Source organism: Dromaius novaehollandiae, chromosome 2 (assembly GCF_036370855.1).
Source record: "Dromaius novaehollandiae isolate bDroNov1 chromosome 2, bDroNov1.hap1, whole genome shotgun sequence".
Classification (NCBI taxonomy): Eukaryota; Metazoa; Chordata; class Aves; order Casuariiformes; family Dromaiidae; genus Dromaius; species Dromaius novaehollandiae.
Window position 1 is genome coordinate 65,881,370 of NC_088099.1, and position 72,089 is coordinate 65,953,458.

At 37.2% G+C, this 72,089-nt stretch overlaps 1 long non-coding RNA gene across 1 annotated transcript; it reads left to right on the forward strand.

Annotated features, from left to right (window-relative positions):
• The first annotated feature begins 9,634 nt into the window (after positions 1–9,634).
• On the forward strand, positions 9,635–42,722 carry LOC135327309 (uncharacterized). The gene is made up of 3 exons (XR_010387414.1): positions 9,635–9,798; positions 14,104–14,253; positions 42,628–42,722. It is a non-coding gene; the product is annotated as an uncharacterized LOC135327309 (long non-coding RNA).
• The last annotated feature ends 29,367 nt before the right edge of the window (positions 42,723–72,089 follow it).

Below are 72,089 nucleotides of genomic sequence, written 5' to 3' on the forward strand. Positions count from 1 at the left end.
AGATGTGAATCAAATCGAGTTTTGTGTTTAATTCTAAGAGTTACAATGAACTTCCTCTAAAGTCAACATCTTCTTTTGTTCACATTTACACAGATGTAAACTGAGTGAAATTCCACTAAAGTGAGCATAGTACTGTGGTATTACACCTGTTTAAAGAAGAGGTGAATATTTTTTGGTTAGGGATCAGACTGATATCTATACTTTGCAGTTACACTTTGGTTCAGACAAAACCAATTAGATACAATCATAAACATTGATACTAAGGGGTCCCTAGGTCCATAAAATTTTCAATAGGAACTCAGTCACTTTGGGCTTTCGACGGCCCACTTGTAACTAGTCAGTGCTGTTTGTGATGCCTGGGGCTATTTCACCTGGACTCCACCTGCTGAGTGAAATACCCAGTGTCATTCATATCTGCTGGCCTCACGTGGATGTTTCAGATGTCCTTGTTATCTCAAAAAACAGTAGGCACCAACATGTGGGAAACAGCATCAAGCCATCTATTTATATCTGGTAACATTCTACATTAGGAAAAAAAAAAAGACGGAGAAAAATCTGCTTTGGAGTGAACACAGTACAGCAGCAAAAATAAACTGCAGCTTAGAAAGCTTTTTATATTTTCATTAAAACTGTTTGTGTGGGGAAATGGCTACTGATAGACTTGAAGAAGATTTAAGATGGTCATTTAAGATAGATGGATGGAGATGGACTGCAGATAGTTTGATTAATAGCACTGCGTAGATATTCTTTTTAATCATTTTCATAGCCAATACATTCTCTATTCAAGTAGTAGAATATATATATTGGACCTGAGTCTGCTTTCCACTCTGATGGCAGGCAGTAAGTCAGGACTAACTCTGTTTAAGTCATTTTCTGTTATACCAGCATAAAAGTGATATAAGTACATAATCAGAGCCATTTTATCCTCTGGCTGCAAACCAAATACGCATTTGGATTTTCTTGTGAGAATTCCAGTAAGATAACTATTATTAAAAACCAAACAAGCAAACAAAAAAATGAGCTACAGCGATTAATCGAAGCCCTCTGGCACCTTCACATTCTCCCTGTATTCAATCTGCCTTCAGACATAAAACCTCAAACCTAGCTGTGAATTCTTGTTTTAGTGGGCTGACTGTATTGTTACATACCCACGCAAAGGCTCCAGTAGTCAAGTTGCTTAGAGATTTCAGAGGCGTTAGATAGCTTACACCAAAAAGGAAACACAAAAAAACAGTGAAGCAGCAAGGATAAAAGTAGAAATAAACAATCAGATTTAGTCTTAAATATATCTAATAAGAAAAAAATGGGGGTAGACCGTTGTCATATGGCTAAAATCCAGACAGTAGCTAGTCTGTATCTCTTTGGAAACTCTCAAGAGTTTCCTTTTCAGTTTTTTTGGAGTCAGAACTTTCCAGAGCTAGCCAGAACTACACTTAGCTTAGAAACAGTTCTTTACACTATGAAAAGTGAAAGTATTATTCAGCATTTGTATTTCAGCAGCTCTGTACTATGCCCTGCACAGACACAGTGAGGGACAAGCCCTGCCTCTAGGCATCTCTCAGGCTCAATGGACAAGAGAGAGAGATGTAAGTAGGGAAACAGAAGCACAGAAAAGGGAGGGGATTGCACAGTGTGCCAAAGGCTTTGAACAAAAACCCAAGTGCTGTTGAGGGTCCCAGCAGCCCCCCCCCCGCCAGAGGTTGTGCCTACCAGGTCTCTGGGGCCTCCCAGGTGCTGTGAACAGTGCTCCACTGGGTGTTCCTCTCTGATGTTCCTCCCTGGCAATCTCTTTTTGAGCTTTCACAGTCTGTCCTTTTTTCTTTATTTATTTTTTTATTTCCCCCCTGATTTTAGAGTCCTTTCTCCTGGTGTTTCTGTTTTCTTTAGCCCTTTCCCTGTCAGAAAAAAATTGATGCTTTGATTAACAAAAATGAGAAGGGCAAAAGATCCCAAGTCTCCTTACTGTCCCTGCAGTGCCCTGGTCATTAAGGTATGCTTCCATTTTCCTATACGATGCGGTTGTTTACAAATCCATATTGCCCTACTCACCCATGCAGCTGGCCCCACTCCTCACATGCTATTTCTGGCTCGAGTCAATTGCGGCAGATTTGGATCCATATGAGTACATTCAACAGTTGTCTTTGTGCATGGTAATATCAGGAAGATGATGTCATCTGACTCCTTTTTTTTTTAAAGTCAGCTGCAAGTGACACCTGGCTGTAATCCTGCCTCTCTGATGCTACTTTTGTTTGGCCCTCTTCACCAGGATTAGGGCCTCTGCAAGCAGGACTAAATGCAGTTTGTGAAAAGAAAAACATTTCCTGGCTAATGCACACAATAGATGTCTAGGACTGAAGCGCATTGCCCAAGCATTAGCATGCTCATCACTTCTAAAGCAAATTACACTATGTTAGCCGGGCAGTCACAGTGAGGAGGTGTAGTATCAACCTGCATTGCTCCTTTGGATGGGCTGATCCTGATCTTGAGTTTAGTCTTCCTCCCCCCCTGCCCACACCTTAGGTTTTTACAAATTTTCGTATCAGTGGTTTTCTCTTCAGCACCTGAGTTACTATTACCATCTCAACTACTTCACTTCAGTCTTTGCTTTTACTTCCCTCATCTTGCCTGGTTTTCATTTACAAACTCTCTTGCAGTTCAGCATTGGTCTTTTCAGAAAAACTGAGGGAAGGTCACCCAGATCTGCTGCACAAGATGGGGCTGTGGGTCATACCCGCAGGTGACGTAGCAAACCACCAGCACCCAAGGATTTCAGGAACGCATGATTCATCCCACCTACCCAGCTAAAGTCAAAGATCAATTAGGTGGAGGGAGAAGGGGACCCTCCTGAAATGAATTAATCTCAACTTAAAATAAGTTTCTAAGCAAGGTGGGATTGCAAAGGGAACTAAGTTACTAGTTTTGACCAAAAATTTATGTGGGGCTCTGGGGGTGGTAGAGATGATTATCACACTATCTGACCAAAAAAGATTTGGTTGTCAGGCTACAGAAATGAAATTCCAGAAAACCACAAATGGCTGCATTACTAGTTGTTATAATTTAAAAGGAATCAATATATAAAAGCTTTTATATGAAATCAGCAACTAGCCAGATTTCAATTTATTATACAATCAATTTCATTTTTTTTTGCCTTTCTCTCCTGTCTACAGAGATGCCATTTTAAAAAGACTTTTCACAAAGCGTGATCAAATATCTTGCTTAATCTATCTTTATTTACACAAGGTTCCAGAAAGCACAGACCAATCATTTTTGTGAATACAAAAGTGGACGACGAAATGAGAATGGCTTATGCAGAATCAAATCAACAGACTGAAAAGTATTTGGATGCCATCTCATTTGCTCCAAAGAGCTAATTGAATCAAAAGAACCTCTACAAGCTAACATTTGAAAAGTTGTTCAATTGATTTTATTTCAAATTAAGGATTAATTTCATGAGCAGGGTTAGAAGGATTCCTTTGTAAATAGATGTCATTCACTTCTTCAAATTGGATTTATTTGCAGGTGGTGGCTAATTGAAAGTAAAGAATGGTTCTCTGCACTGCAGGTCAAAAAAATAATTTCCTCTAATCCATATTCAAAACCAAATGACTCATGATAACAGTGCACAGAGTTAAAGCTCTATGTGATAGTGCTGCAATACTCCCTGTCCTGTAGAGAGCTGAGTTCAAGATCAATCAAGGATTTTGCTTTGTAGACTGATGTAGGCTGGAAGACTGTCGAGATCTGATGAAAACATTTTCCTCTCAGAGGTTTCTGTTCCTGTGCAGATATCTGACACCCACTGTGAGTTAATTCAGAGTAGCATGAAGCAGTAGCTTCATGAATGCCTAGACTTTCTGCTGCTTGGTGAGTGCTGGTGATGGAGCATTGTAAAGGAGGTATCATCTCACTGCATTATGGGATGCAACAATGGCATAGAAGAAGCAGCAGCATAATTGCATATAACTGTGATCTGAAGGAAAAAAAAGAAGAAATACACGAAAAGCATTTAGAAGGGGAAAACATCCCCATTTAGTACCAGAATATGGCATTTCTCATCCTCCTGAGATCTGGACAGGGCCTGTAACATTGAGACATGGTAATCTGTAAATAAGGTTTCCATAGAAACAATACTGAATGTTTGCTCAAAGGAAACAAAGTTATACCAAAGCTGCATGCCTTGCATGGTGGTATAGCGAGCTATTTTCAGCATCCATTCAATAAGCCTCCAAAAAAAAGATACCAAGTGTGAAAAGTTAAATTCTGAACTGATAGAAGCCAGATTCACTCTAGTAACTTTGGCTAGCATTATAGTAAGGGATTACATTTCCTTTTTTTTCTTTCTTTTTCTTTTTCTTTCTCTTTCTCTTTTTCTTTTTCTTTTTTTTCTTTTACTTTTTCTTTTTCTTTGGCATTTCCACATTGTCCAAAATATAAACATAATTATACAAGGATAAAAGTACTTCTGCTAGCCTAATTTTCCCTTTTATCCCTATAGACCAGTAGTCCAAGCTACATCTATATTAGGAGCATTTACATTGCCAGTAAAATTAATAGAGCATTATTGGAGCATTAAAGAGCTGGCCTAACACCCTATTGAATGCCTTTGAGCCTATTTGCCACTGTAAAATCCTATTGACTCTATTGAGGCAAAAGGAGAGGGATTAAAAAGTATGTTCAGTAATGCACATTAATTAACAATGTAACTGACACTAAAAAAATACCTCCAACATAAGAAAAGCATTAGTGAGGATTTTATGAGAGTTATGTATCACACAGGTGTTGTGACAGAAGAAAGTTGTACGGATGTGAGACTTCTTTCCCTATCTAGTCCTTTGCCTCTACTCACACACAGCACTGCTACCACTGTCTTTGAACAGACAGTGACAAAGTGTAGGCAAAGGCAGTGGTGAACATCACTATCCCAACACCAGTTCAACATAAGTAGCAGCTACACTTAGTAGTAACAAGCAAATATACTACCTGGTTTACTACCCTATTTTAGAGTGATTTATTTCCTTTTTTAAGACAAGTTAAATATTGATCAGGTCTCTTAGCTCTCTTTTCATTCTGTTCCTTTCCCTTCTCACCTATTCTCTGTTGATCTATTCTGTCCTCAGTTCTTCAGTCCTGGTAGAGCAGAATCAACCCTAACCTTTCCAAAGCAGATATACTTAGTACTGTGTCTGAGTACTGTGGCTAAAAGGATGTAGCCCTTCTCTTTTGGCTTTGCCTACCCACTTTCATTTGCTTCTCCAAAACAACTGAGCTTCAAAGAAAACTGACCGAAGCACCAAAAGGATTGCTCTACATGATCTGACTGTAAAGCATCGTCTAAGCTTGCAGCTCAGACATATCTCAGGATAGAGCAGAATCTCAAGCAGCTCCACTTTTCAACAGCTTCTGCACACAAGATGTTATTTCAGCCTTCCCACTCTCAGCTCTTCCCTTTTCTCTTTGTCCCTGGCACATCTCAAGCTTACACATTCCATGCTCTGGCAGGCAGTGACCAGGCAGGGTGTGGTGGACAGATGAGTGAACTTTTGCCTTAAACATTTCTTGGTACATAAGGTGCAAGCAAACCATAACCCTGAACAAGCCACCTGTTCCCGGCGGAAACAGCTCCCGGCGGAGCTGCTGCGACCCCCGAAATGGTCTCCCTGCGACCACCCAGGACACACTGAGCCTGCGCCGAACCAGGGCACGATCGGGCAGAGACTTTGGGACCTGGACTGCAAATGACTGCTGCTTAGCACAACTTCTATAAAACTTGCTTAGCATGAGTAGCTAAATTTGCTGAAGCCTTAGGCCGCACTCCTAGCTCAGTGAGAAAGGGCCCCAGAGCTGGTGCAGACTGGAAAGATAAGGGAGTTACAAGCAGTCTGCATTCCTGTGCTTCACACTCTGGGAGGGAGGATGTCAAGGCTTTGAAGTGAGGCCTGCTTGGGCGCCAGGACCCTGGGAAACAAAGCCTCCCCTCACTGCTGAAACAGTGTTAATTGGGCGGGGGGGGGGGGGGTGGATTATATTCCCTTTGTCAGGACCTTGGGAGATAACACCTACTGTCACTGCTGGGGCAGTGCTAATTGCTGGAACAACACCTGTTTGTCAGGGCCTTGAGAGAGAAGGGCAGAACCCGAGGAATCAGGACACATCTGTCAGCAGAAACCGCAACAGTAAAGACAAGGGAGAAAAACAGCCTGCCTGGGAACAACGATGAGACCCAATAGGGAGCAGGAGACCCCAGACCCAAAAATTACTATTGGTCTGAACTACCGCGTGAGGGGTGGGAAACTTAATTTGAAAAAGCTATAATTGCTCAGGGATTTCTTTGTTCGGGGTCCCTCTTTGGAGGCACCCAACTCGAGCTGTAACTACTGCACACGTGTCATCACAATTTATCTATTTAATTTGCCTTGATTTGGCTCCAAACTTTTCAGTGGGAACGTAGGGTCGGGCCCTGCTCGAGTTGTAATTACTGCACGCGCATCGCTAAAATTTACACCCAGGGTGAAGAGGACCAATGGGACACCGCTGGATCCACGGGTGGTGATATCTCTTTCTCTCTCTCTCCCCCCCCCTTCTCTCTCCCCCACCTTCGCCTTTCCCCACCTTTTCTCCCCACTTCGTGGAAAATAAAGCTAAAAGGTTGTATGATATTTGACCGGTTTTAGCGTTTTAATCTCATCCTTGGGATCGTAATGAAACCCTCCTGATACTGGATCGGGACACAGGAAATGCCAGTTTGAGGGGGAAGGAAAGTCTCAGAACAAACCACTTATGTTGTAAACAAAAGAACTCTTGAATCCAGTGAATATTACCCCAATTATATCTTTTCCAGATTTGTAAAACCCTTTAAAGTTTTTGCCCACACAGTTCTCACCTCTGTACAGCAAATGATATGGTAAAATCCTCTTAAAGATTTACTTGGGAAGTTGGTAAAGGTTTGGACACAAAAATTTGCTAAGTGAAGCTAATTGGCCTTATTTGCTAGTTGTGGCCCACCGATCCCTACTAATGATAGCACCTCTTGCCAAAAGCACAAAAAGTATATAATCTTTGTGTGCTCGCTTTTCCTCTTTTCAAATTTCAGACTATAATAAGGAATTTTGATCTGTGTTCTTAGAGCTGGAGTTTTGCTTCAGATTCACCCCTAGTTTTACACCTTACCGTATTCTCCAAAGCCGATGAACTGGGAATTGATACAGTAGGTCCCAAATTAGCCCTCTAAGCAAAAGTTATATTTTAGAGCAACCCAGTTTCCTGAGGCTACTGAACACAACAGCTAAGCAAGAGGCATGAGGCTGAAGGGAGACTCCTGGGCTTTGCCTGATTTTACTATATAAAGTTTCTGGTTATCATAGTGAAAAATGTTTAGAAACACGGAAGGAGATTATTTTTGTATCTCTACTGTGCATTTCCCTCTGTTTCATTTCCATAACACTCACAAGAAACACATTCTTAGAGCAGTGTTATGCAGCAGGGACAATTCATTTCTCCTGTGTTACACAGAAGAATTGAATTCCCTTTTAAAATGTAATTTCATACCTTTGGTTCATATGCTATGTTTTTCATCACCAAAATTACTATGAGGATGAAGCTGCAAGGGGCTGTTAAAACAACTTGGTCTTTGGCAACACGCTCTTGGCAAACACTCTGTTCGGTTTCATGAGACCAAGCTTCAGTTCCCAGCCCTACTGCTGGTTTGTTGGACGACCTTGATCAACTCACTTTACCTGTTTCTGTTCCTTAATTCCACAGCTGTGAAGTGAAGATGGTAACTATCTACCTGATCCGTAGAAGAGTCTGAGTCCAATGAAGCTGAGTATATTTATTAAAATTAGCATGTCTTCAATATTTGATTAGATATAGCTTTGGATAAAAGACTGCTTCAAGCATAAGGTATGTCCCCTTCAAAGCTGTCAGCAGACCCCCTTTTTTCTGTATTTTTGTCTTGTGATTCAATGACCCACCTGGATTTGGCACAAAGAATGGTCAGCTGTGCACTAACGAAACAGCAAAAAAACCCAAACACCCCCCCAAACCCGTCAGTTAAGATCTGTTTCACAAATATCTTCCTTTTCAGCTCTGTAAAGTCTTGTAAAATCTTGTTCTCAATAGCATGCCATGGCAGGTTTTGTGGAAGAGTAAAGAGGAAATGAGAGAGATACTAAATAGCAGAGTGCTAAAATGAGTAGTTACCAAACAATGAGAAGTTTGTGACATTTGTCAAAGCTTCCTCTCCCAGTTGTGCACTTGTGACAGTGATTAGGTGGCAAGGTTAGTAAACGTAAGACTAGTCTGAAGTTGTTGAGGCAGATAATGATCAGATTTTTAAACTATATAGTGTAAATTTTCAGTAATCTGTTCATAGAAATAAGTATGCATCTCCTCTTGCTGCCATGCTGAGTTACCTGAAAAGAGAAGAACATTCTGTAAAGAAAAAACATGCTGCTGGGTATGTTAGGTGACACATAAATCAGTGTAAATCTCTGAAATTAAAAACAGCCTCAAACTCTCTTCTTAGTGCATGGACCATGCAACAGCAATGGAAGGAGAAAAGAATCCAGACCACAGTGTTTGCTGAGAAGCATATTTTAAACATTTACACCAGCCAAGCAGTTTTGTATTTCTGAAGGAGCAAAAAAAACCCCAAAACCAAACCAAAAGACTGTTCTGTGTGCTTCAACCAGCATATATCCAGTTCCTTAGATTTCAGAAATATTTAAGAAGCATGATTTTCAAATTAATCCTCTTGATTTCCATGTTAACAGAATAAAACAGAGATTACAAATATGATACATTTATAAAAATCTCAGTTGAAATCCAGATCTTTCCAGAGTCTCTAGACATAAAAGGTGCAATAATTTCATGATCAAGTGTCTGGGTTCCCATATAGGGACACTCAGCTTTCTGAGAAGTAATAGTTTTGTCTAGAAAGTCTGTTTCCTGCATTTAAAATGCAAATAGGACCTTGAAAGTAAGAACCAAACTTCAGCTAAAGCAATACTATTTCTTACTCTGAAAACCACAAAAAATGGTGGCTTTGAGACATCTAAGCTTCCTTACTCCTCTCAGCAGAGGACTAATTTGTGTGTTGATTCAAATTTGTCAATGGTAGCCACAGTGACACAGCCATAGCTTCTCTGCACCAGAGGATACACATATATCTTCAACTGCTTATCATTCCCCTCTAGACACCCAAAGGAGCTCAAATGATCTTTACATAAAATAAATAAATAAAGCTTTCAGCTTTGCCCTGACATATTCATCAGTGCAAATATATAGCACTTCAACCAAATACAGGAAATGTGAGCAGGCTGTGTCCTTGGCACTATACAAATAAGAAAGAAAGAAAAAAAAAGTAAGATTCCTTCTTACAGAGAAAAAGGACAAAAAGGGGATAATAAGCCATCTAAGGGAGCGGTTTTGTTCATTTTTTACCTTGCGGTAATGACTGCTCTGTGACCACACATCTAGCCTGGAACAAAACTGTGGAGTGTCCATTACCCGTTTGTGCAAATTTCTTATCTACTTCAGGTAAATGGACATTAACCCAAGATCCAAAGCTCTGCTGGTGACAGGATCTTTAAGAATGCTTTCACTTTTGGATTTTTTCTCACTAGTTTTGTCAGGGTTCCCTGGAAACTTTGTTGCAAAGAAATTCTGGACCTGGAGAAGATGCCTCAGCAGTACAGAGTATGGTGATAGCTCCTTCCCCTTACTGTGACCAAGAAGCTATGCCCAGGCAAAGCCAGTAGTGTGGTCTCCTGCTGGAAGCCTCGCTGAGAATCTAGTACGGTAAATGTCCCTGTAGACTGCCAATGTATTTTACCTGAATTTTTTAGATGCAGGCCTTCAACCTAGCTGGGTCCTTTATTATATGATTATTGCTACTGAAATCAATGACACTAGCAAAATGCATTAAGGAAAGCATGGAATTAAATAACATACTGTACCGGTGACAAAGTGGCTGGGATATCTGATTGGAATATGCAGTAAGATGATTTTCTCTACATATTCTTAGCCAAGATTTTTTTTTTATACTTCTACATGAATTGAAGAAAAAGTTAACACACACAAGTACAAATTACCTATATCCTACTGGTGAAGATCTGCTTGTCCTGATGGAGTCCACTCAAGTTACAGCCAAGTTTTTACTAGGCCAAAGAGTTTCTTTAAAAAAGAAATCTGGATATATCTCATTTTAGCTGCAACTATGGAGCTCTTGACCATGTTTTATCATGATCAGTTTAGTAGTATAAACGCATATCGGACACTCATGACAAAAGAAATGGAACTAAAGGAGAGAAAGAATGATTGCTTGGAACTATAAGCTCTGCATGACCTTGAGAATAAAAGATCACAAAGGATCCGAAAATATGGTGCAACATAGAAATGATTTAAAATACTCTTAAAAGAAACAGCTGTAGCAAGATGAGAAGAAAACAGATAATTGACACCAGATGTCCCTCTCAGACAGTGATGAAAGAGTAATTACAGAGGGAGAGATAGCATCCTGCAGAGAGCAGATAAGCTTTACCAGCAGCTCTACAAGAATGCATAGAGAAAAACATGACAAGTTTCACCACTGCCTATGACATAAAAGAGATGCGAAGAAAAAAGTCTTCCCTTATGCACTCAAAAAGAAGATAGAGGAAGTCATGAAGACCTTAAGAGGAAAAATACCTGGGACAGATGGTATCACTAGTGATATCATAAAAGTTGGAGGGAACCCAGTAACAGAGCCAGGAAAACTTATCAACTTGAACTACAGTGAAAGGAGTGTCAAAGGACTGGAATTACACTATAATCACTCTTCTGCATTGTAAAAATGCCAAAGGTGCTAAGAGATATACAGCCTTCTTACAGACTTCCAGCCGTTTCTTATGTTATTGAGCACATTAGCTGAGCAATTGACTTTTGTAACAGCTACAGTTCAACCATCCAAAAATAGATAAGAATATTTTATAAAATGTATTTCCTGTTGGTGAGGTAAACTATCCTAAAAGCACCTCATTTCATGAGGCAGATAATGATTCTCTGGCAGACTGTCTATCTACACGTCTAGTAATGAAAGAGCAATATGTGAAAAATAAATTCCTGAAAATCAAACCCTAACAAAATAACACACCACTCTACATACACTCCCTAGGGAGAGGATGAGAGGGATCATGAACTACATGTGACAGATGTTAGTTAGAGTACTTAAAGCTCTACTGGGAAGCAATTACATTTCAGTGATGAGGGTGGGTTGAGAATATATGTAGAGGAGAAAATTATGAGCAAAAAGTAACCTTGGAATATGCCTACACATCCTTTCTAAATATAGGTTAATAGTGATAGGTAAGTTTTTCCATCTATAGTTGACAAGCATTTTCCCACATTTACTTCTAATCATTTTTTAGAATTTTTTAAATAACTGGACAAAGTTTTCAGAACTTTTAAATTAAATTAAGATCCTAAATTTACTCATATAACAATATCCATCTATAATAAATGGATCTATTCTTCAAAGTTGCTGAACAATACTGTTCCTATTTGCTGTCTATACCTTGGATTGCTTTTTGGATACTAAGGAAATCAGCTTTCGAATGACTTTTTACTTTATGATTTTTTTTTCTAATTTGAGTCTAGCTTACTAATTCTGTATTGGTTTCACAGACCAACAAACAGACTTAGTTTTGCTGAATATTTTCGTAAGAAAAGTGTTCTCACCTTTGCTGGGGAATGTTTTAACTAGTATTTTCTGATCAGCTAATGTAAATTGGAACACAGAAAAGTGAAAGCATGTTAGAGTTTTTTGGTTAGGTTTACATTATAAAAATGCTCCCTGAGGAACTCTTAATTAGATTGCTTTTTGTTAAGACTAAATTTATAATATAGTTTAATTATTTCATAAGAATATTCATTGCTGGGAAAGCAGGTGACAAATTTAAATTAAAATTCTAGTTAACGTCCTGTGAGGTTCAGTATGGAATCTTCCCCATATAGGATAATGGAAACATTACTAAATGACTTGAAGGAATTATTCAATTACTACAAAAACTGCATTTATAATTTAATACAAAAATGCTGGATTCAAAAACAAATCCTGATGTGTTGAAGAGAGCCTTATCGGTACAGATAGTATTTTTGTTAATAGATCAAGGCATAATGCAAATAATAACTATTAAATAAGCTTTGGATGAGAGCCGTGGTGAAGCACATTGGCTCCTATTATCTCTTCTCTCAAAAAGCACTGGTAAAATAATTTAGATGTCAGCTTAATGATTATGCTTTCTTGAACATTTATACTGATGTACAGAAAGGCATTTATGCACCCCAAAGAGGTCTGAAATATTGGTGCATTTATGGTTTCCAGCAGTGGAATTTGCAGAGGGAAAATTAAAAACCTACAAAAAATGTTTGCAATGAAGGCATGAATGTTTCACATAGGGAGCTCATGCTCTTCAATCACTGTAGGCATGGATTTTAAATAAGCAGGTTTCCACTCTTGAATAGCACCATTGAGCGTACTCCATCAAGACAACTGGCAGTCCAAACAAAGAACATTATCAAACACGTGTGAAGCAATAATTATGCAACTGTCATTAGTCAAATCAGCAGCTGTTAGAAGAAAACAGTAAATGACAGATGGAAACATTCTTTTTCTTTTCCTTCCTCCTCTTCTATTTCCCTTCCCTCTCCGCCTAGATGAGACCTTTTTAAAAGTGGAACTGTCTGGGAAAGTGGGGCATTAAAAATAAAGATGAGTCACTTTCTCTTAAGTTGTGTTCAGCAATTTGCTGGGAATATTCGCAAAATAGGTAAATAATGAACAACATTGCCCTCTGATGGACTCTCTTTTGCTCTGTCAAGAGTAAATATGCATGAAATCATTCCATTTCTGCTTTTGTGGGAGGAAGACAAAATTACTTGAGTAAGTAGAGTCAAGCTGAATTTTTGGAACAGTTTTTTTTGTTTTCCTGAAAGTGACTGAAGTCTGCCTGAAGTAAAAACTCCTCTTAGGTGACTGCCTAACTTCTTTTCAAGTACGTGACTTATTCCTTTGTAAAGTAATATGATTTCAATGGGACCAATTAAATTTAATATATAAATGTTTGGCAGATTAGGGTCTCATAATAACGTCACTTTTCTGTTTGTTACTGCTATAGATGGGAGAAATCATGAGACTTGACTATATCTATGCCAGAAAATTATAACGGATTTAAAGCAAATCTTTTAAAAGCTTGTTTGTCCCCAAAAGGACTGAAACAGAAGTACCAGCATAGATTTTTAAATGCTGTTTTTAATGTATCCTTGCCCAATCAGAACTATGAAATACGAGATTTGCAAGAGTCTAAAGAAACATAAACAAGTTCCAAATAGTTGAGGGTTTTTATATGTGGTCTTTTGTCCAAACCCAGTAATCTCCACTTGAGCTCCCACAGAGTCTGAAAACAGGGCTATACCAAAACTAAGCTCAAACTTAATAATCACCACTGAATCTTAGTGTTTGGACCTGAGGTCTTCCCTATTACAAAACTCGGTATGAACAGTGGCAGTCAGTATAAAACGAATTTCTGGGTTTCCACTCTTATCTCATATATCCTGATCTGTGTACCCACTCATGAACAGAGCATAACAGTGAGATGCGTTAATTTGCTTTTCTATTATTGCCATGGTCTTAAATGTACAATCACAGGAAGTAATTAGTGATGCTCAGCGGAAATAATAAATAAATAAGCACTTAGGTGAAAATTATACTGCTGGAATGTGTACTTTTTGGCTCAAAGGATCACCTAACTGGCTTACTTCGAACATGCTGAGCCAAATAGTGTGATCCAGCTAACTTACCTCTGAAGTCTACCTTGTCATTTCCAGCATTACTAACTCTGACTCATTGAATGAAGTCAGTGGTGCAATTCCAGCTTCACTGAAGTTCATGGCAAAATTTCCATTGATTTTTATACAGCAGTACTTCTTCACAGCATTTAGCATGCAAGGCTTTAAGTCCGCGTATGAGAAAGGTCACTATTAAAGAAGTTCTAGGCAAATCCCTTTCCTATGCTTTTTCCTTTTCCCCTTCTTTTCTTCTTTTTAATATCCAATACCTGTTTTCAGTCCAAAAACAGCAAAGCAAAGACTGACTCAGAAGAAATAATGAAATATGTCTCACGTTTATATCATATATGGATGGAAAAGTTATGAGCCACCCACAGAAGAGATGAATTGCATGAGAAACAGATAAAATAGATTCCGTTCTCCATGCCGGTGAGTTGTGGAAATTTTTAAACACAGGTCTATTTTCAAGGGAACCCACTATTAATTTTCATTTTGTTTGGGTTGTTTATTTATATATCATTCTTTTCAGAAGTTAGATTTTCATGATAATAATTCTTTACATGAAAATTCATCGTAATATCTCTATGCATACATCTGAGTTCTTTGTAACTCCTGTGGATAGACACACTCACAGATGCACAAATACAGACTCATACATTGAATCTGGAAGAGGAATTCTAAATTTTTGACTGTTTCCTATATGTTACATGACTGAAATAACAAATCTATATTTATTCCTCACATTTCCCTTCTCCCCTAAAAGGAAAAACCATATGTGCATATAGGCAGTGTAACAGCAACTGTAATACAGAACAGTAACTCTTTTTCTTCTTTTTTCCATTTTTACATAAACTGGAGACTTTCATATATTGATAACTATTTTTTACTTATTTTTTAAACATAATCTTTCTGATCCTCTCTTAAGCAGTTTTGTGGAAGAGTAGCATCAATGTTTATTTATTCCAATTTTGAAATGTCTAGAGCATGCAATAGTTTCAGATTGAAATAACTGCTTTCTAATGTATCCTTTGTGTTACTCGCTATTGCCTAGAAGCTATATCTTTTGAGAGGGATCAGAAATCATGTAATAGAATGAAATCAGGAGCCGACAGTACTTTACACAGATAAATTTAATGATGAATCAAACTATTTTAAAAATAGTCTTAACAGGCTATACCTTGAGAAAAAAAATAAGTCAATTGCACACTTTGGGGCACAAAAGAGGAATAGATTCTTTTCAGATGATACTGACTGCTTCAGATTTTTGTGGATATATAAATATTCCAGTAGCAAAATAAATATGTTTTCTAAGATGTCTCTGAATATTAGATCAAATAATGTTTCGGCAAACATAACTGATCTGTGTATTACTGTAGCATGCCAACCATCCTTAATTTATGTTCACATACTAATGAAGGAGGAGTAGACCAGTTGCATGGCTGGCCTGAATATTTGCCTGACTTGATTCATGGCTGTTGGGAAAGGTGGATCTTCTTTGTAATTTCAACTCAGAGAACTTCTCAAGACTGCATACGGACTCAGAATGTCAGGACAGAAACTAGAGCTGAGACACAGTAATCTATTCTCTGCCCTCTTTTACCTACAAAAGTTTTCAGGTAGCCTGAAAATAGCTTTAAGAAATTATCATTTTTATTGGTATTATTTATGTTAGTTTCTTACTTAATTAGCCAGAACTTTAGTATATTTTGTTTATTTATTTATTGGCATATATTATTTTTTACATATCTAAGTGTAAAACAATGGTAAACATCTTCATGAAGATGTAAATGTCTAGTTAGTGAATCAGTTCAGTATTTTATTTCTCTATGGTAAGATGTACGGTAAGATTAGATTCCAAGTCTTTAAAGTCTACCCTTTCAAGAATTTACTTTGGAGTCAGATCAGCTATCTTATACAGAAGTTCTTTATGCTAGATTTATATTTAGTTCTTTTGATAACTGAGGTGTAGAATGCCTAGTGCACTTAACACACGATGAGTGATTTAGGTCATGGCTTTGTTACAAGAAATACTCTTTGAAGCTTCTTTGACAGTTTTATAAACCTTATATCAAAGCCATCAATGATGCATAGCTCATTAATTGAGAGAAGAGAACATCTAATTGCCCTTCTTGTACAAGCTCAAAGTAAGAATAAGCTTCTCTTGTTCATATTTTTTCCTTCCTAAAATGGCATGGAGGTGCTTGCCTTTCTAACAATTCATACCTTTTTGACACCTTTGTGAGAGAGAGTCTATATTTCATTTCTTTTAATATAACCAATTGTTCCCTTTCAAGAAGTAAAGGAAAACTTGAGAGAAACCCAACATTCACTCACCAGCTAAAAAAGAAAGGCAGAAGACCAGTCCAAAATGGGCCTTGGGGCCACATTTGTCCCGGCAAGTGCAGAGAGTAGTCCTGGCTTCAGAAGGCATGGCCAAATCTCATCCTCATATGGGGACAGGTCAGCGTGGTTGTAAAATTAGGAGCTGAGAAGTCCTCCTAGACCCCACTGTCAAGGCTGGCAACAGCAGGAGCGGATCCACTCTCTGTAAATATCCAGGGAAGCCAAAGTTGTTGCAAAGACTTTAAAATTCCCTCTGTTTCTTCTTATAACAGCACTTAACTCTCCATTAAGCTTACCAGTTATAAAAAAGCGGTGGTATTTCTTGAGTTTGTGTAAACTAGTCCAGCTTGTACATGCTGCTGCTTTCCACTAGTATAGAATAGCGGCATCAGTACATTTGAGGAACCTTGGAAAATTTATTTGTGAAGAACAAGTTCAAGTATATATGTTTTCAGCGTTATAATGGAACTAATGGAACTGTAAATGAAAGTAACTTACTTCTATTTTTATTCAAGGCCTGTGGGCCACTGAGACATAGGAAGACCAGAGGAAAAATAAAGGAAGCCCCCTTTACTCACATTGGTTTTCAGTGTGGTCCATTCTTCCCAATGGTGTGGGTCAGATGCCTATATGGAGCACTCTTACAGTGAGCATTAGAGTCCTTGCTTGCCTAAATGGTGTGACAAGGAAACCTCTTCTCTGTGTGGGATCAGATGGCCAAGTGTTGTCCCAGGCATTATTATAGTTGCAAACCTTACCCCATTTAACATGTCAGGAATGGTCAATCTTGAGTTTGTACCATTTCACAAAATTTAAGTTCACTTTAAAAAGTTTTCAATGAAGAATGCAATGTCCCCTAAATTTTAAGAACATTATATTAAAAAAATGAAATAAAAAGTTGTCTCAGCAGTGATTGTGGACTGTTACTTAAAAAAGAATTAAGAATAAGAAGAAATATAAATGGACTAGGGAAACTGATAAAGAAAAGCTATCAGTTTAATCAGGCATTAAGGAAAAGATTTGAAGTTTTGAAAAATGGTAGATTCCCACAGCTTTTTAATATAATGTGGCATAATGGCATAAACCCCGAGTGGTAAGCATCTCTCACTTTCTAAATGCAGCAAAAAGAACTCAAACTCCTATGAGCTAAAGTGGATTGCAGAGAAATAACAAATACTGACAGTAATAATTACTGAATTTTTATATTCATAGAAAACTGGGACTTCATAAATATCAAATAGTGCTCTGAACCATATAGAGTATATGCTAGTTTTCAGTAACTAGAAATTCAGTGATTATGTCCAGAGCTATTCATTATTTATCCATAACTTTCAGTATAAATAAACAGAAAAGCTATAAACATTTATTAGAACAAAAAAAAAAAAAAAATCCTGGGGAAAATCTACCTTTTATTCATATAGAAGGAGATGAACTGATTATACTGCTCATTTCACTCCTTCAGATTGGCTCCCCAATTCATTTTGCATGTTGTATTCAAGCCAGAAGGCAGGAGACAGGATTTTTGCCTTTAGCGAACCTGTATGCACCAAACCCGAGAGTTCTTTTCAAATCTCAGTAATATGATTGAAATGAAGCTTTCTACATATAAACATTAGCATTTTCAGTGGAAGTTAAAAAGATTCAAGTCTGACTCAAAGCAGAAGTCATTTAAGTATTATCGAATAAATATAAGGATATAAGAACTTTTTAATGTATAACTAGGTGAAGTAAAACTGAATGCTAAAACTCTGTGGAAAACAAAACACAGCAAGTTAAAACATGCAATGCAGGGCAAAAGGTAGTGATTTATGTAAATTACCTACTGTTTCTTTTTTATTTATAGAAGTTATTTACTGTAAGTAATCTAATACAATGTTTCAAAACCTTTTCTTTCCTTTTAAAGGAAATGAGATAGGAGGCTATGTCCATCAATAACTATTTCATAAAAAATGGGAATAAATTTTACACTGAATCTTGACAGACCTTCAAACAAAAAAAACACCCAACCAGCTCAGGCAGATAGATACCTAGCTGGTGTGCAGTGGAGGCACCCAAAGCCTGCCTGGAAACTGTTGTTTTGCAAGGGTTGGAAATACTGATATTCCCATCTGGAGTAGAGAAGACTTAGCTCAAGTGGAAGATGTTGCTGAAAAGCATTACGCTTTCAAATGGTCAAAACGGTGAGGGACACTGAGCACTGAGGGCTTTGCCTCTGTAAGGAGGGAAGACAGACTTTCTGTCTCTGGGCTCACGCTGAGGAAGGAACACTCTTAGAAAGGGGTAGAGCTGGGGTTTGACCTTTTTACAGTAATCACCCTTTTCTGGATGATCCTGGAAAACGTGTTAGTCTAATCTGGTAAACAAATTATTTCTTTGTTTAAAATTATTTTTTGCTATCAGTATGTCTTCCATTCAGGAATTATTCCATTGTGCTCATGTTTCAAATGGATGGTACGCTCAGAGAAAACAAACTCACCATCCCACCAGGGAACTATGGAAAGGAGAATTTATGGGGTCCAGACCGCATATTCTCAGTCAAAGGGTATGGACATGAATGCAGCTTGTCCTCTGGCTCAGATGTGGCTCTGGTCATTGTAAAATAGTAGGTGGAGCTGAAAGGAAATGCAAACTGAGTGGAGTCAAAGGAAAATACTGTTAAAACAGTTTACAGCTGGAATGATTTTTTTTAAGGATTTGCCTAGAGTAAATAGTTTTATTTCTGTGAAGAACACAGTTGTAAGACACTAGACTTACAGATGTAAAACATCAAAAACCAAGATTAGTTTCTGCTAACTTCTGTGGAGACTTCTATAGAAGATCAAAATCAGTACTCTTCATGGAGTGATTTTGAGGGAACTCTGCTAGCTCCACCTTTATTATGGTGTACTAACTAAATCTATTAAACAGGAATTTTCTGGAAAGCATTTATTTCCCCCATAGAAATCAGCAACTTTATTCAGTGTTTATGGTGGAGAGCAGTAAATTGAGCAATTTTTGCACCAACAGTGAAAGTAGGCTTGACATTTTCACGAAGTTTTGCTCCAGGCTAAAAAACAATATGCAAATGAAGACTGCTTTTTAGTTAAGTGCTCCTATCTTTTCTAAGATGATTCAAACTAAAAAATGAAAACTGCTGTGGAGAAGAGAGGACTAGTATCACTCTGAACACTAATTTTTCTTTCATCTTTCCTTTCTGCTACTTGCTTCAGAGTTTTAAGCAATGTCCAATTTGCTCTGGCCACCTGTTTACTCTAACCCTGTAACTTGTTTAGTATACAAAATGGTGGTCTAAAGTTGTATGGGATTTGATTGAAGGAGCAGATGCTTTTGAGTGACAATAGTTTTAGCTTCATCCTCAGAAGCATTAAAAATAAAGACGTTCTCTTCGTTCAATGGTTAAATATATATATTTTAAGTCAGGGACCTATTTCATAGAATAAACGCACATCGAATGCCTACATGTAACCTCTGAATTTCAGAAGTACATGAGACTATGTACTGGATTTGGACAGATAGATGCAAAGACAGGGTAGGCCTATAAATCTATAAGAGAGAGAGTCCTTGGGTTTGATCCATTAGGTTCTTCACAAACACTTGGCACATTGAATTGATAATAAATTGCCACAACAGAACTGCATTTACTTACAAACCATGCTTTACAGAGTTGGCTTGGTGAAAACCATGAGACAAAAGTATTGCTGAGCTAACAAGTAAATGCTCCCATGATCAGTTTTCCTGTAAGCAACAAATTTCAGCTTTCAGCTCAATCTCATATAGACTTTCAGAATTTCTGCAAACTTCCAGTGACCAGTTCAAAGTAAAGGTGCTCAACAGCGTATCTATATATCGAAATGTATTCAGCTGAAAAATACATCTGAGAGATTACAATCTGGACATATTGCCAAAGTGCAAGAAAGACTAGCTCTAAGGAACAGTGTATTCCTTGTAAATTATTTGCTCAGTCATAGTCAATATCAAATAGCGTCACAACAGCTGTAGTGCCAGTATTCCACAAATCACTGAAAAAATATTGTACTTGAGATAGATAATGACAACTGAACATAAATTATATTTGACTTTGGTTTTGAATGTTTATGGTTACTGAAAAAATAAAAACTGAAAAAAATATATTTAGTTCAAGTAACCTTTGACCAAAGAAAAAATTATGCATTTTACTTACATGAAAAAACATCTTTTCTATTTCTTCTATGATTGTTAAATAGTAGTGAGTTATAAAACAGAAAGTCAGAAATACCAAAAATGAAGGGAAATGCTGGAAAATGCTTTAGCAAAAGAATCACATTTTTAGTTATTCCCTCCAGGAAATTATGCATGATATGAATTTACCAGAGAAACTCGCAAAAACCTTCCTGTTGAGATTTAACTTTTCAATAGTTTCCACTACACTAAATGTAACTACATTTTGTGATGATAATAGTATCTCTAATGCCAGATCAGATCAGACTGGCTTTTTGTATTGTTCATAAGACATCCTATATTTTCCAGAGGAGTTACTTTTCATACCAATATGTCATCCACTTTCCCTAATTCGTTTGAACAAAACTAAAATGCAGTTCCCTGTGCGACTTAGAATCTCCATTTTGAAGTGAACCAGATAGAGCTTGTTCTGCCACCCATGGGTCATGGATCTCTGTCTCCCTATCTATGGTAACATTCAAAGCTTATGTGGTGCTTAACATATCATTTGAATATCTGCATTAATCCTCCAATTTTTCTAATGAGAGTTAGAATAAAGTAGTATCGCTCCCAGTTTCAGTGCTGAAACTGAAAACTTTCTCTCTCTTAAAGCACTATACAGGATCAGAAATCACTAAGCCACTGTTTCCAGTGTCCTACCAGTCCTTCAAATGCAATAGCATTCAGGCCAATAAATGCCTTAGAGCAGACCAAAAAAAAAAAAAAAAAAAAAAAAATTTGTCAAAATAGTCATTCTTTCTTTGATCTGGTGTTCAGTTCTTGAAAGCTGCTGTTTCACTAGGTCATGTTTATATGATAACACACAAGTCTGCCTTGGGCATCTAGGGACATCCTCCAAAGCTTTAAAGTCTCACAAGGGCCAGATTGTACAGCTTCCTAATTAGATAATTTGAGGGAGAAGATTTCATCTCAGCACAGAGATCAGCCTCAGTTTTGACTAGGTCCAGGAGCTCTGCATGAAAACATTTCATTGGCTAATGGTCACTGATGCAAATGTGTCCTAATTTCTGGTCTTGGTGAAACCAAGGGAATTTTTGCTTATATGGACTTAATATTAAACATTTAGAATTTCTTACTAGCTAAAGTACTTCACTTTAGACTTCCTGAATTGCTGGAATTTTTTCTTCATTTTTACTATTTGAACAAGCCAGACACTTGTTTTTTTAAAGAACTCTCCTAATAATATGTATCTCTTCTGTAAAGACAGTGACCTTGACCAATACTGGCAGGTTGGATATTCACTATCTGAGCTGTTCTCTGACACCATTGTGCTTAAACCTAGAGGATTTTCTCAGTCTTTCTTTTCTTTAGCTCTATTCTGTCTTCTCTATATCTGTAACTATATGTAGCTGACTCAAATTTATTACAAAATCTGTGTCTTACTAAACTCCGGAGTAGTTGTCATAAAGGACTGACGGTTATTTGAGGCTGAGCATGGTATATAAAGTGCAAGTAGAAAGCACAAGAATGGTTTAATAACATCAATATGAATGGAGAGTTTGTGTATGACATTGCTATAGGACTTGTGTGTCCAAAGGCACGTCTGCTTCTTTCTACAATGCTGGCTAGTTTAAGAAAAGATACTGTCTCTCCCTACAAATCTACAGTTACAAAGACATTGAGAAGATGGTACCATTATGGATGAAGCATTTGGTTTCATTATCATATGACTACAAGAAAGCTGCTTCTGCAGCATCAAGATATGTTTAGACATTCTTCTAAATCCATGCATTTCTGCTGTAGTGCAACTGGTTAGTGCATGTAATAAGTAGGTGTTCATGGGAGTCTCTCATGGATATAGCTCTAAATGAGAATCTGCAGAGGGGCTTTGCCTGTTTGAAGGTACAAAAGATACTCAGCCCAAAGCCAGGATATTCAGTACTGTGTAACTGTATGACACTTCCCAGTCTCTGAATTGATCTGATCTCATTAAAACTTACAGCTTTCAGCAACCTATTCTTTACTATGTATAATATTAATATTAGTCTCATGCCATGCAGGAAGAACTAGTATAGAACTAGCCTCTAATAAGTTCCCTTCCAATGCCAGTATTTGTGGACTCAGGACAAAGTAGGAAGATAACAAGGGAAAAGCCATTTATTTTGCTGATGCAGTGAGTACGGAAGCAATGGCAAGGAAAGGACAAGAGTGAAATTAAAATCTCTGCAAGACAGTAAAGGACCATAAGTGCCCTTCAGTCTCTTACACAAGCAAGTCCTTCCTAGCAACCCTGTGTGGGTGACCTGAGTGAAAGGAGAAGGGTAGACGTTGTGATCGAAGATACTGACCATTACAGCTTAGCTTCATCAAATATAAGTACAATAGCTTCATCTACATTTAGGCAAGGGATGCACAGACTATTTCACCAGAGTGAGTGGAAAAGTAAGACTCATCCTGTGAGTATTCTCTGAGCAAAATATGCAGTCTTAATCTAGTGTAAAGTGACATGAGACTTCAGTCCCATTTGCTGTCTAGAGCAGCACTACCAAGATTTTTAAGAATGTAGAAAATTATCTGACTGGCAAGAGGTCCATAAAATGTATTGATTTTGTCTTAGTTTGGTTCTACTGCAGTAGAATTTTCAGATCTTTTCCCCAATATCTATACTGGAAGAACATAGAAATCATCAATATGGGGAAAAATTTCAGGGCAGAATCTAAAATGTTTCAGCAATGATGTCATTTGTCACACATAGTATTAAAGAAACATCATTTGAGCAATCATTACCTGAGATATGTTTTGAAAAAAATAAGACTCACTCAGCATCAGGATGTGAGGTAAATGTAACATTAAACACTTCATACTTTCCAAGTCAAGTATATATCAATTAATCTACAATGGTTTTGAGATGAGCATATGTTCTTTACCTCTACTTTATCAATTAAAAAAAAAAAGAAAAGAAAAAGAAAAGTTAGCCACCTATTGGCAAGAGGATGAACACCTCCAAAAGACTTGATAACCAGGTCACAGGATCAGAGACAAGATTCCCATAGCTTCTTGTTTTAATCTATTCTGTTGTCAGAAATGAAAAACTCCTGCACACATCCAGGTTCTGCAAGCCATTTGTTATGTGCTTCATTTTAAGAATAAACCCTCTATACATAGAAAAATAAAAAAAACACACCTTACAGCTAACATTAAAGAAAAGACACAATGGTGATCTAATTTTGCCATATTCAATCAGACGAAATAGCTTTTCATCCCGGTATCTCTTCTCTGACTATTGATTAGAGAGAAATCTTGGGTATAAAAAAGAAATGTACTCCCCATTGTCTACCTTTCCAGCTTTTAGTAATTCCTATTTTGTGATTTTCTGAGCTGAAGATTACATTCCATCTGTTTGTTTATAGGCCATGATGCACCTTCCTTCCATTAGGGTTTTTTTAACCCTTTAACTCTTGCATACGAAATCAAATTAACTCCACAATTTGTATGGAAACACACTTCCTCTCCTGATACATTGCAATTCCCTTCTGTTTCTGTCTTTAGATTTTTCTCTATGAAAAAAGTGGATAATTTATTTTCTAAATTTGTTCTAGAATTTACAATGGCATTCTGAAACAGACCTCTACCTGAGGTAGCCTTTCAATAAAAAGTACAAAGAAAGTGACATACCATGTGTTGCCAGGACTAATTAAAAAATAATAGATGAGAAAAAAGCAAATGATCAGTAAAACTAAGGAAAGGACATATGATTTGTCATGAAAATGACAACACCAATTGCTTAACTAGCCTATGTAGATAGATACACATGCGTATAGATGTTGGCTAATGCAAAAAATCTCTCAGAAAGGTTTTAGATATTGCAAGAGAAGCAAGAGAAAAAAATGCCGATAAATATACGTTCATATTCTGTCCGGAGTGTAAAATGAACATATAAATTCAAATACATTCTCCTCTCAGAAACAGAGGAAGAAGAAAAAAGGTTGAAAATGTTCTAGATATTTTCTGTCGGTGATGGCCTATGCACTTTTTGCTAACCTGTATTGCCCTAGTACTTAATTCTGTTCTACCACCATTTGCAACATATAAACTTGCAGAAAATAAATATACCAAGGTCACGATCTCTGGAGGGCTCTCTTGTCTAGATGACTGAATGCTTTAGGAATACTAAGACTGCTTCCTCCATCCACCCCCATTTTTTCTTTTATTCAATTCTATCTCTACCTCTTTCTCATTCTTTGTGTGCAGAACTACAGCTGTCGGTGCTGAGAGTTCATAAAAAGCTGCAGGATTGCCACTGCAAACATTGAAAACTATGATCTGGGCAACAGACTTAAAAAAACGTAAAACAGAGAGATTAAATCAAATTTGAGTTCCTTTTATTTGACCTCTGGTGTATGGACTTTCAGGATAGATCTGGTTTATTTTTTTATTTATAGAAAGTGGTATTTCAGAAAGTGTCTGTACAGTATTTATGAATTGCTTCGTGATGTTCAACTCTTTTAGTATGTAAAGCTTTTTGATGTTGTTATAGTTAGAATGGGGATGTTGTACCATTTCACTGAAATATTTATGTGAAAATCCCATTAGAAAAAAGTCTAGACATCTTCAGTGCAACCGGAGTTTCCACAGCTGTGCTGGTGTCACAGAGCAGCACCATCACATCCCCAAGTGAAGTGGTGGAAGCTCCCAGGCACTCGCACACAGATTCACCTGTGCAGCAACAAGGCAAGTCTGAAGTGAGGGTGGAATGGCCCAGCTTCCTTTAGGCAAAGTGCTGGAGACTTCCTTCTGTCCTGGTTGCCCCCTGATCCTGCCCTGCAGGTGAGCTGCATGGGTCTTGAGTTCCAACGTAAGATCCCTCAAAAGACCCATGTGCTCAGAATCTTGATCATGTTTTCTCTTAAAGAGGCCTTAATTTCTGGCTACCAGATCTCTTTAAGATGCTTTCATTTGTGCATGTGAAAACAAAAATGTCCATAAGCACAGAAAGCTGTGACTCTTGGCACTGAAGTTTGGTTGCTGTTTCTGTCTGTCCAAGACAAGAAGGAAGCAATGGCAGTCATTTTTCTAATACAGCTTTCTTCTCCTTGTGCATCTATTTCAGATGTGTTGACTACCAGAGAAGAATCTTTTCACAAGGCCTATTCACTTGCCTTTGTTGCAGGGGAATTAATGATCTGTTCTTGAGTGATTTTCACAGCTAAGTATCTGACAATACCCCTCCTTAGTTTTCTGTGGAGGAAGGTACCAGGCCAAATACAATCACTTGTATTCTTAGCTGAAATCAGCCTTCAATAAATATTACTGTACACTGGTGGTGATTTAAATTGTGGCCGATTCATGCAACCGATTTTTCATGTGAAGAAGAGGTATATTTGTTACAATTGCATCTGTCAGTAATTGACAGTTATGCACCAATAAGCGCTTAAATATCCCCAAACAAGAGTAGTAAAATTTGCAATGTATAGCCAACCATGCATTTTAAAACAGCAAGCTAAGAGTTAAGGGACCAGATTATGAATCTTTTGCTCATACTGCCAAGTACTTATTTCTTTCATCAAAGGGTCTTCTCAGCTGAGTGGACACACAGAGGGGTAGAACCTACGTTGTTTAGGTACTGTCAGTTTGCCCCTGCAATTGTAAAGGTTTTTATATAGTTAATGAAGACTAGCATGCTATGTTTTGACAGAAGTCTTTTACTCTGCAGCTGACACTAACTTGCCAAGAGGGGCATGATTAGTTATGGCATTGTAAGATAATGCATTGTGAGTCCATGCTAGGCAAATTACTCTTCACAGACCACTGGCAATGTGTCTTTCTTCCACCTATGTAATTTATGCTAAGTGTAACAGTTACTGGTAACACACAGCCCATGAAAATTAAAGCTGCAAAATAACAAACACACAAAGCAAACTAGATTGCAAGCTGAAAACCATTTCTCATAGGCTGTAATTATAATCATACATCAATCCTCCCAGCTAGATCACAGCCTGTAGAAGGAACAACATGCCATGGAAAATTCAGTCCAAAAACTTCATTATCTATCACCTAAACTAAAACATACTTCACCCTATCTGATTGCCAGCGTCTCCTACATCATGTTTTTGGCAAAAACACAACAGTGCATACCTTGCAACAGAAGAATTTTCCTTGTCAGCCAAACTATGTTATGTTTTGTTGTATGTCTGTACTGGTTTCCAACAATCATTCACAGTTAGGCCATGTTTCTCAGCTACACTTTCTCCATTGTCCATTCTCCATTCTCTTTATTTTCTGTCATAAACTTCAGGGTGGAGCATGCATTCCTTCTGTGAATTTATTCTACCTTTCTTCTCTTCACTGATCCACATTTCTCATTCCTATAACTGCAAAATGTTTCTTGAGATCTTTTACCTTGCCACTCTTGACTGAATTTATTGCCTTCTCACCATTGTCATAGAACTAATTTTTTCCTTTCTTTCTTTTGATCACTATCGGCTCCCATTATTTTTATCAATACAGTGATAATTGCTGTACTCTCATAGGTAAGAACACAAGAAGTTTCTGTAATTCAGCAGTAAAAAAAACAGCAAAGATTTTGCCATGACATCTTCACATCATCTACTTGTCTAACAATCCAAGATGACCTGCCCCAATACAAAAGTGAAGAGGGAAGCCCAGCCAATGTATTCAGGGTATATTTCTACTTGGTTCAAGCACCATGTCATTAAAGCATCTGGCTGCTGATATATCCTTTGGCTATTGTAACCTGCTTTTTCATGTTGTAATGCGATCCCTCGACAAGCTCTTGAATTTATTAAATGTATTCATTTATATGGTTCTGACTTGGAAATACTGGATGCTCACAGAGAGTTTTCTTCAGTGCCTTGGAAATCTACCTTCAACTACCTACTTGCTTTTGTTTGATTAGATGTGGAAGAAGCACTCTAGCTTATATTCCATGGATTGTGTCATAAATCCTAACCTACAATTTATTCAGATATCCACCAGCTTTGTGGATGTGCTTCAGAGAAGTCAGGGATTGTAGTCAGTATTGGGATTCTAGAAAAGAAAAAGGATCAGACATCCCTTTTTTCACTATCATTAGGAAAAGTACTATTTCCTCAGGTTGTCTCAATAGGAGTAGGTCCTTGGAGTGAAGCTGGAGTACTAATATTTTTTGATAATGAGTGACTTCCCTTCACGAAATACATCTGGATATCAAGAACCATATTATTACTAGCCATGGGTAGCAATTTGCTCAGGGTGAAGTTTCTGGAGTACAGTAATTGAGCAGGAGCAAATTTTATCTGAGATCACAAACAATCATATTATCCCCAAGCGTCTAGAGACTTTTCACCACTGAACACCTTTATGGTGAAAAGATCCAAAGCCTTCTACAAAAGAAGGGAGGGGAAGGTTGCAGTCTCCTGCAGAAAAATCATTGGTGACAGAGTGATGTCATATAACTGCATCAGTTGTAGATCTCACTGCCAAAACTATGCTTTTGCTAGTGTAGACTGCCCTACAAAGCAAGAGAAATTATCCTGGAAAAGCATGAGGATTATTTTCTGTTCTACATGTGTATGTTGCATGTTTTTTTCCTGATGCACTTAGCTGCGTTGGCAAAGTTTGTCATGAAAGCCTCACCTCAGATATTTCTAACCTTGTGAAAGACTTCACTTAATGGGATTGAAATTTTCTAGTATTTTTCTATTTTTTCCTGAGAATTTCAGCACATATTATTCAGAATAAAAACAGAAAAATAAAACAAGTAACCCAGTATTTATAGGTATGCATGGTTTTCTGGAACTGCCATGGTCTGGCAGCTAAAATTTGTCACAAGCATAAACCTCACTGAATAATAATCCACAGTCTTTTTTTAGGAAGAAAATGTTTCTTTGAAGGTCTGAGGATCAAAAAATGGTAGTCTATTCATACATATGATAATAGCTTTTGACTGTACTTCAGGTAAAAATGACTGACAGAAGCAACATTAGCCTAGAAGTACAACTGGAAAGACAGCTAGTGAGAAGTTTTCAGATCACTGAACACAACAAGAGTATCTTTCTAGAGGTTAGATGTGTATTTGGAACAAATGTGGATTGTCATTTTTGCAGAAATACATGACAAAGTTTAGTCACAGAGTAGTTCTACCGAGCTGCAAATAAATGTGCAGATGTTACCATGTACTGGTCATACCCACCAGAAAAAATGATTTACTTTTTGTTCTGTTTAAGCCTGAGGAATTCAGGCCTCTGACCCAGGTCATTCATACGCCATTTCTGTGACTATGTGAACAGGCCCATGTAAGAGTGTGGTATTCAACATGTTGCTAAAAGGTAATTACCAAACCCCAATACCTACACTCCTTTCTCCAAGGCATTTCCATCAGCTCTAGACTGAGGGAACTGCATTTTGGAGGAAGAAAGACAACATTAGGATGAACAGAGTATCTGGTAGGAGATTTGGTTACTGTCTCATTAGTTAGGTTATCTCAACTGCTTAGAAGACATGGAAATGGAGCGTAGCTGTGTCTGCTAATGCCCGCACCGGCGAGAAAGCCCCCGCGGCTCCAGGCACCCCGGGGGGGGGGGGGTCCCCCATGCTGCCCCCACCGCCAGCCCATGGTGGGGGGTCCTGGGTTATGGATATTAGGGACAGACAGGGAAGAAGTGCAGGGCGCAGCACATTTGGAAAAGGAGGGAAGCTGCTCACTCCCAAAGCAGAGAAAAAGCAATAAAGGGAAAAGCATGAGGCAGGAGTCACCAATTTTTCATTCACAGAGCAGGCTTTTCACCTGCCCCAGTTTTTCATTATCATCCACAGCCTTGCTATGAGATATGCTTTAATACTAGTGGGACTACTTGCAGAGCAAACGTGCAAGGCAAGATGAGTAAAGGTGGTGGGAGCAGGCCCTCTAGCTATGCATCTTTTGGGACAGGATGTATATATTTACCATGCGTATTTGCTAAGAGATGCATGCTTTCAGCATGTCAGTAGCAAATATGTAAAGGAGTAATAATTATAATCTCATTACCAATATTGCATGCCTATTCCAAGTTACAGCTACATTAATTAAAATTACCCCTGTAAGTTATGAAACTTTGAAACCTGTCTCTCGCGCACTGTCATGAAGAAAACACAGGCTGTTTACAAAGGCAGCATACGCTGATTTGATAGTTTTGTCCTAGATACTGGAGGATGGAGGGAATAGCCATAAAGAATTTTCACAGCCTTACTCTACAATTACTTTGAAATCTTAGGTAACAGTAACAACAAAAGAAAGATACAGAGCCTGTCCACATTCATTACCAGACTGTGTTAATTCTGTCTCTACGATGTACTCTACTTATTCATACAATTATTCAAAAGTATGTTTCTACTCAGAAGTGTCACAATAAAGAAATGAGGGTTAGGCAGACAATCTTTGTCTTTTTGAAATAATTTTTTTAAATTTATTTTGTATCAGTTGATTTTATTTAAATAAGCCATCATGCATGATCATCTATTCTGTTCATGGGAGTGCTTTCCTTTTAATTGAAAAAAGATCCACTCTACAGAATAGAAAAATGATGATAAAGACAAATACCTAAAAAAGTCAAAGAGCCTGCATACAGTGTCAAAGCAACAGGGTGTCTTCTATTTCCATCTACTGGCTTACAAATAAACAAGTATATTCTAGACCAACATATTTTCACGACTGGGGGGAGGGCGATGGCTATCCTCATACTTTGCTGTTCCCTGTTGTATCTTCTTGTTCTTCAAGGAGGAGACTTTGTCTTCTGTTTCCGCATTGCCATGGGTTCTTTGGGGCATAAAAGCCCTCATCATCCCCACAGAGCCCAGTTGCTCCCACAGAACTCACCTCCACTCTGTGCCAAAGTAATACACAGTTTTGTACCACCCTCCTCGGCCAACTCTGTTTTCTATAGCTTGATCGATCCCTTTGAATGTTCTTCTGCTGGGACCCAGATCTCAGTGATCACAGCTGAGGACAAGGAACTTGCTGCAATTGCAGGCACAGTACAGTTTAGGTGTTGTCTTGTTGCTCTAGACTTTGGAAGAAAAGGCCAAAGAGTTTCTGAGTTCTTTTCAGATGGTGTTGGTATTCTGTCCTGCCCTTCTAAGAATCCATCTAAAAGTGTCTTTAACCATTGGAAAGGAATAAACAAAGGATATTTAGCTGGGGACCTAAATATAACTGTAGAAACTTTTTTTTTTTTAAAAAAAAGAGTCTGTGCACTTCAACATCCATCATTAACCTAATTAAAAACAAATCAAAATAAAAAATCAAGTATTTATATAGGATGATTCTGGATGATACCTGATCACTTAAAGTTGATGCCTATGTGGGAGAGAATCTACTGAAAATTTGATCTCAGCTGACGATGCTGATCTCACACATGCATACACCTATATACACAAACACAGACCATTTGTTAGTGTCCTAGATAATTCTGTATGAGGAATAAAATATAATTGGCCACAAATAGAATGTTTTCCCTTGACTGTTTTTCAGAATAATAGGGAGAAAAAATCAAACAAACTGAAATAGTCCAAGAAGTTTAACCATCAGCATACCAATGCATCCTATGCCAATTACATCTACTGACAGCATAAGAGCTGAGATACTCCACATTTATTTCAAGTGTTTTTAATGCTTTCAAGGCTTTGTCTCTGGCTTACAGCAAATCATGCTACTAAGCTAACACAGGAACATTTCAAGTTTTCCTTTCTTGACTGTTTGTTGACTACTGTTGAAAACAGACTTTTTAAAATAAGCGAATATAGCACAGGAATTCATTATGAATTGCATAATGGCAATTATGCCTGGCAAATTAGGATACCAGCTCTGTCTTCCATGCTGCTTCTTTGAAATATAGTGAATAGATTCTGTAATTAAAGGCTTTCAAAGAAGAGTTCAAGTTTTTAATCTGTTGCTTCAGACTTTGAATACAAAAAAATTGAGACAAAAGGATCTGTTTGGGTTATTTTTCTATGCTACTCTAAATTTGTTTTGTACAAACTACAATATATTCTTGTTTGATCAATGTAGTTCACTTCTATATAAGCAAACACAGTCCTATTATGCGAGATTCTATATTTCCTCTAGGATAACTTTTCTTCCAACTAACAAATTCCATTTGGATTTTTGTTTCCTCAGGGGGCTGGAGAATGTTTAGAGAGGCTTTCCTCTTTTTAGCCTTTACTTTTAGTTTAGTTGGCTTAAACCTACACAAAAAAATCACCTTATTCATTGGCATTCTTCTAGTCTTTGACACTGAGTTTGTTTATTCAGACAGTACTTTTAATCTGTTTGTATATGTCAGTCCTTCTAGTCACTTGTATCTTGTTCCTGTAGCAAATACACTTACGATTTTATGGTCAAAGGCCCAGTCCATTTGTAGACAGACAGTAACGTCAGCCATACAAATGCATTCACATATAGATCTCAAATTTTTTTGCATTAATTCCAAGACATTCTAGGAAGTCTTTTCAGCACCTGCTTCCTTCTGGATAATATTACAAAACTGCATACAAAAGTTCCATAATTCCTTGGATAAGTGTCCATGCCTTGTATCCATCTACCTGGATTTCTATGTTTTACATTTTGGGCAATTCAGGTAAAAATGGCTGTAACATTCCAAGTCCATTGAAACTGTTGTAATGTAAACTTGCAAGCTAGAGCCTTGGTTTATAGAAATGAGTAGGAGGAGATGCATATATAGCCAGTCTTGAGCTGGAACTGCCCCATAAAGCAGGTAAACCTAAAGACTGTCAAAAGGCTCCCTATCTCCAGACTCCGATTAGACAACAAACTAAAAGGAGGAGAAAGCAATTCTTTCCACAAAGAAAACTGTATTTCCTCTAGGCAAAATAGAGTAGAAAGCAGACTTGAAAATCCTCCTCCTGGCTTATCGTACACATGCAAGGATACAAGAATCCTTTCTTCTGCCTTACTATCGAGTACAGTAACTCCCAGTCTCTTCCTGGATTGAATGGTCCTTTCTGGGTTCCTAGCAAAGGAACCCAGCAAAGTTTATCCATCACCACTCAGGCTTGATTGCAGATCTCCCTTCTATTCAGGAAAGCCTCCTGTTCCTTCCAGCAGCTTTTGTGGTACTTGCAAAGTGCTTCCCTGCCAGCCTGCGAAATTTCCTCCAGTGGTACCTGCTCCATGCATTTCCCAAGGAAGAGCACTCTTCCCTCCTGCTTCTGCCTGACCCAAAGTGCATTGGCTGTGGCAATTACTGCTTTTAGGAAACTGAGCTGGAAAAGGGGGTCTTGGAGTGCCCTTACTGGTCACCAGACACTCCTGGGCATTTCTTACGTGGGACTAGATTAGAGACAGTCTGAAGGAATCCCCCAGCGGTGTATAGCGTGGAGCCCTTAGTGACGACCGCTTTGCTCTACACGTTCTCGCTGCTTGCTAATGTAGACATAGCCACATGACGATATATGGTATTATGTAAGAAATGGAATAATTTAAAACAGTTAAGCCATCATCAAAGGAGGAAAAAATCATTTTCTCAAAGACAACTATGCCTTTTTCCAAAGTGTCTCTCTGGTCTGGCTGTTTATTTTCCCTTTCTAGTTCTTTCTCTTGTGTCTTCAAGAAACATTTTCAGCTCTCCCATCTTTCTCATCTATTAACAATAATAAGTTACACTTTAAATCTTTATTGTAAGCCAAAATGTGTCTCTGCCTTTAACATCCTTAGATATATATTTTCTTCCTCTGGCTTTGAAACAGGACCTAGTGCTAGAGGTGCACTTGAATTGTCAGATCCTTGGACTGCAGATGCAATTTGTGGAGGATTTTCTCCAGGGGCTTTCTCTCCTCTCCCTCAGGATATGGCACCTTTATAAAAGTCATAATATGAAAGATCAGTTGTGTAATTCAAAATCCATCCCTCACTCAAGGAATGGTGCGTGTTCCTTCTAAACCACTTATAAAGAGCTGTGTCTAGGAGTTAAGAGTGCTGGGATGCTTCTATATTTGTAACAATGTGTAGATCATTTTTTTCTAATCCATTTTCTTCTGGACACTGTGTCCTGATTCATGCTTCAATAAACTTCAGCCTGCATTCGTAATATTAGGGAAGAAATGTAGTGTTAGGCATGTCTTAGTCACACATCCTTTGAAAGGGTCACTCTAGGTGATCTCACCTATGTATCTAGTGATTGCTAGGCAAGGTTTATTCTAGGGACTGACAGAGATGTCATCACTCACTAGACATGGGATAATCCCAGATTTGGGATTATTATCCATTCATAATTCTCTTATCCATCAGTATTTCTCTCTCTGCAGTCTTATTTACAGCATGGGTTACAAATAATATCATTGAAATCCTTCTGTGCTGAATAAAATTGAAAGTTGGAGAATTATTATATATATATAATTATATATTATATATAACTATGCTAAAACTATCATACCACCTTCGCAAAGGGGTGCCCTAGCTGATGACATGGAAGGCTGTGCTGATAATATCTATTTAAGTCATTTTATTAAGGTAGTGAGGTCACTTGCCCTTACGTTTTAAATAGAAATTTTTGTTTAAATTCTGCAGGTGAGAATGCACTTGCTGCAGTCCAGGTGAGAAAGCTGATAGCAATAAAATGAATGAGTTTTGTCACTAAGTTCAAGTAAACCAGTGTTCATTTGCTGTCTTTGATTTGGCTCATTTTACTTTGGAATGCCACCTAGGCTGTATTTATGCTCATATGACAAACTTCCCATCTTAAACTCTCTCCTTCCAAATAACTGGGTTGGTACACATACCACAATGCCCACTGAAGTATTTAGGTAGTGTGATCGGATAGCAAGTGGAAGGAAAATCTGAGTGAAAACAGCAAGAAAATGAATGTAAAACTCTTTTCAAAATTTGTTTAGTGTAAAATTTGTTCTTGAGTTGCAAAAGTGCAAATATTTGCCTAGCTTTATTAAGATTGAGTATTTCTGAACTCATGTAAAAAAACACCAAACCACATCTTAAGGTTTTATGATATCTTAGTTATTAAATGCTTGAGAAATGTGCTTTGTAATGAAAGCACCATCACAGCCCAGCCTTCAACAACATGCATGCTGCTACTGTAATCTCTAATCTCTAGCAAATTACTGAAAATTGTGGTGTTCTGATTTTCTTGGTATTGTGAAATTAGAGTAATCTGCTAATTTATTTCCAACAGCACCTGTGTTCTTGATGTTTGATCTCTTCATTACACATGCGATCTTCAACGGAAAAGTACTAGGAGAGTATATTTATTAGTCTTTTAATTATGTTTTGCAAAGATGTTTCATATCAAGAAAGGAGCAAAGCCCATTTTCATTGCAAATGTCCCTAAATGTATCAAGGCTTTTAGAATTTCTGCTATAATATATGTCAACAGGATCATAAAGAGGAAAAGAGTTACCGTGCAGCTCTGTTTTTGTCATTATTTCCTTGCTTCTGTTTCTTGTTCTCTTCCCTCTGTCTGATTTCAAAGTATAGAAATGTGCTAATGTACTGCCACACCACAAAAATAAAAACATGATTATCTAGAAAAAACAGCCTGGAAATCTATAAACATTATTGCTGCTAGGAGAAATCCCTAATAACTATTCTATGTCCCCAATGCTTGGAAGCCAATCTGTGTGTTCTCACACTTAATAGTCTTTTATTGTGCTAATTTATGTCCCCATTTCATCATTTGTACATGTTTTCTTTCTTTTTCCTACTTTCTTTCTTACTATTTTGCCCACGTTGTGCTGTTTTCTACGTTTATCTCTATGTTTTTAATTTCCATTTGAATATGTGAAAGGGAGACACAGTTGTTCCTTCAAGGTTACACAAATAAGAAAGGTATGCGGATGAAATACTGCTAAAACTCACCTACCAAATATTATGCAGGCCCTTTATGTGATGAAACCAATGAGTTGTAGAAAATAAGATATATTTCATAAGATATGAAGGAATCTTTGAGAATATCAAAGGATTTAAGAGTAAAAATGCTTTTGAAAACTTCACTCTCCTAAAATGACTGGAAATAATCGGTGTGTTAATGCATGAAAAGCAGATTATACTAAATGAGACCAGCACACAGCTACATCACCGGTAGTAGCAAGCCTGGCCAGCATTGCATTGTGATTTATGTATCTGTACCCCATCACTGCCCTCAGCCCTTCCGTGTCTCATAGACCAGGGGCTGTAGGATATGGTGAGGAGAAGCTGGATAGAGACTCCAATGAGTGGCAGAAGTAACCAAACAGGGATGTTAGCACTTCAGGGAAGATTCATCAGCTTTAACTGAATTTTTTGCCTTGGGCTGTCCTGCTATTCCCTTCAAACCTCTCCTCATTTCTCCATCACCTGTTCTCTGCTCCCTTCATACTTTCTTCATTATCATTATACTTTTCTTTCTCTTGTTGTCTTCATCTCCTTCACTACCATATGCTTTTCTTTTTTTTTTCCTGTTCCTCTCTTTCCTTTTCAGCAATACACTCTAATTAAACTCTTCTTCCCTCACAAAAAGTTGGGAAAGTGTTCCTTGCTACTCTCAAAGAGGAAGCACCACTTCCCTAGTGCTGATCTCCTCCTGTCTAAGTTGACAGCAAGCGGTGTGAGACAGGTTGTCCATTGCTTAGTGTGTACATTGCCGGGAACAAGGGAGGTGCTGTCATAATAAACATGATTAACAGATCTGCAGCTGCAATAAATTGGGTCGCTGCTGCTAAAATACATATGAGAGACAGAAAGGCTAAATAGGGGGCTGAGGACATACACTGGAAAACGGAAGGAGGAGAGGGCATCCTGGGAGAAAAAAATACCTAATAGGGCTGAGATTATTATTGTTTCCTTTTGTTATATAATATGTGCTGAGCTTTTATGGCTGGTACTGATTACAGAAGAAGATTCAGAAACATAAACAAGTCTAAGGAGAAAAATGAACTTGGCCTCATATTACTTCTGAATTGTTTCTCCTTTGACTAGGTATACATCCCTGCATTAAACCAATGGTGTTTTTGTGTACCTTCTTCAAATCCCTCCATTCTTTTCATCTTTAGGGCAAATCAAACCATTTTTTGTTACATGCAAAGAGTATTTATAAAACCATGAAGAATGCTAATCTTTCATTTTATCTGGGATGTGATTTTTCTTTCTACTGAATAGAATCCATTTAAGCTCCAAATGGAGCTTAATTTTTTAATAAATCCACTTTTAAACTCAGTGTAGAGGAAAACAATTTTAGAAGAATATAAGGGTTGAGTTTAATTATAGAGCTTTGTCTAGGAGAGTAGAAGACGATTACTTTTATTTCAATATATTTCTTCTTTGAAAAACAGAACTGCTTTTGAATATTTTGAGAAAAATACTGTGGAGGCAGAGGGGTCGCAGTATTTATAATGGAAGCAAAATTTCCTTTTGTCCAGTTCTTGTGGTCTCTGTTAAAACCATAAAGGGTTTTACATCCAGAGAGCCCACACCCCTTTCAGGTTAGATCAAGGCATTATTGATAGGAACCAGAAATTGGAGATACTTAAGTTTCTAGACTTACTGTTCATTAAAATTTTGTTCATTAACTCTTGGCTTTTATTTGCAGTATCAGAGAAATCCCTGCCCGCCCTCCCTCCCTACCTTCTTTCGAATTCTCAGAGCAAAACTCCTACTCTCCAACCCCGTAATGCACAGGTTGGTCAAATGGGTCATGAGAAGTGGTAAGCAGTGGCTATCAGCAGTGAAGCAGCAGCAGGCAGCTACTTATATTCCTGCCTTTAGTGACCTGAACCATTGGGTAGAAGTGTTTGGACTTCTTTTATTAAACTGTAATCATTCCATATTCTTTTCCATGTAATTCCACTTCTGTGTGTCCTTGCCTCCTCATAATTTTGCTCTAATACATGCTTGAGAATCACTTTTTTACTTTCTCTGAGATTTGTTACCATCTCACAGATTTTTGTTATTTATAATAAAGCTATGGTACTAGACAGCAAAGCTCCATTATGAAGCCAGATTCTATAGAATCGAAACTTTCTGTGGTTGGGAATATATTCTCAGTGCAAAACTGGAAGAATCAGACTTGCATTTGAAGTTGCAAATTTTTTCAAAATCCTGCCCACCAGTAGAGAAATAAACCATATGATATGAAGTAATGCTTATTTCATGTTTCCTTACTGAGCATTGCAAAAGGAGATAAGTTTTGTTCTAACTTCTGAGACCCCACTGGTAACAGAACTATTACGCAGCGCTATCTGCAAATCATTCACAGTCCTCACAGGCGGTCTATCCGCAGCCTTAATTTCAAATCTGAGGTTCTCTGCATCTGTGTACTGCCTTTCAAATGGTCTTACTCAAAACAAAGAGCTTTGGCACAAAGAACAAGTTGCAATATATTTTTAGGGATGATTGCTCACCTTTTTTTTTTTTTTCTGATGGGGCTTCAGGGAAAATTACTGTCCTTACATTATATTAGTTACAGATTGTGTGCCTAAGATATAACTGAAAAATTAACTACTGTTTGGATGTCTTTTAACATGGTTGTAGGTGTTTTTCTAACAGACTCTGCTTGCGGACAAGAACTTTGAGTTTTTAACAATATAAACAAATTCATTCATGTGAAAAACCCTCAACAAAGTTTAAAGTCCATCTTAGTGGGACTTTATTTTCCCCCCAAAGATATTCCTTCCCCCTTTCAAACTCTGTTAACATAAACCCACTACACATCTTTTGTTTGGTCCTCTCTGACAATGATGTGATATGTTACAGTTTTGCTGTTCTTTGTATTATGATGATACTTAATGGCCAATTAAAATCGGCTTGTATCAGTTCACACTAGCAGATATTTCTTCCTTAAAGAGTTTATGAAGTAAAAAAGTTAAAGTAAAAAAAGGTAAAGAAAGGAGTATAATCAGCCAGGAGGTGTCTGTTACAAACATGTTCATAATGATTTTTGTATTACAGTATTCATGCAACAAAATATTTTGCAGACAAAAAGAGATAAAAATCGAAAAAAAAACAAATCAGACACCCACATGATTGTAGTTAGAGCTGTAATGGGAAAGAGAAATCAATTAATCTTGGTTTCTTTTGTAACAAAATAGTAAAAACTATTTTTATCCTGAACCAGTTCTCTGGGACTAGAGATTTACACATACACAGGTCAAGAAATTCTTGTCTAGTAGGTTTTCATCAGCACTTGGCGCTTTTTCCCTCTCCCTCTCCCTTTCCCCTTTCTCTTTCCCCTTCCCCTTCCCCTTCCTCTTCTTTTTCCTCTTCTCTCTTTTTACTCCCAGTCCCACAAGGCTCAATGGATCTCTACGTGAATACATTTAGTTGGATTCTAAATGTTCTGCTTTTAGATGGTGAAGATAATTTAATGTTCAAGTACAAATCAACATGCATAGCTTTGAAAATAAATTATTTTTTCCCTTCAAAACGCTGCCTGAACCATTATTTGAGTAAAGAAGAAAGCAAAACCTAGTTTGTGTGGGTATCTCCAAACTGAGTCACGTGCTATGGCAGAATACCTTAGGGAACTGCAGTAACATTGGTAAAGATAAAAATAGTTAGTGGACTTACAGTAGCATCATTATTGGCCATTAAGCCAAGCCTTCTCTGCTGGTGGAGGCTTTTGTGGCAATGCTACAGATGGTGGTAAGTTAATAAAATTATTTGATTTCTGCAAAATCTGCAGTTTATTGAATACCCAGAGAATTCTTCTAAATGTTCTGCCATTATTACAATGATAACCTTACCTGAACCTCCAACTAAACTCCAGGGTATAAAAATATTAAAGAACATAAATAAACAAAATTTTAAAGTTACCTACCGGATGGAAAGGTACAAATTTTAATTATTCTATGTCTTGTTCTTCTCAGAAAAGAAATTAAAACAATATTATTTAGTTTGTTCCTTCTTCCTTTTTTTCCACGTATGTGTAGTTTCCTTCACTGATAGATCTTTCTCAAATGTACAGGCTCTTTATGAAAACCCAATTTTACTCAACAAACATAGTTGCAGGCCACTAAATACAGTAAGAATGGGTTTAGGAATTTGTTTTTAATTTGTTCTTTTGAAGGAATTGGTTCCTTGTAATATTTTCCTCCTTTTATAATATGCCATGACGAAAGTAATTTTAGTTAACATAACTTTCCTTTCTCCAGTTCAGACAGTAAAAAGACACAGAATAATGTGATTTATGCATAGTGAGAGTGCAAGAAGCGAAATATTTTCTTGTCTGTGAAAATGTTAAAATATTGCTTCCAATTGTATGTCAATACAATTAATTCAATACTTAAATTGGCATGATAAATCAGAAGATGACACAGGACTAAAACATCTTCTCTTCAAGACTGATACTTCAGAACAATTTTTCATAAAATACACTCAATGTTAAAAATGACCATTTCTGAATTAACCTGATAGCAAATTAAAAAGGATCATCATGCATAACAGGGATTTTTTTAAAACCTTGCATAACTGGAAAAGAAACCTTTGAAGAATAATTTACACATTAAAACAAAGGGTTTAAGGAGATTTCCTGGCATTAATTAGAAAAAGAACAGTCAGTGATACGACCAAAAATACTTTTAAGAGAGGAAACTATAATTCAGTCTTTTCAGTGGAGTTAGAGTAGTCCAGAAGCACCAAACTTTATGTACCTTTTGGAGTGATGCTTATCTAGAATTTGTATAGTCAAAGCTGAAAGGAAAATTATTTGTTTGGATGCAGCCATCATCATACATCATGATTAGTAAGTTCACACTGGAAATATCCAAAATAAAATACTCACCTTGCTTATTTGCTAATATATTTTTAATTAAAATGAAATAATTTGTACTAATAAAAACATTTGCAATTAGCATACAAGAATAGTTGAATAACTCCTCATATAAAGCTTTTGTCTGATAATGTATAACATGTTCAATATACCCATGTGATTCCCATCTTTTAGAAACATATAGGCTATCTATTGTTTTTCTAACTTCGTGTTCCTTTTTCGTGTGCTTCTGATCAATATGCATAATACAACTGCATTATCTTGCATCCTGTGTTTGTTGATGTTCACTGGTAATTTCCTGTAGTGTCCTAAAGGATTTTTGGGCAAGGCAACGAGGAAGGAAGTTTATCTGGTTTTATTTTCATATGTCAGGTTTCAACGTCACAGTGATGCTTGTAAAGTCACAGAAGGAGGAACCGCTGCAATTCCATCCTGCCTCAGGCAGCTTGCTGTGCTCAGTGTGTTTTCTATAATGGCAAACTTTGACTGATAGATTAATCCATTACTAAAAAAAATACTCTCTCAAACCGTATATATTTTCAGTTTGTTAATGCAATTTTTATTTGTCCCATGCCAATATTGAGTCATAAAAAATGGGCTTTACAATTTGTAATTTTGATTTTGACATTTGGGGAAGTTGTTGAGTTTTCATTTTTCTTCCTTCCCCCCTCCCAGGACTATACTTTGGCAAGCCTATATTTCCCACTAGACAGATAAATAGATAGTTACCGTCCATCATTGTTATAGTGCAGTACCACTGTCAGCCTTAAGTGTTATGAAGTGGCAAATATTTATCTAAACTGCAAAGAAAGTATCAGTCTTAGCTTACTACTTGCCAGAAATCAGGTGATTACATTTTGTGGTATTTTTTTTAATATATTTTTTAGACAGAGAGATTTTTTAAAAAATACAATTACCTCTTTATTGACTTGCTTCTGTGAAGCATAGATTAGAAAGCTATGAACAGAGAGTGTTTGCTTAATCACTATTATTTTATTGAGAAGGATTAAATGATTTATGCTATTTCCCAAAACCAATAAAGTTAAGTTTAATCAGATTAACCTAATGCTTCTCACCAAACACTATTAGTTTTCCACTGGTGTCATGTATTGTTTTCAAAATTGCAGGCTACTGCAATACAACCTTTCATTTAGCTTTTAAAATGAAACTCTCATCTGTGATTACATAATTCCATTTTGGCATTACACCATAAAAGAGTCTCTGAAATGATGCAGACTCTGAGGCATGTGCCTATATATAAGGTCTTTTGGAGACATCTAGAAATAACCTATTACCCATATTTACTTCGTTAGAACTTTTTAATGTATCTTCTACTTGACGGGGGGAGGTTGTAAGCTGAAGTCGTCATTACGTATCCGTGTGGTCACAGAAGGTCTAAGCCTCTATCTCCTGCCTCACAGTCAGGGAGAGATGAAAAGGTGAAGGAAGGGAAGCCTGAATCATGGGCTTTACCCATCCAGGAATCAGATTCAAAGCCTTGCATGAGGAAAGGAAAGCCTGGGAAGATGCAGAGGGTCCCTTTGCTGACTCCTTAATTGTCCTGTTGTGGATAGTGGCAAGGACCAAAGTGCTTCCTTGTCTCCAGCGCAGCACTGAAGTGAGCAGCTTGCCGGCATTACCCCTCCTACATCTCTGTCTGTCCAGCAACATTTTACTATTATCTCTATCTGTCCCTGCCTTTGGATGTTCACAGGCGTTAATGGGCCTTCAAGGAGTAATTAAATCCGGATGTTTCATATCCTGAGTGAGTGAATATAACTGCCTCAGTTATTGTAGGAAAAGAAAAGAAAAAAGAAAAAAAGAACAGAATGTCTTCATATTTCAAATAAGGGGGGAGGAAAGGGTGATGTCTGCCTGAGCCTTTCTGAAAGGATCAGGAATAAGATTCCTCAGAAAGTCTTACCTGCTGCATTCTCAATAAAGCTAGGTGCACATATTCCTGAGAAAGGAAGGTTTTAAAACTCCCATTTGCCCTCAGTACTGAATACCTGTTTGGTTGCTTGTCCAAAATACTGGCTCTGTGGATTTCTGTCAGAGATGTTTAACCTCCCCAGACTTGACATGCCCAGGACCATTGCATAAAGCTGTGAACTCCCTGGGAGGGACACCACTACACAGGTAAGGATTGCAGCCCTTTATGGTTAAAGATTTCCGCACTGAAAATTAAATTGTCTCTATAACAGTCCTACTGGATTGAACAGCAAGCTACTGGCTCTTGGCCTTGATGAGTTCCAATGGATTAAAAATTACACACTGGTGCTACTCTCTGGGCACCTTGTTTTCAGATTCTTTTTGAGTTTATTGATCAAGGGTACACGGCCAGGTTGAGCTGTTGCTTTCCTCACTTTGATACAAGGCAGCCAATGGAAACAAGCAAACACCGAGCTTATTCTTGAAGTTCAGAAGTAAGGGTTTTTTTTTTTTCAGGCACATTTTTTTCAGAAAATATTTCATTAAAACACTCATTAGGGAGACAGATGATCAAAGCTGACTCTGCCTTGGCTTTGAGAGTTTGTTTTCTTTCTATTTCCAGGCAGTTCAGAAAATTCAGTGGAACCTTATTATCCTGGACATGACTAATGCAAAAGTTGTGGGTATCTGAAACCTCATCTAACCAGCTGCTCTCTGTACTGCTCCTGCTGCCATTTGCTGATTGCAGTAATCATTGTGTTCAGCACACAAATGTTAAAGTAATTGTTTTATTTTTTTGTGTTCTGTCAAAATGATCATTTTTAGTAAAAAAAGAATTAATATAATTGAATGCCGTATTTGAAGAATACACGCCTGTATGCACAATTACCTCTTTGCAGCTATACATGCTTTGCTGTGGTACAACAGACTTGGGATAAGGGATGAACATTGTACTTAGTTGTGGGTGCCTGCACAGCCCCACAGCCCACCCTTGGTAAACTGGACATGATACCAGCAAATGGTACGGCAGGAATGGGAACGAAACATATGTGTGTGACCGGACCACCCAAAATATTTTGTAAGCATCTAGTAGTGTGGTTTATCTGTTGGACTGCTGATACTGATCTCGAATGTATCGCTCACTGATTGCTGGTTAATTATGTGCTGTTAATAAACCAAGAAACTGCTTCAATACTGATTTGTTTTAAACCATGTGAACTCAGCAATTTTTCTCTGCAGCATTTAGTTTTTTGTTAACCTTTATCTTGCATCTTAATTATTTACTTCAGCTTTTCTGACCACTTTTTTTCTTGTTCTTAAGTTAATGTTCAACATAGAATGAACATCATTGCTCTCTCCAAGAAAAAAATTACGAAAAATTCTGTATGTTTATTAAAAATATGAACATGCAAAGAAAAGTACAAAGAGATGTCTTTTAAAAATGTAATTCAATATTAAAATATAAGTATTCTCAGTCTTCCATCTCAGTTCTGTTAAAGCATTTCTGTGTGAACTTGTTTGTTCCAGGAGGTTCATCTTGTACCGTGTTCATTAAATAAATAAATAAAAAAATTTAGTTCAGCCTGTACAGTAAAGAGGGGGAAATATGCAACAAGATATCACATTATGGCTTTGCAATACAATACAATTTTGGAAATGCACATAATTTTGATTGTAATATTCAGTAAATTGAATCAGTAAGTATTAAGCAGCATGACTCTTCTCCGAATGATTTGAATATTGTTACCATTAATGTCATAAAATAATAATTTCTTTTGCATTTTGTCTATGGTTGTTGACAAGATTTGTCCAGTTAATGTCCTGCTAATCGGGCGAAGCTGATTGATAGTGCACAGTGTTCATCTATATGAACACAGTCACCGATAGTCACATATAATAATTAGGGAAATATTAAATATTAATACCTTCCCCTTTTAAAATGTTTGTTTAAATTATTTTTGGCTTTGCCTTTTTTGTGTGGGTGCATGTTCCATTTCTCTGCATTTGCTGTTCACATCCCTTGCACGCTAAGCAGACAACACTCACATTCTGTTATTTTCCTACTCTCCATGTTTCTTTATATGCATAAATACTATATGCAGTCAGAACCATGAAAGCAATTGGAAACAGAGATTGCAACTTTGTTAATAGGAATAAGTCACCCAACAATCCCCAGGAGAGTTGCAGCAGTATTGATTTCTCAGTATAAGAGTGAAGAGTTTTACGGCCCCCAACAGGTCCTTCCTAAATCACTAATATCATCTGCCAGAATTGCAATGGTGGAACATAAATCTCCTAGATAAGCCCTGTGCACATTGAGAATAAGATGGAAAAAGGCCACATAGCATATTGCACTAATACCTTGTGGGAAAAATTCCTTCCAGACTCCAACATGGTGATCCATTGGACTCCTTGTGGTAATCCAGAATGCCTCATTTAAAGAGGAGCTGACAGACAGCCCCAGGAATGGCTCTGCACTCCTAAGAAGTTGCCTAGGCTTATTTTGCACCTTGCAGGAACAGGAGCCAATCACAGAACTCCATACTTTTTTCCTGCCCTCATCCTTAGCTTATGGATGCAGCTGTGGATGCGAGATAGCTTTGGTCTCACCCATGAATAACATCATAAAGGAGGGAAAGACAGCAGAAGCCCCAGTCCGTGGAAGCTAAACCTTTTCTTTCGTGACTTCACTTTCTTTGCCTTAGATATTTCCAAGGTCTCTGTATTCAACAAAGTTCCTCTTATGCTGGCTCTTCAAATATCTTTCTTGAGTTAGCTTTCTGCTGCTTTTAGAAGACGTGAAGAGCAAATCCTTGCTCTAGTGACATCTGGGTATTAAGAATGACACAAATAGTCCCAAGGGAGACCTGCCTTTAAGCATGCATTCTTTCCTTAAGGACATCACTGTACTACAAAATATTCCATATTCATTTCATGATGAACCTTGATTTCTTACAACCACTGTAGTACGGTGCTGAGGGCTCCCTAATGTTTCGGTACTCATCCATACATTCAGTTTTTGATGCTGCTGCTGGTTTGCTTCACAAAAGAAATAAAAGAAGACCAGACTCCTTGTTTCTACTCACACTACCAACCCCTCTGGCAGAGCAAGCATTTCAGAAGGGACTAACAAGTTTCTTGAGGTTGCACTAACTATTCACTGTAACCATTCACTTTTAAGTTATATAAGTAACATAAACTGTTTTGATACTACACCTGTAGTGGTAAATTGCAAACTGAAAATACACAATATGTCATTTGACTCTAAAGAGTGCAGAAATTGAATTGTCAAATTTATGATCTACTAAATATCTTCCTGATTAGCAACAGGAAATCTCAGAAGCCTCTTCTTGTGCAAACAGCAGGAGAATGTATAGAAGAAATACAATTTGCTCAGAAATACAATACAGATGCCTTTTTCTTTGATATCAGGATACTGAGAAAGTCTTCATTTCTAATTAAGTTCTCTGAACAATAAAAAGTATGAGTCCCAACTCTACAGGACAGGTACATGGAAATCCATGTATTTTAATAGATGAGATAACTTATGAATACGAGGGCCTTTCTTTTACTTTGATTGCCTGCTAAGTTACTTTCAGCCACTGGGAAAATCAATTGAGTCTGCTCATCTCTCACTTACAGTTTACATTTCCTCTCAAAAACAATATATTGTGTTTTCTAGCACTTATTTTCTTTTCATGTAGATCAGTTTTTATGTTGCATGTCTGCCTTTTGAATAAGCATGTAGATAGGATAGCAAAGTAAAACAACAGCAAGAAAACACATAACAAAACCTTTCATGCAGGTGGTACTTCAAAGAGCAACTATGAGCTTGGAAATTAAAATAACTCTTCCTTCATATACATTAATTTAGAGAGATGATTGACACTTTATTCCACAAACAGTACCATTTTGTTATAACACATTGGATCGGACAATTATCAGTACTCACACACAAAAAAGCTGACACAATACAGCAGAGTTAAAGTGACATCCAAAGCATCAGGATTTCGTACAGCTGAGTACTAAAAAGCTGAATCTTAATACCGCATTCATCGCTGTTACATATAGCATTTAAGAATCTTAGAGCTAATTTTGTCTTTTTGTTTGTTCTTTTTAAAGCACAGTTAAACAAAGATAGAGGACTGCTGAGGTTATTCTGTGCCATGTGATTCATTATAATCCACTTGACTGCAGAAACCCTGGAAATAATTACAAGGTATTTCAGAATATGAGTTTATGCTCATAAAATCTCTGACATATTTCAAGGATTTGTCAGACTTATTTAAAGAATGAGACTCTATTCCTCTGAAAAATGAGAGAATCAAGGGTATGCCCATAATACAGGAAAAATCTCTTATTCCCATAAGTCTTGCTAAGTAATTTCAAATGTAGCTGCTTGCCTCTGAAACTGAATAGGTACCCTGAAATTTTCGTTCTCCTCCAATGCAGGGGCCACAATAGCTCCCCAGAACTGTGGATCCACTTTCATACTGCTTTAAAAGCCACAGGTTCCCTAGTTTATATGAAGTCCTGAGTTTTTCTCCAAGCGCACAGGCAGAGTGCCCTCTCCCTGCTTTACATCTGCTTCACAATGTGCTCTGGACTTCAAGTTTTCTCTCCTTCCTTGCCTTTAATGCATCTCTCTTCTGGCAACTGTGTGCTGCCCATGTACTAGTGGTGGGTTTGTTAGCTGCTCAGAGCATCATTTTAGTAATTCCAGGTTCTCAGCCATCTATATTATTTCACATCCTAGCGAGGATTCTTACTCATCTCCCCAAATTTGAATTTCGTATGCTTACCTTGGCAGTGCAGAGCAACTTAACAGTACACAGCATAGAGAAAAATCCTACTTCCTCTTTCTTCTTGCAGAGTAATACGCATTCCCTCTCTTCTCCAGAATAACCTCCTGGGAAGGGAGTAACCTTTCTCCAGTAAAGTTAATACATATGGTAGTATCAAACTGCTGGATCAATTCTTGCCCCCTCCAACAATTTACAAAAACGGGCGTACATTATCCAGGGTTTATTTATAACTAAAATGAGTCTTTTCCATTTACTAAACATCCCTTCTTTTTGCATTTACTTAAGAGTTCTAAAATATATACTGTTAGTACTGAGGATATTTGGTAACTTTGTCTCATTAAAGCTTATACTTAATACACTTGGTTAACCCATAACCTCAATGGGGGGTGAACACAGTGATTGCATTTAAAATTGTTATTGTATTTATTAATTTACAAGATGATTCTCATGGAAATTGTGTATCTTGCTCTTTCAGTGTCCTGATCCACTTAACTGAAACTAAGTATTTTTAATATAAATAAAGCATTCCTGACTCATTGCATTAATAAATGTTTGCAGCAATCTCTATTTTTCATTAATTCATCCTGAGTTAATGTCTTTCTCCCAAAGCTTGCTCTAAAAGCTTACCATTTTTCTCCACACTTTCCTTTCCCTGTTTTCAGTTCCATAATATACCATCAGTAAGGAGATTTAAGGATGTCCCATCCCATTTCTTTTCATCTTTCTAAGGAAAATAAATAAAACATTGATTGCAATTGCAGTTTGGAATTAAATTTTGGACAACTTGTCTCCTATCCTTTACTGGATTGCTTTCAGTCCAAGTCACAATTTGTGAGTCAATTGCACCTTGATGAATAATTAGAACTAGATCAATAGTACAGGAAATTAGTTTCTCTAACCCACTTCTCCAGATAAGGAAAAGAAAAAAAATGTCTTTGACTCAGATACTGAAGTAGAGTAGATACAACGTAAACTTCTTTCGAAATGGGTATACTAATTTCCATTGTCAAATAGGTTGAGATTTTTTATGATGTACTGTAAAATGTTTTAGAAATTGATGACAGAGGTTTGCTATTGGTCAAAAGGTAGATTAAAATTATTCTCAGTAAGGAAGGGATAATTGTCATTTATTATATGGTTAGATAAAGTAGAGAAGATGACAAAATTATCTCTGACTAGAAGTTAGGCATTGAATAATAATAATTAGAAGTCGTCTATTTTCAGTCTGGCTACTATCAACAATTTTCTTTTTTTTGAATGGTAAACCAGAGCACTTTGCCCATTTATACTGTCCAAAATAGTTATTTCATTATTTCTCATATATCTTAATAGGGCATTAATCATTTTTAACTTCACCCATCTTTGAAAAGGCAAAGCCTTTTAAAAGTCAGAGTTTCTTCAAGCAATGCATCTTAACAGTTTATTTGAATCTTTTTAAATTTCATTGATATAGAACTCTAACATTTCTAACAAAAGTGTGACTGTGGAAAAAAATACAAAAAGTAGACAATATACTAGGAATTAAATATAATAAATCCCTAAGTTAAAAAGTCACCTATTAAAAAAAAAAAAAAAAAAAGTAGGTGATTTTTCAGAAGTTTCCAGAAGCTTCCTTTGGGAATCCACATCTGCTACGGCTCAGGTTACCCACACTTCCCAATCTTTACCTAATTCCAGGACTGTGCCATTCCCTACCTTGCAAGACATTTGGGACTTGTGTCTCCCTCTTGTATGAGATAAATGCAGCCATCCTACGTGTTCTTAAAAATAGTGCTTTTGCGGATGTTTTCTGTTAATTCTTATTATTCAGCTTCACTACTGAATGAGTGGGCATACCATTTGGAGTAGCCTTCCTTGGTAAAAATAGTTTCTTCTGGGATACAGCATTCACAGTATAGGAAGTAGCCCTGTAAGCAAAGACACAATCACTTTTTCCGGTGATGCATTTTTCTGCACATAACATATGTTTGTACAACATGATACAATTCAGTAGACTAGGTGGTACATACACACTTTTAAAACAATTTAAGTCAAAACATTCACGTGATTAAGATGCATTAGAATACCTGGTTACATGAATCTGTTGATTGCTTTGTTTGTTACAATGAGTTATATTTATATTATCTTATTTTTATTATATTATATTATCTTACTTTTCTCAGTTAAAAATTAGAGAAATGTGCAAAGCTAATATTAAAATAATTAAAAATGAAATTATAGAAAATATCTATATAAAAGTGGAATGGAATTTAGCACAATGTAGAAATCATATGAGACAGAAGTTGAAAAAATGTTGCATATTTTTGGTATACCACATTAATTTGATTCTAAAGCAAAGTAGTCAAATCAGCAGAATACTTCCATGAATATAAACTTATTTTTCATGCTACAGCCTTTCCTACACAGCCTGTATAAAGGCAATGCAACACTTTATCAAGAAAATCACTAAAGTTCAGTGAAAGACTTTTGCACAATTACACAAAAACAAAAGGATATTTAAAGCAGTGTTATTGCTCATGAATGCTGAGGCTGATCACTTTCTGAGCCCAATGGCCACAGATGGACACACACATATCTGTGTCTTCTTTATTACCAGGTCGTGAGATGGGAGTTAAGCCAGACTGGACATACAGGAACTTGCTGCATCCAGTGCTGCCGAGATGGTTTGCCAGTGTCCTCAGCTCAGGCTGTGCATACAACTGATTGATGACTGTGGCATCCAGCCTGTCTGTCAAATTCATCACTGTGCAGTGAACCGTCCAAATATACGTTCATTTGAGAAACTGCAGGCCTGGAAGGTACTGATTTAAAAGAGTGCATAGCCCATAGTTGTCCCAGGAAGGCTGGATGACCTAGGATCCTAGTGAGTAAGCAATAGCTGCTACAACATTGGATGCCTCTTAGGTTCATGCCAAAGAGGATACCTCACTGAATGGGAATGGAGAATCTCAGATGCTGTAACTGCTACAGACAAGCACCATGTTGCTGAACTTTAACCTTAAGGGCCTGCAAAGTGAGAGTGTAGGCACTAGTGGACACAAGCCTAATGGAGAACATCAAATGGGGATGTGAACCCCATCACATGCAGCTGAGAGGACTGTGCTGAGCAGAAGCTCCCACAGCGTTGTCAGTATTGGTGATGTGGCTAAGACACAGATAGGCGTACTGGCAGGTGACCTGACTGACCTCCAGCATGATCCTTCCAGCTGTAGGCCTGATGATCCAAACTGGTTGCCCACAGACTAGCATGAGCAAGAGATAGATAACAAGGCCCCAGAGAGTGATCACAGCCCAGCAGGATCTGAAGAGATCAATAAATCAATCACCAGGATCAAGGGAGAGACCAAGCTCTCCAGGAGGTAAGTGATCTCATCTATTTCAGAACCTTGTCTAAAATTAGGTGAATCTCTCACTACTGATGATAAAAAGAGCCCCAATAACTGGCTTAGATGAAACATTAACTTTTAGATGTTTCTTAGGTAATTGAAGCAAGACAAATCTCACCCTTAGGATCAGAAAAACTTCCCTCCACCCGATACTGTCACAGAAAAATCCCCTTTGCCCTAATAAGCTTAAAGATCTTTAGAACAAAAGACCAAACACCTAAAAACATCATAAATATGCCACCAGAAGAGAGCAAGAGAGATCAAAGGCACAAACAATCTCATAAGTTTTGGAAGAACAGCGACTGTGTAGAGTGAACATGTCCACATGACACTCAGAAGTGGTGGAAATTGCACTGAATAATCTAGCAGACATTTTGCTTTTCCAAGTTCTTGAGTTCTTCCTGCTGAGGAACAAGAGTTTCTCCTGTTATGACCCTGCTAAGAATGGTTTCCTAGAAACTGAACCTGTTGGTCCATTGTTTGATTAGTCCACTTTTATATTGCTAACTAGCTATCTAAACAGAGCTTCCATTTTACTCTCTTGCCCTATGGTTTCTCTTTCTGTTCAAAGGATGACAATTTTGCTCCAAGCATTTTAATATGAAGTATCTTCTCACTGTTACTTATTCAAATTTTTAAACAATTCTCACCATTGGTCATATCTACTATCCCGTGGCTTTGTTGTGCATTGCATGTATTCAAATATCCTGGATACCTAATTTCTTTGTTTATAGAAGTTCAGACCACATATGGATTTATTTCTATCTACAGTAGTGCAGTATAAGCAAATGGCTTTCAATCAGCTAGCTAAGTATTTCCGTAGATCCTATCACAGAACCTTATTTCTCAATCCTTGTAGAAAAGCTTTAATAGCCCTTATTTACAAGGGAAACTGAAGTATAAAGAGATGAAGCTACTTGCATTTGGTTATACTGAAGCTGGTTACAATGCCAAAAAGCGGCAAGCGAAAATAAAACTGCTAAATCCAGAGCTCAAAACTGATTCCTGATTCTCATCAGACATGGATACTGGCAGATATTTCTTCTGTGAAAAAAATACATAAAGACCAGAGTATGTTTGAAGAATTCATATTTTCCCTCAGAGAGAATATGAAGCTATTACTTGGACACTGTTTAAAGACTCAACCAACTAACCACACAACTGATCCCAGAGCAGGGAAACTTTCTGATTTATTTTTTAAATAAATGCATCACTGCATTTAATATGCATATTCAGATGCTCCCAAACAACTTTAATTGTACACTGTCATGGCACAATTCAGAAAAGCAAAAGAAAAGAAAAAAGCCTTTCTAATCTTTAAATATCAGTTTTAACCTGGGGTCAAAACCACTAGAACCCTTAATCATAAATTTATGACTATTGCATGGCATGCCTACAGAACATATATTTTCATCCTTAGTAAATACAAACCATATCAAGTATCTTTCCTTTATTTGCTTTAGGCAATGCATAACTTTAACTCAAAAACTGAGTGATTCAGAAAGCTATGAGGATGTAAAAAGAAAGTTTTATAATGTAAATGTTCTTGCAACCTTTTGGAAGAGAACCAGTACTAAAATGCGGTTTTCTCTTGACATTGCTACTGCCAAGCTGCCACTGCCGAGGTGCGCCAGGCAATGCCGCACCGGTGACCCCGGGAGCCGTCCGCGAGGTAAACAACCTCATGCGCCTATGCATGGAAAAAAGGCACGAGAAAGGCAGAAGAAGGCTTCCAGGGGAACAGCACGTCTGGCACGAACTGCACGTACACATCTGTGATCTGCGCATGAGCAGGAGACCCCCCAGATGCCCCCAGCCCGTTTCTGGAAGGTTCCGAGAGCGCAGACTGCACATGACAGCTAATCTGCACGGGAAGTGAGGAAGCACCTCCCAGAGGCGGGGCAAGAACCTATAAAAACTGCAGACTGTGTAAAGGGGGGGCTTGCTTGTGAGGACTGGAAGTCTGGGATGGGGTCAGTGGGATGTCATAGGACTTGGAGTGGCAGTACCTAGTTTCTTTTCTCTTTTCCCAACTTTCTCTGTCTTTTCCTCTTACCCTTTTTCCCTCTCCCCTTCACCATTCCCCACCTTTTCTCCCCACTTTGTTGAAAATAAAGTTAAAAGGTTGTACGATATTTGACTGGTTTTAGCGTCTTAATCTCGTCCTTGGGATCGTAACGAAACCCTCCTGATATTGGATCGGGACACTTATTATAGCAGATGGTAGCATTTTCCTGCTAAAAACACTGTACTGCTAGAATTCAAAATATTTTGTATAAAAATATATCTCATTTTTGCTCTCATATTCTTCTTACAAATATATATACATCCTTTGTGGATTATTGGCTATAATGGATATATTTTATGGATATAAATATATTGCATCTGCTTAACTTCTGGCTTGAGTTGGTCCATTGCTTTGAATTGGATGACTTCTGTGCTTAAAGCAAAGCACGTCTGCAAGTGTTTGCAGCAGGGTTCAAATGTACAGAAGATATTCCTGTGAACGTCCTGTTGAGTCATGTAATAACTCTATAGCCCAATTTAATTCCACAAGTAATCCTAACAAAATTGTGCAAAGAGTCAAAAGCAAATATGAGACTAATGTTAGGTGTTCATCTATAGGGACCACAGTAACAGCAAGAAGTCTTTACAAGTTCATTTCATTTGTAGATGTTTTGCATATTCAAAGCAGAAAGCACAGCTAGTTTCTCTAATCTCTAATAGAGACAAAATCTTGTAGTCATGAGCAGCTATGGAAAGCACATTTCTCAAGAAGTCCAGGCAGTAACCAATAACTAAAACAATAACTTTAATACTGTGATACCACAGGGAAACTTCTGTGACATGACATTGTGTACAACTAATGCAAATATCATTGTGTTAGTTTTGATTGAGTACCCGACCGTGTCAAAAACAGCTTATAAATCTGTAATCCTTTTTAACATGAGTATTACTCTCAGGAATGTAGGATTGAAATCCCCTATTTAGAAATCAGTCACAAACTTCAGACAGAATTTAAACCATCCTTTCACTGTGACACTGTATCTTTGGATTGATTCTATTATATCAGTACAATAAGGTATGATATTGTTCCTAAGAGGGATTTTAATAGCTGAGAAGATGATATGATCAAACCCACAGAAGATGTCTTCCTCAGCTAGATTATTGACATTTACACCTACATATTTCATATTCTCTGCTAAGTAACTGTTTTAGAAAGCTATTTTAAAATGTTTTCTTTATTAAAATTTATTTCTTATTTTTAAATGTTACTTGCCTTTCTCAGCTTTCAGAGATATTTTCTGTTTTGTTCCTATAGAAATACATATTGCATTTCTGAAAAGAAAAAAAGCAAAAAAACCCAAACTCAAAACCGAAAAGATCTTCCAAAAGAAAAATGATAATAGCTATTTTAAAAGAAAGTATTTTTAAATTACCTTATTTTGTCACTTTCTTTTTAGGAGAGGTTTTGGGAACATTAGTTCTCAGCTGAAATTAGCCGAAGCTGCAGCTCACAGCTGCTATCTGCCTATTCTCTTTTTTTAAATCCAAAAACTTGTGACTGAATTTGAAAAAACAGAAAAAAAATCTACCCACAGAACACCTTTCAAAACATCATATTACTGTATTCCCCATCTCAGATAGTATGAAGTTAAAGAACTCCATTGCAGGGTGAGGAGAAAAGAAAATAAAAAGGATCCTAGTAGCAGATCTTACACTTAGTTTTGACCAGGAGCTAAAATCAAGTCGCCCTTAAGTCCTCCCTTTATATTATGGTATAAAATGTGTTTCTCCATATATGCTAAGAGGACTGCATGGTGAGATTTAAACTCCTCCTTATTGGTCTATTAGAAGCACTCAGTGAAAAATTGTTGGTCTAGTCAAACTTTTCCTTGAAGATTTCAGCTAGGGGCTACAAATACCAATTTCCAAAAATAGCTTGAGGCATTGTTCCGTAATCTAAGATCTGATAAGCTAAGTTTGTTGGAAGGGAGGGAGAAGCCCAGCTGAGACCTGTTTTGGCATAGGATTATGCTGGGAATGAAAGAAGCAAAATAGCTGTAGTGTTTATGTGTTTCTTCAGGGATCCCACACCTCTTGGGACATTTGCAATTTCTTGGAAGCTGTAGTGCCAGGAGCAGACATGTGACTCACCATCGATCTGACAATCGAGTCATTTTGTATTCCCTGGAATTCTCCTCCACCTTCCTTTCTTCCCTCATTCTCATTCCTGTCCCAGGAGTAGTTCTGGCTTGGGGAAAGATCTGGGACAGAACAAACCAAATGGCTTGCAAAAGCTATCACGATCACCAGTATTTAAATACAGAAATAAGGAAATTGCTGTAGTGCTGTGAAGGAAAAAAATCTTCAGCTAAATGAACAGAAAGTATCTCATATTACTCTTCAGACACATTTCTGCAAGGAACAGCATTGCCCTCCTGCAAGGGTATCTACACTTTAACTGTCAAAACAGTAAAAAGACTTCCTATGTGACTCATCTCTATCACAGGCACCTGAATAGTGGTATTAACCGAAAATTGGCTTTTCTTTTTCAGTGAGGCTGACATTTCTCCACTATGCCCTCCTCTTGCCTCCCAGTCTTGATCCCAGCTATTTACAGCTTATAAGATGGATTGCTGCAGCACACCTTGGAATAGGACTGACTATGCAAAAAAAAGCTGGGAAAAACAACAGCACAGGAGTAAGAGTTCAGTGTCAGCATGCCACTCTCCTTTTTCAAGTTTTATGCAGGCTTCACAGGTAATTCTAGAAAGCCCTTTTGATCTACAGAGAAAGCATTCATACAGACCACTTAGCATTAAACCCACCAAAATCACAAAGGGTATAATCGTATTACTACTTTCGAAGCATAATTCATTTAAATTTAGAAATTCTGTTTACAGAGAAAAACACATAATCACAAAAACCTTACCCAGTGCTGAAAAGAAGGATTTCATAATAACCCTACATCATGGCTGAACCAGGCTGGATGTTAAGCATGCATATAATACAGTGTAAACCTCTATTCCATTTCAGATGATTCAGTGTTTTCAGACAGCAATGATCAGGTGAACATTTTTCTAGAGAAAAGAATCGCAAGGCTCAGAGGAAAGGGATCAGTTACTTTCATCTTTCCCTTGCCCTTTCTCCCCTACCCCCCCAAACACATGTGAATATGCATGTGCGGTTACACACACACACACATACACACACACACACAAGATCACTTTACTAAATGTCCTATCATTATAGGATAGTAAAGCTGATAATATATATTAGGTGAAAACCCTATTAAATCTCTACTTGAGCCTGGAATTGATTAATATGATCCATTACTTTGCACATAAAAATACTTAGCAAACCAGTTATCTCTCTTTTACAGATGTGGCGAACCATTACCAATTCCCTTCTCTCCAATTGCAGTAGCAACTGTAAAAGGCAATGCATCTTTGAGATCTTGGGATATAAATCTTTTTGTGATAAGAAATTCTAAGGCTTACAGGACTGCTGCATGTAATACATCTTCAGTGTCTTAAAACATCTTTTTTCCTTTTTAAGTAAAAAAGTTAGTTTTCATGCATGAGAAAGGTGCAGAATGAGAATATGAGAAAATCCTTTATTATTAGAAGGTCTTCTATTTATCTGTACAGGAGAGACAGTGTTAACATTGTAGTTTAAGCTTCCTTAAACTGGTCTACCAGCGTTGCTTGAGAATCTTCAGTGGATCAATGTGGGGAAGCTTATAGTGTTAATATGAAGAGATTACTTTTAAAAAGAAGAGAAAATTCAGTTTGAGGCCTATTTATCCTAACATAGGGGTCAGGAGACAAAACTGTAGCATGTGCTACCTGGGCTTTTTTGTATAAACAGTGACTACTAGAATGAACAAAAACTCAGGTGAGACTTCATAGTGTAGCAGTTACGATACTCAATTATTTTCTCTCTCCATATATATTTTCTAAATATATAGCAGCATTTTCTGTATTTCAAGTACAAATATACCGTTTTTTTGTAGATGATGACCTATTAAGGCCTTCCAGAGACAACCGTGGTGTAAAAATTTTTCAGGATACGTAGACGAAAAACACATAAGCAGAGGGAAGGCATTAAGCAGCATGCTGCAAAATTGTAGACAAAGGGAGAGATGCTGTCTGGCATTCTACTAGTCATTTAGTAGGATCTATTAAAGAAATATATTTTTGCTACTGTATTTGCCTAAAGTTTAGAGTCATATCCTCTATGACTGAGCTCAGTTCTTCTTGTAAGGAAAGCAGAGAGAATTTCAGGAGACCTCAATCTACCAAAAATTTGTACATCTTCTCTTTAAAGGTAAAATGTGACCCAACAAAACCGCTGTTCTCTTACTTCTGAGAGCTGTTTTTCAGTTTCTATCTGGCCTTGCTGACAGATAGCAGTTGGCTCAGTTGTAACCCACAATTTTCTGCCTTGTCATACACCTCATGTTGACTGTGTTCACAGACTATGTTAAATCTTGTAGTACTACTGACTATGGAAAGTACAGAAACCGAAGTCAGAGTTTTGGGTTTAGATTTCATGACTGAATGACTATTTGGACCTTAGTCATAGGAACAAAACCAGCAAATACTTGTATATTTAAACCCAAAGAGAGAAATTTTAGTGGACTAGTATGATGAATTAACATTTTCTTGGATTTATGGGTCAATTTTAATTCTTTTTAAAATAGGTAAAAAGGCTGTTGTAACACCAATATCACCTTGCCTCTTATAAGTCATCAGTAAAGTCAGGCTAGGCTTTTCAAGATACTCGCATGGGTAAAAAGTGATGACAGGATTTGCCCAATAAGATGACAAATTAGGATGGATCTAAGAATGACCTTGCTCAGTAGAATATGCTTATAACCAATGAATAAAATTTTAAAATACGAAAGTAAATTAGATAGTTTGGGGTGAAGGAACACAGTGTTTGAGGGTTCTGATCAGAGAAATATGCCATTTTCTTGAAAAGCATCCATGATGCCTCTTGTTCATCTTGCTTCTTTTGAACCTAGAGGATTATGAACACTTCAAGGGATATTTGGTAGAAGCTTACAGTGATGCTAGCAATAAATAGGGGTAAGCTTTTATCTTACAGCTTTTACGGTGCAAACAGAAGGTATTTCCTAGAATAGCTTCACTCTTTGTCATATGACTGGAAGCATGACCCTAATTAAAGAACAGGTATTTAATGAGCCTGTCTTTTAACATCTGACACCCACAACTCCCAGTCTGGATCAATGATAAGGAATACAGGTAGATGCTGCTAATTCAGCCATCAAAAACAAAAGGACGTAAGTCGTTTGTATTAAATACCCCAGCTCTCCTCCTCTCCTGCTAGAGCAGATACTCTCAACCAAGAAGTTACTACTGACCCTGATGCTCCAAGAAGGAAGTATAGTCATGGATTCATTCATCTATCTTGTTTCTGATGTGTCCTGTTAATCACAAATGCTCAGGTTTAGCTCATGTATTTTATCTGCCCTTCTAATCAGGTGTCTGGTAGAGCCAATGCAGGCCCTACTGCTCTTTAGCTTCCAGAAATATTTAATCTGGACCTCTTGGAGTTGAAAAAGCTTCCAGTGATGCTTGTGTCACTGTATCCATCCTTAAGAAATGTGTGCCCCATTCTGCTGGATTTTCCACTCTGGTCTCCTTATTAACATTGAGAAAGGTGTCTGGTCGGGAAAGTGCCATCAAAAAGATGCAAGCAGAACTGTCTGGGGCTATAACAAGGTTTGGTGGCTTTAATACATATCAAATCTGCATTCTCTTACTTTGTAATATTTTAAGGTTTCAGAGATATTTCCTTTGGCTTAGACTGCAGTTCCAAACTATGCCTTAAGGTCTATGAGACCTATGATACATTTTCATGAAAGAAGAAGAAAAAATGCTTCTTTAAATACAAATTCTTCTCCACCCCCCCTCCCCCCAAGCAGCACATTCTAGGTAAGACTACCTGGCACCCAGACCTTGGATGGGTTTCAAATGCTTCCTAAGTATGAATCTGTCACACCAGTCTGCAAACCTTCCTAGCCTGTAGTAAAATAGAGGTTAGCAAAGTCTCTGGTAGAACCTAGTCTGTGATGACCATGGGTCAAATATGCTGAAGACTTTCTTAATTCTAAGCCAGGAGCTTAGCTGAAATCAGCCTGTAAATCTTAAAATGTCCTTGGGGAAAAGCTGTTCACTGTCATGACTGCATGAACACTGAAGCAGAACTGAATATTGGCTGTCAAAGCCAACATGCCTGTATTGCATATTCCTCTGCTGTTCTTCATGCAGTTCCTTGTTCTTAGATGTGTCTCCACACTCACGTGAGTTCCTTCCAGCTGCCTGCGTGCTTGCCTGCCCAACTCAAGACAAATCTGTCGCACATATCAGCAGAAAAATTGTTTCTCAGGACAGTCCTGAGGAAAGTGAGGCTCATCCTAGCACCTAATGTCAAGCTTAATGACAGGCAATAGCAAGACTCAATGCCAAGTTACGTCCATTTTGTTACTACTATTTAGATAAGACTGTAAGTATAATCTGTTCAGTATAATGTTCACCACATTTAGCACCATGGAGCATGAGAAAGGATGGGCTTGCAAAGTTGTTTCTTGAGCAGCTGCTGTTCACAGGCAGGCAACTTTAGTTGCTGGTCTTTTGAGACAATGGACAAAAATTTGGATTTTTGGAAAAAGAGAAACCTTGTATAAACTAGACTTGTGTAAACTAGCCTGAGTCATAGACCTAAATTAATCTGACACATGCTCACATTTAGAGTAGGAAATCTCAGCAACTGTCTGGACTGCATGGCTCAATTAGAAAAATGTCTGAGGATTACATATCTTTTGTTTTTAACAGTCTTCCCACAAAAGACCGTTCCATTATATGAAAGGCTAGGGCAACCATCAGTATCCTTAAAAGTCATCGCCTGTCACTTAAATCCATCCTCTGGATTCTGTATTTCATTCTTTGAAAAAGTATTGTTCACAGCCTTTTTAAATAATAGTCATCAACAGTACCATTAATTCAGATATTATCCTTCACTTTCACTCTATAACCGCTATGAGGAACGTTAAAGGCAGAGGTTAGGGAAATGCTAGAAAAACAAATGAAAGCCTAGAGAACGTATAAGGAAGAGACTAGTCCAAGAAGCTTAAATAATATTTTTGAAGGCAGAATGTAGCAGTGGTTGGAAGAAATAAAGGAGGTTGTTAGTCAGGGACAATTTTAGTGAGCAGCTCTCAGAATAAGAATATTTGGGTAATTGGCCTAAACAGTCAAAAACAGCAGCAAGAGAGGCTGTGGCATCTGAACTTGCCACAGAGCTCTTTTCAAGGAAAGGGAAGAGAAAATAATATTGATCTCTTTCCTAAGATGATTTCAAAACTAAACAAGAAAAGAACAGCAGAAGAGAAGCAAGGAAGCAGGTTTCTTCTTTTTCTGTCTTTTTTTTTTTTTGAGTTTAAAATAGAGTTTAAAGGACTACTGTGACTACACTGTACAACTCCCACTAGAAATTTTAATTTTCAGGGAGTACACTGAGCAATGTGCAACAGAATGAAGAAAATTGTGCAGTACTGCAACTGCAGTTCAGGAACAGTAAGAAAAAATTGAATTAAGACATATGTCCCTTTCTCGGATTAATGTTATCTTCCATATTGTTTGTTCTGAATACAATACAAATTTACACTCAGTTTACTAATGTCAGACAATGAATTGTATCCATACATGTTCATGAAACTATGATGTCTATGCTGCAATATGAAGAAAATAGATTTTGTCAGGTACAGAGTCAAGTAAATAAAAACCAAGAAATGGAAATAAGGGATTTTTTTAAACCTTTTTTAACCATTTAACTCACTACCAGTGTATGATTTTAGACTCCAAGAAATTTATTGAACATGTCGCTGGTTGACAGCCACACCATATTTGTGTTGCCGTTGTCCATACTGCGTTAACGCACTCCCCTGGCTCATGTTGGTTGTGTCTGCACTAGAATGAAACATGGGCAAAAAAGCAAGGAAGAAACTGCTCTGTGTAGAATATTTCACAGTGTTATAAACCCTAGGGATTAAGATTGCAAGAGCACATGTGTCCTGCAGTGTCGAACTCTTTATTTTACAATAGCTGTGTAACAGTCATGCTATCAGCTTTTGGAGGCAAATTGTAGGGGAAAAAACGCATCTTCTTTGAACAAGTATAACTAAAAGAGATCCTTTAATTGAAGTTATATTGTGTTATGTTAGATAATTATGCTAAACACAGTTCCTATGGGTTTACATTTTTATAACCAAATTCAATTGACTTAGCAGAAAGATTTCATGAAGTATTTATATTAGTGGCTGAATTGCCTTATTTTCTGTGAGGATTATCACCAGCCAACGATATTTGTCTGAGGTGCTAAGAAATAAATTATTATAACTGCTCCTGTGACACTTCTGGGCATCCAGTGCATAGCATGACAGTTTATATCATGAGGCAGGCATTTTGACCCCAGCTGCTATCTAATGCTTTTTGAAGTATTTGCTGCATTCAGTGTCTATTTTCAGGAAGCTGAATGGAAGGATTCCTATGCCTCTTAGAAGCAAATTATCTCCACACAGAAGTGGAGTCTCCTTATTAGGTACAGAATTAGATAGACCTTCTCTGTTTACCCAGGACATTTCACCACAGACAGTAGAGGTGTTTTAGCCAGCCCAGCTGGTTTCAAGTAGGATTATGTGTGACCATGATGTGGAGATGGAATTATTCAACCATATGGTTTCCTTCCACTCCTAGACACTGTTTCCTACAACTTGAGTTATTAATGGGAGAGAGGCATTAGCAAAACTCCTTTATTTCAAGTGGAGAAGACTAAATTAAAGGCCTGTTTTTAACCGCAAGGTACTACAGTGAAAGATCAGAGGAGTCAAATGACTGTCTAATACTGTTATCTGTTAGTCATTTCAGTTCATAAACCCTTTCTTCAGCTATATCTCATAGGTATACTGTATGAAGAAATTGCTGTTGTGAAATATTTGCAAGGAAGAAAAAAATACAAGTAGCAAACAGTTGCTTGTCAAAGAAATTATCTCTTAATTATCAGTGTTGGTTTTATTAGGAGATTTTTTTAATGCACTGTTTTGTTTTAAAGGAGGTACAGAAAGCATAGTTTCCCTGAACTATGAGAAACAAAAAAGCTTCTTTGCTCACAGTATCAAAGTTCTTTCCAGCCATCCCTTTACTTTAAAGATTTCATATTTTTCCTCACAAGGTCATTATAGAAGACATGCTTTTCTGGCTGACTTGGGGCTGCCTTCTCTGTTAGTTTCTGGGGTGGTTCTGCTCTGTGATATACATGACTCCCTTGGAGACTACCCAACCCTCTGTACCTGCATTTGTTCTCTAAGAAAAGCCCCTCAGAATATAGGGATCAAACTTCTACTTGTCTTCTCCAGGGCTTGATTTTGGCTAAGATTTCATTTTGTTTCAGCTATCTATATTTCATAAAGAAGCTTAACCACTTTTCATAATTGTCCTGTAACTCCTGCCAGTTTCAGCCAGCTTCACTCTTAACAGTGTGTTTAGAAGTAAGCCAGCTCTGCACAGTAGGACTCCCCATCAAGAAGTTCACAGGCCATGTTCCATACAAAAGAAACCTAGAAATTTTCAAACGAATCAGGAATAAAGCTCTAAAGACAGATATGGAGCAAGCACAGGGTTTTTGGGCCTACCTCTGGTCTGTCTTTATACTCCTATCACCAGAAATTCATATAGGCCACTGGAAAACATTTTGGGTCTTCTGTAGAAAAGTATCAGTAATCACTTATGGAAACATTTATAAGAGCTTTCTACAAAATACCTTCTCTCCTTTATCAGATTTGCAGTGCAAAACTGGGCTATGAGGTTTAGAATATTGATTTTTACTTATATCCTGACACAAATATTCAGCTGTTGCAACCTGACTTTGATGGAGCTATGAGAATTTCCACCACCTGAGGATGTATTCCCAGATGGCCCTAGAGGGATAGTATCTAATTACCTGAAAGTTTTAAGAAATGCATGACTCAATTATGAGTAAGAATCTAAAGCATGGACTTGATTATTTTTTCCCTATCTCCACAGGATTTTTTTTCCTACTTCCACTAAAAACATACTGATTTTGAGGTGGATATATAAACCGATGGATGTTCAGTAAACAAGTACCAGTGAAAATGAAGAGAAAGTAACAGGTTTTCCAGAGCCAATTGATACATGCATTGAGGACAGAAAAATAACACCCAAATCAGTATGTGGACGTTTTTAAGATACATGCATCTTACATGTGAGCATTTATATAAAAATATATAAAAGCTGTAACTTTTTTATATGTAATCAGACATTTTAGATGTTATTTTCTTACCTAAAAATGGTAGTTTCTCCTCTGAGTTATGGCTGGACTTATTCCAGATGAATACTATCTAAGTTTAGTTCCTATGTTTCTAAAAGCTTTTCTCTTGCTGCTCTTATTTTTCTATGACACATTGTTAGATTGTCTCTTTTTCCTTAGTCAGTGTATAAACCTTCCTTCCTGATAGTCAATAAAGTTCAGCACAAATAAATGCTATTTTTGTCCATTTTTCAGTATTATATCTTCCTGAAGCATTCCCTGCTGCCAGCAATTCATTTTCAACCCACTTGTTCCAATCCTTGGACTGTTGTTGTTGGCATTTCCATAATATTAATCATCCATTGATTTTTCCGCTAGCATCAGCAAGAGTCACATGTTTAATTGTATAAATGCTGGGTGAACACATTCAGTTCTATCAGGCTGCTGAATCATAATTGGCAATGCTGTAATATTCCACAAAAGTTTTTACATTTGGGAATTGAATAACATAATGATTCTGAAACTGCACATTGAGGAGCAGAAAATGAACATGCTGTTTACCATTGAATAAAGCTGTCTACCTTGAATTGCCATATTCAGATTCTTCAGACAGGATTATGTTGTATAACAAAAACCAATACTGAAGTGTATGTACTCTGAAAATAAGCAAGATGTAATTCCTAATTTAAAAAATGCAGTACAGTACCTCTGTGCTATTTCATGCTCGTAATTACTACTGAAAGCATTTCTTTTTTATTTTTCACTTAGGTAATATATGGTGAATTATATTTTTAAAAGAGATATCCAGAATAATTACTTTATTTGGGCATATAAAGTGCCATACTCAGTTTTGCTCAGTTTAAATGAAAAATTAATAGTTTCTCAGAAATGGTACTTTCCTAATGACCAGTGTATGTTAAAAATGTACCTTCAACATCAGAAAGATGTAACATTCTTGAAATTATTAATCTCAAACCCTCTAATTTCAGCATACATTGCTGCTTATTTTCCTGTGGGGACCCTATTAAATATTTTTAGGAATATCCTTTATTAAATTAAAAGTTTTGTGCATGAAATTCTGGTGCCTGCTTTGGAAATGTGAGTCCTCATCCATTTTGAGCTCCTACTATCAGCAAAGGAATTTTCTCTTTCTTGAATCAGCTTTGTGTGTCCCTATAGCACAAATTTAGGAAACCTGTAGCTTACTGCACGTGTCCATACTGTTTACAAAGGTATTGTGCAGTCGAGCTGCTGACGAATCCCAGTTATCTAGGGCTGGCCCGTAATGTCGCTTAGGAAGGGATGGCATATATGGTTGTGTTACACTAATGCTGTTGTGCCCCAGGCTGTTCACACTGCAGAGTGATGTATGTTTATGCTAAAAGGCAATAAAGGCTGAAATCACTGCATGATCCATCACACGTGTAGAAAAATAAGCACAGTAATGTGAGTGACAGAGTAATGTTCTGTTCTCTGTGTTCCCTTGAGCCTTGGCCTGTTTGTTTCAGTCACTGGAAACCAGACTGGAAAATGGGTTAATAAGTGTCAGAAATGTTCCAATCACCAAGGAGGTAAAACTGATTTCCTGGTAGGACCTAGCTGAGGCTTGCTTCCCCTCATCCTTTTCCTTCAGCAGTGCTGGGTGTTTTAGCTTAACTCACTGAAGCCTTGCAGCTCTGATTTCTCTAGCAGCAGTCATAAAGGTTTCAAGATATAAAAGTGGTGTTCCAGCATGGTCCATTGGCCAAACTGAAGAACACCCGACCTGACAAGATTTTATATGGTGCTTTCAGTGATTGCTCATTTCCGATCAATAGCACACTCAGTCATAGGGCAAGAAGAAGTCTTTATGATTGAATGAGCTTGTGAATTTGAAAGCTAGCTGGATTTGAACAAAAAAGCCTCATGAGATTCTGCAGAATTGTTATTACGACACAAAAATTCTGGTGCCTGTAGTGTCAACTGAGTGATTGAAAATTGGGTTCATGGGAACAGTTAGTCCTGCAAATAGATCTTTCTTCTTCCCTCTTTCATACAGACAGAAGTCACCTGTTATATATGTCTCAGATTGATTAAAGGTATCTTCTGGGTGATGCTTCATCTCTTTTGTTCCCTATTCTGTGAAGAACAGACCAGATAAACATGGACTTATTACTTTTTCTCTAAGACTGAGGACTCAGGAAGAGGCCAAAAAATCATGTGCGGCAATCAAGCTCCTTTGTTTTGGATGTGACTCGTCCAATTTGAGACAAATGGGTCTGCTATCAAGTCTGTTCCTCTGCTACTCTCTCTCTTTTTTTTTAAATAGTGCCATCATAAAATAAAAACATATCCTCTCTGTAGTATAAAATAATTCAGAAATCAGTCTGACTTTTGAATGTTAATAGTTTTACAGGAGTTGTCTACAGTGAGGTTTTGTTCCTATACGATATAGTAAGGGACTTAAGAGGTGGAAAACCAATTCTGTGTACGATACAGTATCCGTTCATGTTAGCTATATGAGTGGAAATTTATAATAGAATTGTTATTCAGGAGGTCTAATTTATACAGAATTACCTTGGATTGCTGTTTCCCCTCCAGTTTTCCTGGCTATGTAAGATTAAACAAATAAAAAGTGCACAGTGGAACCAGGAGATAATTCATTAGTATTTTAATTTCTGTATTTTTTCTTAAAAGCAATATTCAGATTCTGGAATTCTTACCATTTCTTGTTGCTTCTTCCTCAGACAAACAAGCTCAGTGATTCACAAGAGAGTACTTTTTTTTACTTAGTACAGAATAATTGGATAAAGATGACAGAATGTTTCTCAGGTTTTTTTTTTTCCTTCAACTTACTCCTCTCAAAATGCTTCACATCCCATTTTCCACATTCGAAAAAATGGGAGAACTGAGACAAGAGAAATCAAAAGGGGACTCTTTTAAAATATGGTTGACTAAAATTACAATGAGCAGCTACATTCATTTTTGTGCAAGAACAAATGGAAGTGCCTAGCAAGCCAGTTCTGTACAATCTCCTAGTGCATTTTTTTCCTCTGGTCAGGAAGAAACACCTGGATACTGAAATCTGTATGTGAAGCAGTCTGTAATGTTCTTTCTTCTATAAAAAGTATATTTTGAATATCCTTAAGTTTTGTAGTCTGCTAGGATGAACATTTCCTTTATGGTCCTCTCACTTATAAGCTGAGACATTTGGTATTTCCCAAAATGGTCTTCCTTTTGCTTAAAGTAGGTCTCCATAACCAAGCTGGCAAAAGAGACTACTTGATACTGCAGGCTGAGTATTAACTTTTGCTCCCTTCTTTCTTCTACCATGCAGTGTGACACGCCCTGATGAGATTCATTTGCTTGGAAATTCATAGCACTGCAGGAAAGAAATAACAAAATAACAAAATACTTTGCTTCACCTTTTTTTTTAGCCTCTTTGCTAACAGAGAACAAAATACAGCTTTACTGTTTCATTTTTTATAGATCCATTATTTGCACAGCTTTGCTATTTCTGACTACCCAACCATGACCTTCCCAAAATGTGTGATGATTGCAGCAGTTAATTCTGTAATCAGACTCCACTGATTTGGCAGAAGAAAAATATGGATAAGTTCCCAACATTAAAAAAAAAAAAAAATAGAGCTTCATCTGCATTTGTTGTTCATGTCAGCTACATGACCCTTATGTCACTAGAGATTTCGCTGAATGTCACGTACCCTGAGTGACTGCAGAACAGTTTTGTGTGGAGGAAGTGGTCAATGCTCTCCAACCTTGGCTGTGTCAAATATTAAAACAAATTTACATTAGTAATAATAATTGTCTACTCATTTCACCTTCCCAAATGTCACTTGAATTATTACTCTGGTCCTCAAAGTAAAGAATTTTAACTTAATGTTTCCTAGTGAAAAAAAAATGTTCTATTCTTTGTTCGGCCTCCACAAATAGAAGCACGGCATTTGTCTTTTCATTGGTAACATTAAGTCTGTCTGATCTGGGTGATAAAAAGCAGAGATTATCTATTCCTGTCTGTCATTTTTGGCAAACTTGTGAACATTTCATAAAAACAGAAAGATAAATCACAGGAGCTATTATTGTCTTTGTCTTAATCTTTCTAATGGATCAGTGTCATTTTTGGTATGCTCTAGTAGGTCAAGGAGGTCATCTCCGTAGGAGAAAAACCTTGCCTGCTTACTGAATGCTAAATACTGGTCTCCCACACAAATCCAGATAAAGACTTTGCACAGGGGATTAAGCTCCTGGTGAGGTGTAGGAGTCCCATGGAACCACTCAGCAGTCACTTACAGACTTATCTGACATTTTACGGTCCCTTCCAGGTGGAGCTTGAGGCCAGTCAATCCGTATGGCCTATGGAGAGCAGTCATGCCCTTATTTCCAAAGTTATTACACACTGATTTGCAAATGCTTAATTACAAAAGAAACACAAACACTGAAACACCTTGTCATCATACTGCCTGTAGTTTCTGACCAATATAGTCTGAAGAATTTAATGATACCGGTGGATAAAGTTAATTTATTATTAAAGTTAATAATTTTAATGCAGAGAACAACAGTAGGTATGGTATAGAAAAACAATCATTATTTATGGGCTATCTGTGAAATCTGTGTCAATGTTTTCTTCCTCCTTTCAAATTTTAAAAGAAAGCAATTTATCTTAGGAAAAGTAAACAACTAATTTGGGTCTAGCAGTGAACCATTAGACACCTACCAGATAAATGTAGATAAAAATATGGAAAAACACTGAAGTTTACAAAGGGAGAGAGGAGGAGAAAGATACTTTTCCTGTCCTTAATGGGTAGACTGTTAGGGTAATTTCATTACTAAATCAAAATATGTTTCCTATATTAGTGATTGAAGAAAAGTCTAAAACAAAACCCTCAACAACTAACATTCCCAGGTGCATCTTGTTCAGGTGGGAAGAATCTGGTACATGGCTCAGACCTGTTTGTGCTTAAAATGATAAAGATTTCTAAATAAAAGGATGAAAAATGTAGAAGTCAGAGAAAGAGGGAGAAGTGGTAGAATATTTATGAAGACAGCTAAAAAGGAAAACTGATTATTTTGAAGAAAAAGAACAAAACACAACATTAAATTTCTAGCACGTTACAACTAATTGGCCTGACCAGCTGCCTTTAGTTCTGTAATTTCTATTCCTCCTCTTTTTATTTTAATATATCACTGAGCTTTTCTTTCCCCTTGAATCTGCTCTTGACATCTTGCAGAAGACCATCATCTTCAGGGCTCTTTCCTCCCTCTCACAAAAAAACTTATCTTCAGGTTTTCTCATAACAAACACATCTACCTCCCCCTTCTTTCCATACATCTGTTCTTCTGTCTAAGCCCAGTCTCTTTCAGATCAACTTAATGTAAGTAGATAAATATCAAATGGAGGAATAGGATGCTATTCTAGCCTGACCTTTCAGATCAAGTTTACCATACCACAGCCTGACTAAATGACTTGTAAGCAGTTTCTCCACTGCTGAAGTTTAAGTTCCTGTGTAATTAAATAGTTTCAGCTGTTTTAAAAACAAAAAGGAATATGCTTGAGCTGACAATGAATGTGCTTTAGAGAATTCATTAGAAGTCCTTATGAACTTGAAAGGAAAAAGCCTAGTAAATTGCACTTACTCTATTAAATATAAAAAAACACACTTAAGCAGAAAATGCATGTTAAAATAATTTTCTGTTCACCCGTAAATATCTATTAAAGAGGTACATACAGTCACTTTAAGGAAAAAGTATACTGGCAAACAGAGTACTTACCTCTAAATTTTCAAATAGCCAAACATTAACACAACCTCATAAATATTGCATATTATTTATACAATACCTACACTTATACACACCTAAAGTCTGTGTAACTAGAGTCTGTCTACCTGCAGTTTGTTTGAATATTATTTGATGGATGAATCTGACTAGTTGCCCATTGAAATACATACTGAAAATATATACAAGCAATTCTTCTGGCATAACTGTACATAAAAATAGAAACACTTATCACTTATTTCAATGTCCCACTACCATCAGGAAAAGCTTTGAACTACTGATTTTTTTCCTGACATCCTCATTGTGATTTCCAGGCTACATATTCTTCACTGAGTTGCACTTAAATGTTTGAAGAGTTTAAAGTGAGTCACAACGTTCTTGATAATTTCAAAAGAGACAAGATTTTATTCTAAGAACAGAAATGGTGTCTTCTAGGGCTGATGCCATGAAAAATGTAATACTGCAAATGTATTCAAGGACTAAGACAGATTTCCATTCCCTGGGATAGAATAATAAGGAAAACACATAATATAGATACATATTTTCAATGTAAGCCAAAAATGTTGGCTTATCTATCTATATTATTGTCTACTTTGTATTTCAAGAAAGTGCAAATCAGTGCCTTCTCTTGACTTCCACTATAATGACATCTCCTATTTACTCTCATAAATTAAGTGGTTTGTGTTTCATATTGCTGTGAGAAGGGCTGGGAAAATGTGCTAATGCTTTTCTCATATTTATAAATTTTTCTATTTTTTCCTAAGAGGGCAGCTTCAGCTTTATTTCTAAATAATGAAAAAAACAAAACAAAACATAAGTTTGTTTACCAGTGTATCCCATTTCCTCAAGTCCTTTATTCATAAAGTTTGAACATCAGAAATTAACTTGTGTGAAAAATCAGCTATAGAAGAAAAATAAATTATTTCAAGATTATTATTAAACAGCTTGGAGAAAGATACAGATTTCTTTTTCTCCAACTAAAACAAATTCATTCAAATTGTTTCTATTTCTGCCTATATGCATTTACAAATCCCATGTAAAACCATCCATATAATATTTTTAGTTCCCCTCTGAGACATAATTACTAAATCCTCTCTTTCAGAAGAGTAAACTTAAAAGTTTAAATGAGGTATGCAGTGACAGAAGGTTTACCTACCTGGTTGTAGTGGGACTAACATTTTGCCCTTCTTGTTTCTGACTGCTGCCTACTTGGCAAAGATGTGAAGGAGCCGTTTGCCCAACTTGAAGAACAAGAAGGTATTTGTTACCATCAACCAAAGTGCACCAGAGAGAACGAAGGACTGAAATGGACTTCTTAAACTACTGAGTCTCAATTGTTTCAATTGCAGGCTATGTTATATAATCTCTTCAATAAAGTGATTCCAAATCATAAAAGTATGCAATGCTTTCAGCTATGCAGCTGCAGAAATTTTTATCTATTTCTTTTTGCTTGTGGGGTTTTATCTATAATTAAAGTGTAAGTTTTCCAAGACAGGAACAGTGCTCATATCTGGTTCTGCAGCAAGTCGTTCAATATGTGGAAAAGAATAATATGCATTAATCATACCAAACTTCAAGTTTATATTAGCTTTAAAATATTCAATAAAAATGTGATTGTGAAATTTCTAGCAAAAAGGGAGAAATCAGTGCTTTCAAAATAGAAATGGATTTGAAATTTTCAGCAACACTGCTTTAGTGCTGATGGACTGGGTTTTTTCTGATCTGTAGGCAGGATTGTGACTAAGCACGGGTATTAAAACTGAAGAGAAGAGGCAGAAGGATCTCTTTGCACCTTTGCATCTAAAGTCATGGGCAAGCACGTTCGAGCCTTGTTTGTTAAGCGCAGTCAGCACCCCTTTAAAATCTAGTGGCCCTGCTGGGCTGACAGGCTGAGGATCAGACAAGTCATTGATCTGCCCTTTGCACTGGCCAGCAGGGTAATTTTTCTTCTCCTTCTCCACTGTCATATATGCTGTATCTCTAAAAAGAGATTGTGCCGCAACACAACACATTTTCCAGGGACAGATTCCTCCAGGAAATTCTGTTTCTATCCTCACTACATGTTTTCTGTCTCTCGTGCAGCCAGTAGCTCAAAAAACTCTACTGTAGTCTTTTGTGCTGTGTTGAAGATGAGTCTCCTTGCTAACAAAATACAGTATTTCTAAAAAAAAAGTCTGAAGTCAATCCTTCTGTTTTCTAAGCTCTGTTTCCCAGCATAGATGTAGCAGGGAAGCTCTTATCATCTGTCAGTTTTCCCTTTTACATTAGGAAGGGGAAGCAACAGGAACAGCTTTTTTACCATGCTGCTGGAGCGCTCATATTGCATGTGATTGAGGTTAATATATACCCAGCAGAAAGTTTATATAGTCAAATCACCATCCAAGAGCACATTCATAATGTGGTCACAGCATGATTGGATTTTTTAACACAAATTGATGATAATTGAAGCCCATTCAAAATAGAAGAAATGTTGTTGTTTGTGTTTTGCCTTGGTCATATTACATGCCTGTCATTTTTCATCGGTCAAAGATAAGTGGGTTGGAAACATTTTAATAATATAATATAGCCAATATGCATACTGCTGAAAAACAAACAAATCTTTGTTTTCATGCTCGGGAAAACAAAATGGAATCAAACAATGTCAAACCAGATTTGACTTAACTAATCCTTCCACAAGTAGGCAACGCCTAGCCTCTAGCTTACTCAGTAGGCTGAGTATATTTATGGTGACTAAGTTCAAGGAAGTCTGTGGCTTGCAGTTCAAAGGAACTACATTTTTCTTCTTCCTGTTCTTTCTTATTTTTAATGTCTGAAATGCTTGTCTGTGTAGCTATAATGGCAAATAGGCAAAGGACAATGTCATAGTGATTTCAGTACCAATTTTATCATTGAGCATTTGTGTGAAAACTACTCTTATGTGCTCCTATCACAAACTTAGAATTAAAATCAGAATTACTATGCATTCTTAAAATGTAGTCTCATCACTTTAATTTGCCAACTCTCTGCTTCCTCCCTGAAACATCTCCACAGACCACTTCACTCTTTACCTTTGACTCTGCTTATAAAAGTAGCAGCTCATTTTTAAGTTTCAAAAATGTTTTATGTAAATGTTTCTTCAAAGGAATCTTATGCTAAAAGCACGTTTTGTGCTGCAAATCAGAATATTTGAGTTCAGATCGCTATTGTTATTCAGGACTATTGCCAGATAGTTTCATCTCTCTGTACTTCACTCATCATGAAACGCGGACAGTAATACTTTCCCTCACTCAGAAAATTGTGATGAGGACAGAAGCATTTATGCTTGGGAATTGTTGCACTAAATTCACTTGGGTTTGTTTGGAAGTATAAGATAACTGAAAGGATAAGATCCAGATGGAAGACAGGGGAATGAGAATCTAAGTTACATACATTTTTCTAAAATGAAGGAAAAGAGACTCATGCAACAGCTGGGTATAAACCTAGGTCAGACTATAAAAATGCTTTCTAGCTATCTAACTTTCTGGACATGAAAAAGTGCCATGCAACAGTGCAAAGCAGTGGTGGTCACACTTTAACTTTTTAAAAAAGAAATACGTAGCAGTCATGCTTTCCTTCTGTTTTCAGCTGTGCAGCTGAATTGAGCACAGCACAATACCAAAAATATTTGTAGTATCAAAAACATAGGTCTGTATTATTTGAATGAATGGACTGTTCTTTCCCGTTTCTTTTCAAAGGAGTCTGATTTCAGTCTTGCTCCATTACAAGTGTCAGATCAAGCTGAACTGTGC